The 72,089-nt window shown below is 37.4% G+C and overlaps 2 protein-coding genes and 1 non-coding gene across 3 annotated transcripts; all 3 read left to right on the top strand.

Annotated features, from left to right (window-relative positions):
• Nucleotides 1-41,527: 41,527 nt before the first annotated feature.
• On the top strand, nt 41,528-44,481 carry LOC104094640 (uncharacterized). Its single transcript, XM_009600600.4, has 4 exons — nt 41,528-41,683; nt 41,798-41,932; nt 42,023-42,219; nt 44,207-44,481. Exons 1-3 carry the CDS (start codon nt 41,606-41,608, stop codon nt 42,212-42,214), a joined length of 405 nt encoding a protein of 134 aa, XP_009598895.1. The 5' UTR covers nt 41,528-41,605; the 3' UTR covers nt 42,215-42,219; nt 44,207-44,481.
• Nucleotides 44,482-47,459: 2,978 nt separating this feature from the next.
• LOC104114015 (uncharacterized) lies at nt 47,460-49,385 on the top strand. Its single transcript, XM_070190076.1, has one exon. The coding sequence runs from the start codon at nt 47,460-47,462 to the stop codon at nt 49,383-49,385; it is 1,926 nt and encodes a 641-aa protein (XP_070046177.1).
• A 2,025-nt stretch (nt 49,386-51,410) lies between these two features.
• On the top strand, nt 51,411-51,484 carry TRNAT-AGU (transfer RNA threonine (anticodon AGU)). Its single transcript has one exon. It is a non-coding gene; the product is annotated as a tRNA-Thr (tRNA).
• The last annotated feature ends 20,605 nt before the right edge of the window (nt 51,485-72,089 follow it).

Genomic DNA, 72,089 nt, shown 5'->3' with positions numbered 1-72,089 from the left:
TATGATCTCAAATATCATCTTTTGATTTTTTTTTCGTTCATTAGCCACGATAGGTGCCACTTTCTTATGGAGTGCATACAATGTTGTTGTGAGACTATTTTTACAAGACCATTTCTTCCTTATGTCACTATACTTAAGTGAAGCCTTCTTCCTTATTCCCTTAGCTAGTCTTTCTTTGTAGTACCTAAGAGAGACCCTTTGACTCCTGTAAAGCTGCGAGCTTATTACATCGTATACCCGAAAGAATTTTTGATGTTCTTACTCACCTATAATTATCCTTAATTACTTACCTTCTCTCCCTTGTGCTCGTAAGGTTGATTCTGAACTGAAATTTTTGACTGCCTTCTCAGTGGCACCATTTTTTTTTAATTTTCGTAACACTTATACGGTACCTATAACAACCCCAACTCCTATCTAAATATTTCTCAAGGATTACGATGTCATCATATTTGCGAGACTGAATTCCCTATGTTGGATTTCACTATGCTTATCTTGCACAACCTGCTGATTTGTTTGTATCCTCTTGTTTAGCCATGGTTAGGCTCTTCCTGAATCAACTACTAACTACACGTCAGTCCATTATCATATCTATATTCTGTGTAATCTCTCTTGGGTTATATCCTTTGTCTTAACTTACCCCGCACACTGGATCCTTATGTATCCAGTGTTCATTTGCACTTATTTATCAATTACATCTAGTGATGGAACCCTTACTGTCTCTCCCCCTCGTTATGCTTACATAATGTTCTGGAGTCGTATCATATCTGTAGGATCTGAATATATGCAATCTCATTCCTTTTGCCTTTCTACCACATTCTTCCTTTACTATTCTATAGTTACCTTAACAACATAACTCCAACTTAATACCATATCACACCATCTTCCCCCTTTAGGGGAGTACTAACATTTATTGCTATGAAGATTTACCTATAAATGTTTCACCTCTTCATATTTAGCGTCTTTTCATATCTACACGGACTCTTACTTGCCTTGCGGTAACCCTTCTGTACCAGGAATAATTTAATTTCTTACACACAAATGTGGCACCTAGTGTAACTGGTACACTTAGTCTCTTAAGCTTAACTCTGCTCACAATGCTTGTTTTAGGGAAGCGTCTTCCTGAATGACCTTTAAAGGTTATTCTTCTATTGTCCATTCAATTATCGCCGGAACGCGATCTCTGAAATTCCCACGATGTAAACTATTATCAAATCATTCGGCCTCGAATTCATGTTCAGTTTATCTTATTCGCTATCCCATACTAATTTCTATTACTCCGGGGGTCTAACTTTTCCTTATGGTAATCATGTATGAGTCACCAACTTATTTCTCAAAATGGGGACATGACTTTATGGCTTATACTCTTTTATTGTCTCAAGGCCTGTAACTCCTTGTCTTTTCCTTCACTTGACTATAGAATCTGTAGTCCTGTCATATTTTGATTTACCTCTATCATCCATTTATCACATCTTACTCATAATGCTTCATTTACTTTCTTCTTATTCTCCTGCTAATATTTCTATCTATCACCTTATTATGAAAACTTGTTCAAAATATTCTTTCAGTTTTAGCCCCCCTTGATTCAACTCACTGGCTCTTTGGGTCGCCTAACACTCTCTCTTTACTAGGGACGGGAGCCATACAAACATAAATATTTATCCCTTATAGGATTCCAATGCCAATCTTCTGAAATTTCTAAACATTCTAGTATTCATATCTGATTGTACTATTCTAGAGTGCACCATCTGGGTGTCTCACAAGGATAACCATTACCACGTTTGCAATATCCCTCAGAAATATGAGCTAATGATAACAATCCATCCACAATTTTGGGTTACTCTAACCCCAACTGGATGCTGATACCCTATCCTTCTCTTAAATTATATTTGTTAGCTCCCACAGGGCATAACTGAAATAGGTGTTGTCAAGTGAATATATTTTTGTTACTGTTGAAAGTAACTTAAAATGCTTACATTTCTCTGTCTAAATTATAAATACAGATAATCTTCACTAACTGGGTATCTCATATCCTTCCCCACCTAACTTCTTTTACTTGTTGAAACTTGTATCTACCTTATGATTCTCTCGCTGCTTTTTAGCATAGGGGTAGATATATATTCATGCCTTAGGACTCCTTATCAAGAAGCTCACACGTCGTAGTACACACATGATCTACTGAAGGCCTTACATTTACTCATCATAAGCATGACGCAAAATCGATTTCCTCTGACTCAACTCTTCCACAACCACATTCAATCTCTTACCAACTATCTTTCAGGATGTAGATGTCGTTGTATAACGAATAAAATAGAATTTAGGAGTTTGAATATATTACAACTGAGCTCTACCACACGATCTAGAGTAAGAAAAAAGAGTGACAATCCTAAATGCATTGTAGCCTCCTGCTTATAAGTGTGGTGCACAACACACCCATAAATAAGACTCTACTAGATACGGCTTGTAGACTCCTAGGATACAACTGCTCTGATACCACTTATGTCACGACCCAAACCAATGGGCCACGATGGGCACCCGATGCCTTACCCAACCAAGTACCAACGTAACGTAATTTCCGGCTCATTTACCTATGATAGTATGATACGAAAAATACATTATGTTGGTACTTGGTTGGGTAAGGCATCGGGTGCCCGTCGCGGCCCATTGGTTTGTGTCGTAACAGAAACCTCATGCCAATCACACTCTACATGAAAGAAACCTCGTGCCAATAATACTCCGCACGGAAGAAACCTTGTGCCAATAACACACCGCACGGAAGAAACCTCATGCCAATAACACTCCACACGGAAGAAACCTCGTGCCAATAACACTCCGCACGGAAGAAACCTCGTGCCAATAACACTCCGCACGGAAGAAACCTCGTGCCACAACCAAACAATCATCACAACAATAGTCACAAAAGTCCACATGTAATAAATACAACAATAATACTACAAGCAAGGAAATCCTACAGTTAAATAACAAATATGGAATCAAAGAAAAATAGGTAATTCAACTAAGCATGTTGTACAAATTGCAACTGAGAAATGAAACACGTAGACATGAAAAATTAGACTAAACATGAAGACTACACGTGCTAGAATAACTCATTTAAGATATAAACAGGAAACTACTTAGCAAAGACTAGATTTTCAACATTTAGCCCGTGTACGCACTCGTCACCTCGCGTACACGGCACTTACATATCACAAATTATCACAATAATACCAAATCCTAAGGAGATTTCACCCATACAAGGTTAGACAAGTCACTTGCCTCAAACCAAGCTCAATCAGTCAATAAGAATGCCTTTCCCTCGACTTTCCGACTCCGAATGGCCCAAATCTAGTAGAAAGTAATTTCATACTATAAATATAACTATAAGAAACTAATCTAATTAATGAAATCAAAACTTTAACAAGAAATTAGAAAATCGCCCCAAAACGTCGACCCAAGCCACGTCTCAGAATCAGGTAAAAGTCACAAAATCCGAACACCGTTCAACCACAAGTTCATCCATACCAGAATTACTCAAATCTAATACCAAAACCTCGATCAAAACCTCAAATTTGGTCTAAGAACCTCACACCTTTTCTCCCCAATTATATAACCCAAATCCTTAATTAAATGAAGAAGTTAATGACAGATTAGTTGAATATAATGTAAAACGAGTCGAGAATCCTTACCCAAATATTTCCTCCGAAAATCCCTCAATATCTCGCCTCAATCCGAGTTCTCTAGGTCAAACAATGGATAATGAAATCAAACTCTCGAACTTAGGCCTCTTTTGCTTAGCGATTTCGCATCTGCGAACCCACAGCCGCATCTACGGCACCGCACCTGCGAAATTTCCATCGCAGGTGCGGACTTCACTTATGTCATGACCCAAAATCCACTATAGGTAGTGATGGCATCTAACACCGCCGCTAGGCAAGCCAACAGTGAAAGCTCGACTTAATTACTCATTTTAGTATTTTTGAAATCATAATTTTCTTTAATGAAAAGGTACAAAAATAGAATTTACAGAGTGGATGAAAATAGTTTCACAACTACATTAATGAATAACCCGTAAGCACCCCCAAAACCCGGTGTCACAAGTGTATGAGCCTAAAACTAAGATATATAATAAAATACAAAACCTGTCAGGAATATATAAATAACTCTGAGGAGACTCTGATGGCTGCGGATCGTAACATGAAATGCAACTCACGGTAAGTCCCCGCAACAGTCGTGCCTCCGCGCCCGTAGGACCACCAGACATAAATGTACCTGCACAAAAGTGTGCAGCAAGTGTAGTATGAGTACGTAAATTAATGTGTACCCAGTAAGTATCTAGCCTAACCCCGGAGGAGTAGTGACAAGGGGTAGACATCGACACTTACTAGTAGTCCAATAATATCAGGTACAGTAAAGAGGTAAACAAATATAAGGCAGAATAAATAAACAAAATAAACAAGTATAAATACGTGGTACATCCTCCTTTTTACCATAAACTCAAGCTCTCAATTAGCAAATTTCCTCCTCAATCGGAGCGCATATATATATATATATATATATAAAATAGACCTCGCCGAATAGGTCATTATAATTCAAATCCAGAAAAACTCACAGGTATACTGGCTTCTTGCTAAATATTACGCACGATTCCATGAGGATATTTTATATAAATGCCGAGGTGTACGACCCGATCCTATCATAATCTGTGTGCACTGCCGAGGGTCGAACGACACGAATCATAGATGCATCTATTAAACTGCCGAGGCAAATGGTCGGTTCCCATGAGAGTGTGGTACATAAATCCTGCTGAGGCGAACGGCCCGATCCCATTGGAATAAGAAGTTGTAACGGGTCCTTTACCCCACTTACGAATAAATGTGTGAGTTATAATTTCTTTAACAAAAACTTTTCAATGAAAACATATATATCGCGGAAACATTTCGTAAGAGGAGTACAATTATTTTGTGACTAATCATGAAACTCGTGAAGTCTCTACAATAGCAAGTCCAGTCTTAACTAGTAATGTGAAATAAAATAATTTGACAAACAAGAGATAACTCAAATAGTACAATTATAACTTGGCGTGAACTGAGTCTACCTGGACAATAACATGAATGTAGCAACGTACGGACTCTCGTTACCTTGTGCGTACGTAACCCCCGCAACAAGTAGCAAATATTAATTACAACACCTAGGGGTAGCTTCGCCCTCACAGAGTTAGCAGGAGACTTACCTCGCTCCGAAGTTCCATAACCGGCTCCAACGCCTTTCTAACACCTCAAACCAGTGCATGTCGCTCCAAAACTAGTCAAACAATGTGCAAACCCATAAAAATATACTCTAATACTCGCAAAAAATCAATTTAGAAAAATTCCCAACTTCGCTCGAAAAGTCGACAAAGCAACCCTTGGGCCCACGTGCGAACTCAAATATATAATTTATTCCCAATTTCATGCTAAAATTCGTGGTCAAAATCGAAAAATACATATTTCTAGGTTTTTTTTCAAAACTCCAAATTTCTACTAATTCCCATGTTTAAATCCATATATATACCGTGTATTTGACTAGAAATAGGTGGAAATTACTTACCTTGACATAGATGATGAAAATCTCCCATTGAAGCCTCTCCAAAATCGCCCAAACCAAGAGAGAAATGGGCTAAATCCCGCTTTAAAATAATTCTGCCCAGGCCGGACCTTCATCACGTTCGCGACCCCCTGAACGCGTTCGCGATGCTCAGCTGACTCTTCCCCCTTCGCGTTCACTTTCCATGCTCCGCGTTCGCGAAGGACAAACAACCTCAGGCCCAGCTCCCCATTTCCTTCTACGCGTTCGCGACTGGCCCTTTGCGTTCGCGTAGGTTCCTCAGGCACCCCTCCGTGTTCGCGACCTCTGTGTCGCATTCGCGATGAGTAATATCCCACATCCCCACAAATCCTTCTTCGCGAACGCGGTCGCCTCCACGCGTTCGCGATGACGGACACCAGAACCAGCATCAGCAACAACAAAACATGGGAAAAATGACCCGAAACTAACCTGAAACACACCCGAGGCCCTCGGGACCCCTTCCAATCACACAACCAGCTCCATAACATAACACGGACCTGCTCAAGGCCTCAAATCACATCAAATGACATCGAAATCATGAATCGCACCCCAATTCGGCCTTAATGAACTTTAAAACTTCAAACCTCTATATTCGATGCCGAAACCTATCAAATCACGTCCGATTGACCTTAAATTTTGCATGCAAGTCATATTTAACATTACAGACCCACTCCAACTTTCAGAATTAGAATCCGACCCCAATATCAAAAAGTCCACTCCCGGTCAAACTTCCAAAAACCTCCAACTTCCAACTTTCGTCAAATGACCCCAAAATGACCTACAGACCTCCAAATCGACATCCGGACGCGCTCCTAAGACTAGAATCACCATACGGAGCTATTCCCAGGCTCGGAATTCCAAACGGATCGGACATTAAAATACACTTCAACCCAAATTTATGAAATCCTTCCAAAATGTCAACTTTCCACAATAGGCGTCGAAACGCTCTCGGGTCATCCATACCTAATACGGACATACGCCCAAATCCAAAATCATCATACGAGCCTGTTGGACCTTAAAATCCCATCCTGAGTTTGTTTACTCAAAAGTCAAACCTTAGTCAATTCCTCTTATTTAAAGCTTCTGAAATTAGAATTTTCTTTTCAAATCAACTCTGAACTTCCCTAAATTCAATTCCGACCACAGGTACAAGTCGTAATACCTGAAGTGAATCTACTCATGGCCTCAAACCACTGAACAATGTGCTAGAGGTCAAAACGACTGGTCGGGTCATTACAACTTAAGTCCCATGGGTCCGCTTTTGCGAGAAAAGGGTCGCACCTGCGCGTGCGTGCCTGTGACAAAACGCGTCGCACCTGCGACTCAGTCGCTACTGAGCATCACTCCACCGCAGAAGCAAAGCTGCTTCTGCAAAAACTTCTCTACACCTGCGAGTCCTGCCTGGACTTCCCATTCTCTCTTTTACGCTCTCCCTCTCGTTTCTGCGAGCTCGCACCTGCGGTCAAACTTGCGCAAGTGCGATTGCACCAGAATTGGTGCACTTTAGCCTTTCTCTAAGTTCCAAACTTGATCCGTTGACCATCCGAAATTCACCCGAGGCCCCCAGGTGTAACCCTCTGGATTACATTCGTGATGTTTTGTCCTTTTTTTGGTCCCTTTGAATCACTCTACTTGCACATATCATTAGTTAGGCTTTAGAACCTTTTGTTACTAATTCATTGTTTAATATCTATTGCTAGGAGAAGTGCATATTGTAGTATGAGTACAATCGATCCCATGTATTCTGTAAGTGTCAAGCCTAATCTCAACAAAGTAGTGACGAGGCTAAGTGTCACGATCCAAAATTCTCACCTTCGGGACCATGATGGCGCCTAATATTTCACTTGCTAGGCAAGCCAACGTTAGAATAATATTAGCCATTTTAAATTAATTAATAACAAAAAAACAAATGGGAAGTAAGGTTTAAAATGTAGTGAATAATCCATAATAATAGCGATGTCTAAATACCATCCCATAATTGGCGTCACAAGTATACGAGCTACTAGAATAATACAAATAAAGGTCTGAATGAAAATAAAGTTGTCTGAAAGAAATACACAGCTATGATAAAGTGGAAGGGGACTTCAGAACTACGAATGTAATGCATCTATACCTCAAGTCTCCTGCGAATAGCTAAATCCGAGCAAATCTACTCTACGCCGCTGGGACCAACTCCAGTATCTGCACAAGAAGTGCAGAGTGTAGTATGAGTACAACCGACCCCATGTACCCAGTAAGTGTCGAGCCTTACCTCGACGAAGTAGTGACGAGGCTAAGGCAGATCACATACATTAACCTGTAGGCCATAACAATAATAACAACAATAATATAAATAAAACAGGTGTCTCTTTTCAACAGTTAAAGCCAACTAGGCAATCATAATCAATTATTATTTCAATCAGTTTCCGTTGCGGCGTACAACACGATCCCACAATATATTCATATTCAATTCTGTTGCAGCATGCAACCCGCTCCTCCAATATATTTATTGCACTCAATTCTGTTATGGCGTGCAACCCGCTCCTCTAATATATTCATTTCAATCAATTCTGTTGCGGCGTGCAACCCGCTCCTCCAATATATTTACTTTCATTTCCGTTGCGGCGTGCAACTCGCTCCTCCAATAAATGCAACAATTAATATGAAATTATAAGATAACAAGCATACAATGATTATGATTTATTAGAAATAAGTGATGACAAGTAGAAGTTAATTGTGGAAATTAAAGATGTAATAAGCATTTTAATAATTAGTATGCTAAACGCCAAGTGGAAATTAAGTCACATAAATCAAATAAGCATGTAGCAATAATAGCATGGATTCAAGGCATGATATTGAGCAAAGAAAACGAGAGAAATAATTAATATAATAATTAATTCATGATTTAAAATGATTTATGATTTTTCAAGTAATTATGCAAATAATTAATTTGATGACGTATAGACACTTGTCACCTCGTCTATACGCCGTTCACATGCATTTCACATAACAAATAATTTAAGGGTTCTATTCCCTCAAGTCAATGTTAACCACGACACTTACCTCGCTTTGCAACCAAATTCAAGATTTCAATCAACCTTTGCCTCGCGAATTCGTGTCCGAAATCCTCAAATCTAGTCATAAACAATCAATATACTTAATACAAATCGTAGGAATTAATTCCATATGAATTTACTAATTTTTCGGATTAAAATCCGAAATTTATTTTAAAAATTGACAGTGGAACCCGTGTCTCGAATCCCTAAAAAAACTCACGAAATCCGAACACCCGTTCCGATACGAGTTCAACCATACAAAAATTATCAAATTCCGACATCGGATTGCCTTTCAAATCCTCAATTAAAGTCTCTGAAGATTTCTACCATTTTCAACTCAATATTTACCCATCTGAACTCAAAAATCTTTCCACAAACCTTTTTGGTACAAGCATGTATAACTAATACTCTCACATCCAAGAATCATCTTACTAATTACCCATTTCTAGTTGGATTTCGAAATTGAAGAATTGGGAAAGAAATTCTTACCTCTTTGAATCCTTAGCAACCCTTTGATGCGATTTCAAGGTTTGATTCAATGAAGAGTAGTAAAATCTTTAGTTCTCCCCTTTCCTCTCTCTAGAATCGCTATCCCTTCTCTGTAAAACACCAGAAATTGCCCCAAAAATGAATCCCAATCGAGTAAAATGAAATGGGGTTCGGGTCATAAAAACTCATTTTTGTATAGTCGCGGCACGGGGCGGCTATGCAAAAAGTGTCTGGAAATGAAATTTCGGAGCGTTCTGGAATTTCCCATAGGCGCGCGCGCCGGGCACCGTATGGGGCGGCGCGGTAGTACAAATTCTGCCAGCGTTTGGTAATTTGGTCATAACTTCTTGTAAGAGTGTCCAAATGATGAACGGTTTGAACTGTTAGAAACTAGACTCGAAGATCTTTCATTTTATATTGTACATCACATAAATCCTTGTATATGTATATATGCTTGTCCAAAGTTTAGTCTTGTGCGTACTCATTTGGAACTTTAGTCTATTATGAAATATTCCAACTTGGCTTAGACTTAGGACTTTCCTTAGACCCCATATCACTTATAATATGCCTCGTACACTTATTATCATATCCAATAGGTGTCCATCATGTTAATATTCCTCGAATGAGAAGTAGAATCCGCCGCCAAACACATAACATAACTTATCTCTTCTTTTGCATATTTTAATTTCCCGAATTTTACTAACTCTCAAAATTTCCAAAACTTTCGCCAGAGTTTCCTTTGTAACTGGGCCTATCCACATGCCAGAGAATCCCAGAAACCAATCCTAACAACACATACATAATCCAATCAACGTAACATAACATGAAAACAATACTAACAGTGGCCTCATAAGCAATATATTTCTAGAAAATGAACGACATTAATATCAACTATTCAGGTGATACGTAACTCATAGCAGGTAAGCTCCCAACATCTTCATAAAACATAGAAATGAATGTTTAAATTAAAGATGACATTTTTGGGTCATCATATTCTCCACCTCTAAAACATACGTTCGCCCTCGAACGGAATTAGAGAAGTACCTGAGCTGGTGAAAAGATGTGGATATTTGCTCCGTATGTCCGACTCGTCTTCCAGGTAGCTGCCTTAATCGGCTGACCTCTCCATTGTACCCAAACTGAAGGATAACTCTTAGACCTCAACTAACGGACCTGCGGAGCTAGAATATCTACCTGCTCCGCCTCATAAGTCAAATCTTTGTCCAATTGAACTGAGCTAAAGTCTAACACATGGGACGGATCACCATGATATTTCCGGAGCATGGATACATGGAATACCTGATGAATTGATGATAAATTAGGTGGTAGTACAAGCCTGTAGGCTACTTCACCCACCCTTTCAAAAATTTCAAAGGGTCCGATATACCTAGGGCTCAACATGTCCTTCTTTCCGAATCTCATTACACCTTTCATAGGTGAAACTCGGAGCAATACTCTTTCTCCTTCCATGAATGCGACGTCACGAACCTTACGGTCGGCATAACTCTTTTGCCTAGACTGAGCTGTGAAAGTTGATCCTGAATAATCTTGACCTTATCCAAGGCATCCTGTACCAAATCGATACCCAACAACTGAGCCTCTCCCGGTTCAAACCAACCAACTGGCGAACGACATCACCTCCCTTATAATGCTTCATAGGGAGCCATCAGAATGCTCGACTGGTAGCTGTTATTATAGGCAAACTACGCAAGTGGCAAGAACTGATATCAAGAACCTCCAAAGTCTATAACACAAGCGTGAAGCATATCTTCCAATATCTGAATAGTGCGTTCTGACTGTCTGTCTATCTGTGGATGAAATGTTGTACTCAACTCAACCCGCGTGCCTAACTCAAGCTGTACAGTCCTCCAGAATTGCGAGATGAACTATGTACCTCGATCAGAAATGATAAACACGGGAACACCGTGAAGGCGAACAATCTCGCGGATGTAAATCTCCGCTAACCGCTCTAAAGAATAGGTAACTGCTACTGGAATGAAATGCGCTGACTTGGTCAACCTGTCCACAATGACCCATACTGTGTCAAACTTTATCTGGGTACGTGGGAGTCCAACAACAAAATCCATAGTGATATGCTCCCACTTCCATTCAGGAATTTCTAACTTCTGAAGTAAACCACCAGGTCTCTGATACTCGTACTTAACTTGCTGACAATTCAGACACCGAGCTACATATGCAACTATATCCTTTTTCATTCTCCTCCACCAATAATGTTGCCGCAAATCTTAATATATTTTGGCGGCACCCGGATGAATAGAATATCGGGAACTGTGGGCCTATTCAAGAATTAATTCACGAAGCCCACCCATATTAGGAACACAAATACGACCCTACATCCGCAAAGCTCCATCATCTCCCACATCAACCTGCTTGGCACCACCATGCTTCACCGTGTCCTTAAGGACAAGCAGATAAAGATCATCATACTGTCGCTCTCTGATGTGCTCATATAAAAAAAGATCGAGCGACTGTACAGGCTAGAACCCGACTGAGTTCTGAAACATCTAACCTCATGAATTGATTGGCCAAAGTCTGAACATCTATAGGTAACAGACTCTCACCAACCGGAATATACGCAAGGCTGCTCATACTCACATCCTTTCTATTCAAAGCATCGGCCACCACATTGGTCTTTCCGGGGTGATACAAAATGGTGATATCATAGTCTTTCAACAGCTCCAACCATCTACTCTGCCTCAAATTGAGATCTTTTTGTTTGAACCAATACTGTAGGCTGTGATGATCAGTAAATACCTCACACGACACACCGTAAAGGTAATGCCTCCAAATTTTCAACGCATGAACAATGAATGCCAATTCTAAGTCATGAACAGAATAATTCTTCTTGTGAACTTTCAATTGTCGCGACGCGTATGCAATCACTCTGCCATCTTGCATTAAAACTTCACCAAGCCCAATGTGAGATGCATCACAATATACCGTATAAGATCCTAAACTTGTGGGCAGTACCAACACTAGCGTCGTAGTCAAAGCAGTCTTGAGCTTCTGAAAGCTCAACTCACACTCGTCTGAACATCTGAATGGGACACCCTTTTGGGTTACTTTGGTCAATAGAGATGCTATAGATGAAAATCCCTCCACAAACCGGCGATAATATCCTGCCAAACCCAGGAAACTCCGGATCTCTGTAGCTGAAGTAGGTCTAGGCCAATTTTGAAATGCCTCAATCTTCTTAGGATCCACTTTTATGCCTTCAGCCGATACAACATGCCCCAAAAAGGCAACTGCGCCTAACCAAAATTCACATTTTGAAAATTTAGCATATAACTGATTATTCTTCAAAGTCTGAAGCACAATCCGAAGATTTTGCTCATGCTCCTCTCTACTGCTGGAGTAAATCAAGATATCATCAATGAACACAACCACAAAGGAATCCAAATAAGGCTTGAACACCCAATTCATCAAATCCATAAATATTGCTGGGGAATTCGTCAGCCCAAATGACATCACTAGGAATTCGTAATGCCCATACCGAGTCCGAAAAACTGTCTTAGGGACATCAAATGCTCTAATCTTCAACTGATGGTAACCGGACCTCAAATCGATCTTAGAAAATACCTTGGCACCCTGAAGCTGATCGAATAAGTCATCAATTCTTGGCAACAGATATTTATTTTTGATAGTGGCCTTATTCAACTACCGATAATCTATACATATCCGCATAGAGTCATCTTTCTTCTTTACAAATAGTACTGGTGCACCCCAGGGATATACACTAGGCCTAATGAATCCCTGGTCAAGCAAGTCTTGTAACTGCTCTTTCAATTTTTTCAACTATGGCGGGGCCATACGGTATGATGGAATAGAAATGGGCTGAGTGCCCAAAGCCAAATCAATACAGAAGTCTATATCTCTGTCGGGTGGCATTCTTGATAAATCTGCAGGAAATACTTCTAGAAATTCACGAACAACTAGTACTGAGTCCATGGAAGGAACATCCGCACTAGGATCGCGAATATAAGCCAAATAGGCTAGACACCCCTTCTCGACCATACGACGAGCCTTCATATAAGAAATAACCCTGCTGGTAGAATGACTAGGAGTTCCTTTCCACTCTAATCGAGGTAACCCCGGCATGGATAAGGTCACTATTTTGGCGTGACAATCCAATATAGCATGATAAGGTGACAACCAATCCATACCCAATATGACATCAAAATCTACCATATCAAGAAGTAGAAGATCCACACTAGTTTCAAGACTTTCAATAGTAACCATACACGAATGATAAACATGATCTACAATGATAGAATCCCCTACCGGCATGGACATATGCACAGAAGAACTCAAAGAATCAAGAGGCACAACCAATTATGAAGCAAAGTAGGAGGACACATAGGAATAAGTAGATCCTGGATAAAATAAAACTGAAGCATCTCTATGGCAAACTGGAACAATACCTATGATCACGGCATTGGATGACTCGGCTTCAAGCCTAGCAGGGAAAGCATAGAATTGGGGCTAGGCCCTACCACTCTGAACGGCGTCTCTAGGACGGCCTCTAACTGACTGGCCTCCACCTCTAATGGCCTGACCTCCACCTCTAGCCGCCTGACCCCTACCTCTAGCTGGTTGAGCAGGCGGTGAAGCAACCGATGCCAGTATGATGGCACGAGAATCCTGTCGAGATCTGTTACTCGACAACCTAGGACAATACCTCCTGATGTGACCAATGTTCCCACACTCATAACACCCATCCTGCTCTTGTGGCTGGTGAAGATGAAGATGACTCCCTAAAGCACCGTGAGAAGTCTGAAGTGCTGAATAAAATGGCGTGGGAGGATGTCCCCTACCGAAAGTACCCCTGCCACGAGATGAGGAGTCTATGAAATTACCAGAATAACAGGGCCTTTTATTTCACACTAGCCCTATATCCTGTGAAAGAACCATCTCGATTCGTCTAGAGACATTAACAACTGTTTGAAAAGAAATCTCACTTATGGTCTCCTTGGCCATCTGTAGCTTGATAGGTTGAACGAGTCCATCAATGAACCTCCTCACCCTATCTCTCTCTTAGTAGGAAGTAGAATAAGAGCATGACAGGCTAGATCCACAAAACGGGTCTCATACTAAGTGACTGACATGCTGCCCTGCTGGAGACGCTCAAAATACTTGCGGCAATCCTTTCTCAGTGTGATAGGAAGGAACTTCCCCAGAAATAGCTGCGAGAACTGCTCCCAGGTAAGTGCAGGCGAACCAACTGGTCTAGTAAATACATAATCTCTCCACCACCTCTTGGCGGAACCCGTCATCTGAAATACAGCAAAATCAACCTCATTGGTCTCAACTATAACCATGTTATGCAATACTTCATAGCAGCGGTCAAGAAAATCATATGGGTCCTCATAAGGTGTACCACTAAAATGGATTGGAAATATCTTGGTAAACTTGTCCAATCTCAACAATGCCTCAGAAGACAAAGCAGGCCTATCACCGGCGTGTGCTGCAATAATTTATTGAACTATCCCAACTGGATGGGCTATTGGAGCCTGATACTGGGGAGTTGTCTATCCCGGAGCGGGAGTAGTGGGAGTTTGTGCTCCTCCCCCAGCTTGTGAGACGGCTAGTGCCACTGGAAATGTACCAGTCTGGGCCATACCCTCCATTAGGCTCACCAAGTGGACTAGAGCATCCTGAAGCACTGGAGTAGCTATGAATCCTTCTGGAACTTGAACTGGTCCAACCGGTACAGTCTGAACTGGAACCTCCTCCTGAAGATCCACCTGAGGTTCTACAATAGGTGCTGCTGCTCGAGCTCTAGTGTAATGAACCAGCCAGTCGTTTTAAAAGTTGTAGCCCCATTCACCTATTTACTGCTGATTCTGTGCTTTATAACTATTATGTGACTTGCCGGGATAGTCAGTTCAGGTCCGGTGAGGTTTTGGAATGAATTGGAACACTTAGTTCCAAGGTTTAAAGCTTAAGTTCAAATAGTGACAAGATATCGACTTATGTGTAAACAACCACGGAATAGAATTTTGATGATTCCAACAGCTCCGTATGGTGATTTTGGACTTAGGAGCATGTTCGGAATTTTATTTGGAAGTCCGTAGTTAAATTATGTTTGAAATGACTAAAATAGGAATTTAGGTTTGGAAGTTTGACCGGGGAGTTGACTTTTTTATATCGGGGTCGGAATTCAGTTCCAAAATTTTTCATAGCTCCGTTATGTTATTTATGACTTGTGTGCAAAATTTGAGGTCAATCAGACTTGATTTAATAGGTTCCGGCATAGAATGTAAAAGTTGGAAATTTTTAAGTTTTATTAAGCTTGAATTGGGGTATGATTCGTGGTTTTAGCGTTATTTTATGTGATTTGAGGTTTCAAATACATTCGTATGATGTTTTAGGACTTGTTGGTGTATTTGGTTGAGGTCGCGAGGGCCTCGAGTGAGTTTCAGATGGTTAACAGATCAAAAGTTGGACTTAAATAGCTGCTGCAATTTTTCTGTTGGAAAATCGGGGGCAGCAATTGAAGCCATGATCGAGCCCATGATCGAGGGCTAGGATCGAGGGCCAGGATTGAGGGCCATGATCGAAGCCATGATCGAGGGCTAGGATCGAGACTCAGGATCGAGGCCAGGATCGAGGGCAGCCTGGACAGAACTTTAAGTTATAAAGTAGGGGACTTCGTCCCATTTTTCATTTTTGAAAAATTGGAGCTTGGGGAGAGGCGATTATTGGGAGATTTTCAGAGAAAACATCGGGGTAAGTGTTCTTAACTCAATTTTGGTTAGATTACCCGAATCCATGGTTGTTTTTATCATTTAATTAGTGAATTAAGTTGAAAAGGTTTGAAAACTCTCTTGGATAAATTTGAGGATTTGAGGGCCGGATTATTATTGGAATTTAGTAATTTTGGTATGGTTAGACTCATGGTTGAATGGGCGTTCATATTTCGTAACTTTTGCCGGATTCCGAGACGTGGACCCCACGAGCGATTTTTGAGTTAATTTCGGATTTTTATTGAAAAATGTAATATTTTCTTATGAAATTGATTCTTATAATTTTTTTGTTGACTGTATCGAATTATTTTGGCTAGATTCGAGCCATTCAGAGTTAGATAATCGAGGAAAAGGCCTACTAGTGGATTAAATTGGAGCAAGTCGAGGTAAGTGACTTGTCTAACTTTGTGTGGGGGAAATTCTCCCTAGAATTAGTATTGATGTAATAATTATAATGTGTTGAAAGTCGTGTACACGAGGTGATGAGTGTGAACACGGGCTAAATGTGAAAAACTCTGATTTTTAAATTGTGTATATCTCTGTCACACATTAATTAAATTATTTTATCTGATTATATTCATCATCTTTGATCTATATTATATTTCTAAATTTGCCTGACATTTTTCCTACTAATTATTTTTTACCTGTTTAGTCGAAACTTTGCTTTCTTTTATTCTATAAATTATTTGAAGGTTGAATTTTCTTAAATTAAATATTATTAAAATTGAAGTATTTTACATTTAATAATTGTATGTTAAGTCGAGATATTCAATTTGGAAATATTATTTTTGCTGAATATTTTGTGAAGATATTTGTATTCATTGTGATTGAGTCGTGAGCTCTGTATTGTGGAAATAATGGATATTATTTTGCTGAATATTTGGTGAAGACTTTTGTATTTACTGTGACTGAGCCGTGAGCTCCTTATTGTGAAAAAATATTCTGATTGTTGATTTATTTTGGCAAGTTAAAATATTTGGGCACTTGAGGTGCAAATTGTGATAAATTGTGATATTGATACGCATGTGATGGTATAAGGTCTGGGTGTTGAAACGCATGCGGTGAGATAAGGGTGGCTTGATACGCGTGGTTAGTAGAGGAACTACTAGAAGTCATGCGGTGTGATAAGGATGGCTAAAACGCGAGATGCTATTTCGGGAAAAATATTTTCTTTAAAATTAAATGTGAAGGCTCCCGCGGTGATATAAGAAAAAATGAGATATTGTGAATTTATTTATGATTTGGGACTACGAGGCGGTACCTCGGGAGTGCCCTTGTTGATATTTCTTTATGGCTGCATTTGCCTATGATTAATGTCGTGATTTTCTTAAAGTTGTAAATTTCTGTTTTCCAACCGCAAAGTATTACTTGCCCTTATTCTGTGAAATTTGATGGTGACATACTACTTACTTGATTCATTTCCATTGTCATTTATTATTATATTATTATTAATCATGTCACCATGTCTTTTATTATTCCAGTAGGGCCTGACCTGACCTCGTCACTACTCTACCGAGGTTAGGCTTGACACTTATTGTGTACCGCTGTGGTGTACTCATATTACGCTTTTGCACATCTTTTTGTGCAGATCCAGGTACATCTTACCAGCCCAGATATCAGTGAGCCACCGGTGTACGGAGACTTCGAGGTATATCTGCCAGCGTCCGTAGACTCCGGAGTCCCCTTCTATCTTACTATGTTGTCTTCCTTATTTGCTTTAGACTCTGATGTATAGAGACATAGAGAATAAATTCTTAGAAGCTTGTGACTTATTCCTACCGGGTTTTGGTAGATGAAATTGTTAAATTGTAGTTTTTATTTATTCGACTGTTAAGGATTAAATTTCAGTTTTGTATTCAGTTATATTCCGCATTGATAGGCTTACCTAGTCTTAGAGACTAGGTGCCATCACGACATCCTACGGAGGGAATTTGGGGTCGTGACAAGTTGGTATCAGATATCTTGATTCATAGGTGTTATGAGTCACAAGCAGGTTTAGAAGAGTCTCGCGGATCGGTACAGAGACGTATGTACTTATCTTCGGGAGGCTATGGAACTGTTAGGAAATATTCACTTATTTGATTCCTTATCGTGCGCATTTGTTGACTTCAAAAATTTTAAACCATTGTCCTTCTATTCTCTCACAGATGGTGAGGACACACACAACTGGATCCGATGATCAGACACCCGTGCCCCCTGTTAGAGCCGCAAGAGGCCGGGGTCGGGGCAGAGGTTGAGGAAGACCATGTGGTGTAGCTAGAGCACCCGCACGAGCTGTTGCAGAGGAACCACCAGTAGCTCTAGTTGGAGAACAGGCACCTGAAACGTCAGTTACCACTCCTGCACTTCAGGAGACTCTTGCCCAGGTTTTGAGCATGTTTGGCACTCTAGCTCATGCAGGGTTAATTCCACTTGCTTTTGCCACATCTCAGGCCGGGGGAGGAGCACATACTACCGCCGCCCATACCCCAGAGCCACGGGCCCAGGTTGACCATGCCATAGAGGTTATACCAGTGCAACCAGTTGTTCCAGTTCGGCCCGAGGTTAGGGCAGCAGGTTCAGAGGGGGAGCAGCTCAGGCTCGAGAGGTACAAAAAGTACCACCCTCCCACATTTAGTGGTTTAGCTTCAGAGGATGCTCAGGGTTTTCAAGAGGAATGTCACTGTATCCTTTGTACTATGGGTATTGTGGATTCCAGTGGGGTTTCTTTCACGGCATTCCATCTAAGATGAGCATCCTACCAGTGGTAGCGGGCATATGAGTTGGATAGTCCGGCTGAGGCAGCTTCACTCACTTGGACTCAATTTTTAGATATGTTCTTAAGGGAGTATGTTTCTTAGAGTCTTACAGATATATGGCGCGCAGAGTTTGAGCAGCTGTGTCAGGGTTCTATGACCGTGTCGGAATATGCGGTCTGATTCAGTGATTGGGCTAGGCATGCACCAGCCTTAGTTGCTACTGTTCGAGAGCGGGTTCGCTAATTTATTGAGCGGCTCCACCCTAGTATCAGATTTAGTATGGCCCGAGAACTGGAGATGGACATCACATACAAATAGGTGGTGTCAATTACCAGGATATTGGAGGGTATGCGGACTCGGGAAAAAGAAGATAGGGAAGCTAAGAGATCCTGAGATTCTAGGACATATAATAATTCTCGTGCCCCAGCTGCAGCCCGTCATGGTAGAGGTTATGTGAGTTGTCCTATTCATTCAGCACTTCCAGCTTCCAGTGGTATTCCGGCTACTCCCAGACCTAAGGTTCCATATTATGCACCGTCAGTGTCTATTGTACCTCCTGTACAGGCTGCCTTCAGTGGATAGTCTAGTCGATCAGGCCCAAGCCAGTCCCAACAACCACGTCCTCCGAGGGCTTTTTTTTTAGTATGGTGACACTCGTCATATCATGAGGGATTGCCCCAGATTTAGGAAGGGTGCACCTTCACAGATTTCTCAGGCCCCTCTCATTCCATAGGGCCCTCAGTCTTCTCAGGCTATGATCACTGCACCAGTTTCTACTCCACATGCACAACCAGCTAGAGGTGGAGGTCGGACAGGTAGAGGTCGCCCTAGAGGGGGAGGCCAAGCCAGATATTATGCCCTTCCTACTAGGATAGAGGCCGTTGCATCCAATTCTGTTATCACATGTATTATTCCGGTCTGTCATAAAGAAGCATCAGTCTTGTTTGATCCAGGCTCCACTTATTCTTATGTGTCATCATATTTTGCCCCATATTTGGGCGTATCCCGTGATTCTTTAAGTTCTTCTATTTATGTATCTACACCCGTGGGTGAATATATTATTGTGGACTACGTGTATTAGCTTGGCACTTATTGGGTACTGCTATGGTGTACTCATACTACGCTTCTGCACATCTTTTTGTGCAGATCCAGGTACTTCTTACCAGCCCAGATATCAGTGAGCCACCGGTGTACGGAGACTTCGAGGTATATCTGCCAGCGTCCGTAGACTCCGGAGTCCCCTTCTATCTTACTATGTTGTCTTCCTTATTTGCTTTAGACTCTGATGTATAGAGACATAGAAAATAAATTCTTAGAAGCTTGTGACTTATTCCTACCAGGTTTTGGTAGATGAAATTGTTAAATTGTAGTTTTTATTTATTCGACTGTTAAGGATTAAATTTCAGTTTTGTATTCAGTTATATTCCGCATTGATAGGATTACCTAGTCTTAGAGACTAGATGCCATCACGACATCCTACGGAGGGAATTTGGGGTCGTGACATATAGACTGAGCTCTACCTCTGCCTCTGCCTCGGCCTCTAGCACGACCTCGGCCTCGACCTCTACCCCTTGTCATAGTTGCCACCGGGGGCTCTGGCCCTTGTCCGTTGGTAGATATATTACGCGTTCTCACCATCTGCGAGAGAATAAGAATAGAATGGTTCAATCATTGATGACAAAATAAAACCGCACGACAAAATAAGAAAGAAGTGATATTGTTCCTAAACTTCATAGCCTCTAAGAGATAAATACAAATGTCTCCGTACCGATCCTTCAGACTCTACTAAGCTTGATCGTGACTCGTGATACCTATGTAACCAATTGCTTTAATACCAACTTGTCACGACCCAAAATTCCCACCTTCGGGACAATGATGGCGCCTAACATTTCACATGCTAGGCAGGTCAACGTTAGAATAATATTAGCTATTTTAAAATAATTTTAAATTAATTAATAACAAAGAAACAAATGCAGAAATAAGGTCTGAAATGTAGTGAATAATCCATAATAATAGCGATGTCTAAATACCATACCATAATTGGTGTCACAAGTGCACAAGCTATTAGAATAATACAAATAAATGTCTGAATAAAAATAAAACTGTCTGAAAGAAATACACAGCTATGATAAAGTGGAAGGGGACTTCAAAACTGCAAACGCCATGCAGGTATACCTCAAGTCTCCTGCGAATAGCTGAATCCGAGCAAATCTACTATACGATGCAAGGACCAACTCCAGTATCTGCACAAGAAGTGAAGAGTGTAGTATGAGTACAACCGACCCTATGTACCCAGTAAATGCCGAGCCTAACCTCGACAAAGTAGTGACGAGGCTAAGGCAGGTCACATACATTAACCTGTACGCAATAACAATAATAACAACAATAATAGAAATAAAACAAGTGTCTCTTTTCAATAATTAGAGCCAACTCGACAGTCCTAACCAATTATTATTCCAATTAGTTTCCGTTGCGGCATACAACCCGATCCCACAATATATTCATATTCAATTCTGTTGTGGCGTGCAACCCGCTCCTTCAATATATTTATTTCAATCAATTTTGTTGCGGCGTGCAACCCGCTCCTCCAATATATTCATTTCAATCAATTCTGTTGCGGTGTGCAACCCGCTCCTCTAATATATTCACTTTCATTTCCGTTGCGGCGTGCAACCCGCTCCTCCAATATATTCATTTACCAATTCTTATAAAAGAAATTACTCCAATAAATGCAACAATTAATATGAAATTATAAGACAACAAGCATACAAAATTATGATTTATTAGAAATAAGTGGTGACAACTAGCAGTTAATTGTGGAAATTAAAGATGTAATAAGCATTTTAATAATTAGTATGCTAAACGTCTAGTGGCAATTAAGTCACATAAATCAAATAAGCATGTAGCAATTATAGCATGGATTCAAGGCATGATATTGAGCAAAGAATACGAGAGAAATAATTAATATAATAATTAATTCATGATTTAAAATGATTTATGATTTTTCAAGTAATTAAGGCATGATTTCACATGCATTTCACATAACAAATAATTTAAGGGTTTTATTCCCTCAAGTCAAGGTTAACCAGGATACTTACCTCGCTTTGCAACCAAATTCAAGATTTCAATCAACCTTTGCCTCGCAAATTCGTGTCTGAAATTCTCAAATCTAGTCATAAATAATTTAATATACTCAATACAAATCATAGGAATTAATTCCATATGAATTTACTAATTTTTCGGATTAAAATCCGAAATTTATTTTAAAGATTGACAGTGGGACCCACATCTTGAATCCTGAAAAAACTCACGAAATCCGAACACCCGTTCCGATACGAGTTCAACCATACAAAAATTATCGAATTCCGCCATCAGATTGCCTTTCAAATCCTCAATTAAAGTCTTTGAAGATTTCTACCATTTTCAGCCCAATCTTTACCCATTTGAACTCAACAATCTTCCCACAAACCTTATTGGTACAAGCATGTATAACTAATACTCTCACATCCAAGAATCATCTTACTAATTACCCATTTCTCGTTGGATTTCAAAATTGAAGAATTGGGGAAAGAAATTCTTACCTCTTTGAAGCTTTAGCAACCCTTTGATGCAATTTCAAGGTTTAATTCAAGGAAGAGTAGTGAAATCTTTAGTTCTCCCCTTTCTTCTCTCCAGAATCGCTCTCCCTTCTCTCTAAAACACCAGAAATTTCCCCAAATATGAACCCCAATCGAGTTAAATGAAATGGCGGTTCGGGTCATAAAAACCCATTTTTGTACAGCCGCGGCGCGGGGCGGCTGTGCAAAAAGTGTCTGGAAATGAAATTTCGGAGTGTTCTGGAATTTCCCACAGGCGCGGCGTGGTAGTACAAAGTCTTCCAGCATTTGGTAATTTGGTCATAACCTCTTGTAGGAGTATCCAAATGATAAACGGTTTAAACTGTTAGAAACTAGACTCGAAGATCTTTCATTTGATAGGTTGTCCATAACATAACACCTTATATATATGTAGATATGCTCGTCCAAAGTTTAGTCTTGTGAGTACTCATTTGGAACTTTAGTCTATTATGAAATTTTCCAACTTGGCTTAGACTTAAGACTTTCCTTAGACCCCATATCACTTATAATATGCCTCGTACACTTATTATCATATTTAATAGGTTTCAATCATGTTAATAATCCTCGAATGAGAAGTAGAGTCCGCCCCCAAATACATAACATAACTTATCTCTTCTTTCGCGCATTTCAATTTCTCGAATTTTACTAACTCCCAAAATTTTCAAATATTTCGCTAGATTTTCCTTTGTAACTGGGCCTATCCACCTGCCAGAGAATCCCAGAAATCAATCCTAACAACACATACATAATCTGTAACGATCCAACCGATCGTTTTAACTTTTAGAACCCCGTTCCCCTAAATAAAACTCCCTATATGTGCTTATAATAAATTATGACTTGCGGGGATGGTTGGTTCGGGATTTGAAAGTGTTTGGATTGAAATCGGAACACTTGGTTCCTTAAATTTGCTTTAAAAGGCCAAGTTTGACTTTGGTCAACATTTTGAGAAAACGACCCCGGAATAGAATTTTGACGATTCCAACAACTCTGTATGGTGATTTTGGACTTAGGAGCGTGTTCGGAATTTTATTTGGAAGTCTGTAGTTAAAATAGGCTTAAATGGCTAAAACAAGAATTTAAGTTTGGAAGTTTGATCGGGGAGTTGACTTTTTGATATCGGGGTCGGAATCCATTTCCGAAAATTTTCATAGCTCCGTTATGGAATTTATGACTTGTGTGCAAAATTTGAGGTCAATCGGACTTCATTTGATAGGTTTCGACATAGAATGTAGAAGTTGGAAATTTTAAGATTCATTAAACTTGAATTGGAGCATAATTCATGGTTTTAGCGTCGTTTTATGTGATTTGAGGCTTCAAATAAGTTCGTATGATATTTCAAGACTTGTTGGTATATTTGATTGAGGTCCCGAGGGCCTCGGGTGAGTTTCGGATGGTTAACGGAACAAAAGTTGGACTTAAAACAGCTGTTGCAATTTTTCTCTTCTACTGGAAATTCTGGCCCAAGATCAAGCCCAAGATCGAGGCCCAGGATTGAGACCCAAGATCGAGGCCATGATCGAGGGTCATGATTGAAGGCAGGGCTCGAGGGTCATGATCGAGAGCCATGATCGAAGACAAAGGCTCGAGGGCTATGATCGAAGCCATGATCGAGGCCGAGGATCGAGGCCATGATCGAGGCCGAGGATCGAGGACCATGATCGAACCACGATCGAGGCCATGATTGAGGACCATGATCAAACAACGATCGAGGCCGAGGATCGAGCTCACTATCGAGGGCTGCCTGGGCAGATTTATAAAGGAGGGCATTCATCCCATTCGCCATTTTTGACAAATTGGAGGTTGAGCAGAGGCTATTTTTGATAGATTTTCAAGGAAAGATAATAGGGTAAGTGATTCTAACTCGGATTTGGTCAATATACATGAATATATCATTGTTTTCACCATTTAATTAGTGTGTTGAGATTGAAATTTGGAAAATTTTAGAAATCTCGTAAAAACAATTTTTTGAAATTTTGGTATCGATTCGGAGTCGGATTTGAGTGAAACTGGTATGGTTGAACTCGTAATTGAATGGACGTGGGCCCCACAGATGAATTTTAAATTAATTTCGAATTTGTTATTAAAAATGTAGTATTTTTTATGGAATTGATTCCAATAATTTTTAGTGATTTTATCGAATTATTTTGGCTAGATTCGAGCCAGACAGAGTTGGATAATCGTGGGAAAAGGCCTTCTAGTGGATTAAATTGGAGCAAATTGAGGTAAGTCTCTTGTCTAATCTTGTGAGGGGGAAATTTCACCATAGGTAATTAAAGTAATAATTGTTGATAATTGTGGGGGCTACGTACGCACGAGGTGACGAGAGTCCGTGCGTAGCTACTATTAATGCTAAAGTTCGGGTAGTTTAGGACTCAAAGCATGAATTACTTATGTAAATTATATTTTTTGTTTAATTAATATTATTTGATTCATATATATATATATATATATTGAGAATTGTTAGATAAAAATATTAAAGGGTGGAAATCTAATATGCTTGATTTTCTGTTTTAATTAATTAATTGTTAAGAAAAATTGTTCTTCCTCCTGAATTTATCTTATAATAAATATACTCTCATTCTGGAGGTACATAAGAAAATGTCCTCCTTTCTTGTGCAGCGGGCCGAACGCCTCGACAGGATAGATGCATCTATGAATCGTGCCGCACGTCCCTCGGCAGTGTATATGACACTCTGGATCGGGTCGTACGACCTCGGCAGAAATCGTGTCTAATAATAAAAATTACAAGATACTTTGCTATTTTAATTGCAGCTTGTGAATTTAATTAGTAGATTGAAAATTATTGCATCTGAAGGAATTTAATTGATAAATTTGAAATTATTGGAATTTAAAGAATTAATTATCTCTGCTTGTTAAGGAAATTTTGGTCATTCCTGTAAATGAGGCTAATTGATAAATTAGAAATTTATTGGAATTGAAGGATTTTAATTATTTCTGTTGGGTAAAGAAAATCATTGTAAATTCTATAAATCATATTGATCTAGACATTGCTATCTTTATTTCATTTATTATTATTGACTCTTAGTGAGTGTCAAAGTCAGTCACCTCGTCTCTACTTCTTCGAGATTAGGCTTGATACTTATTGGTACACGTTATTTTCGTACTCATGCTGCGCTTGCTGCACATTTTATTGTGCAGGTACATATATGTCAAACGGCCTTGTGGGCGCAGAGGTTGGTAAATAATTATGGGACATAGGTGAGCTGCATTCTGTATTACGATCCGCCGCCAACAGAGTCTCCTTCAGAGTTATTATATTTTCCTGTCTAATTTGTATTCTGGACAGATGCTATATTTTATTTGTAATTCCCTAGTAAATGCTCATGCACTTGTGACACCGGGTTTTGGGAATGGTTATGAATTGTTTAGAAATTTAGTTGCTAAAAATATTTATCATTTACTCTATGAGTTCTATCTTTATTATTTTATTGAAGAAATTTTGATTTCAAAAATGCTAAAAGAGGATTTAATTAACTATATAGTGTTGGCTTTCCTGACAGCGGTGTCCCGTGCCATCATGGCCTTAAATGGATTTTGGGTCGTGACAACATAGTATCAGAGAACTAGGTTCACGTAGGTCTCACAGTCATGAGAAAGTCTAGTAGAGTCTTGCGGATTGGTACAGAGACGTCTGTGATTATCTTAGAGAGGCTACAGGGCTGTTAGGAATACTTCACTTTTTGATTCCTCATCATGGGATTCGATTCCTTTGAGGCTTATGCCTTCATTTCCTTCTTATTCAATCTTATGCGACGCGAAGCGCTTGTTATATATTGGGGATCGAGGAAATTCTTAATAGTAGTACAGATGTAGTGCAGGATGCTTCTCCCTGTGTAATTAATTAGGCTATTGTCGTCGCCTTGCAGAAGGCCGCTCTATCGTTTCAGTTCAGTATCAATACTACCTAAGGTTTTAAGATTTGGCATTGATTGTTATGAAGATTCATGCGTTGTTATCGCATAGTGTTTATGTAATGGTAGAATGCATGTCTATGTGTCAGGGGAGTAAACGACTTGAAAGAATATTTTTCCCAGTACATGATTAAGAGGTTCCATGTTTTATTTCCAGCAGAGAAAAGGCAATCGGACTATGAATGTTCAGGTTTGGGGTTGATGGAGTAACGAAGCCTGATATCATCGAGCATGGTAGAGTTCTCAATTTTGATGTAGTGTCATCGCCTTGTTAAATGCATTAAGGTTGGCCGGTGTTATAGTTTTCTTCAACTTGCCTTCACGACGGGGTGTTAGGAATTGGTATAGGGGAAGAAGTTGTTAGAGATCGCGGTGTGCAGTGGTTCAGGGTCGAAGCAGTGTTCTTAGTATTGATGGCTCGAGAAGGATGATCCTCGGAAAGGTATAAAGCTGGTAACGACCTATTGGTTCAAGTGCTACATAGACGAATTTTTAGTTAAGGCAATAACTGGACAGCAAAGGATGAGGAAGAACACGTGGAAGGTGTCTTGTGGTGGTTAAGTTCCTAGGAGGCCAGGTGTGAGAAACAGAAGTCGAGTAGTTGCTTAAAGGAGAGTGGCAAGGTAGCATATGAGTTACGTGGTAGTATAACTACACGGCTTGAGGAATGTTTGAAGTGATTTGGGATTTAGGATGGACATTGACTAGGTCTACGGACTTAAGTTGTAATATTAGCTGCTATATTGAGGAAGGGTGGATACAACAGGAGGGAGTTGCTTGATATGAAGAAGGATACGATATGACTTTGGATTGGAATGTATTGTCGCACCTTTAGTTGATGTCCATGAGGAGTGAACGGACTAGTACAACTGGTGAATGAGCTCAGACTCAAGATGATCTACTGATTTCGTGGTAATTGCACCCAGTGCAGCGACGTTGGAATATGTCGACATATAATTTCCACATGTGGGTTATCTCCTGTGAGCAGGTTATCGGTCGCGTGGTGTTGACAAAGTTTCTGTGAAGTATTCTATTAGCTACCCGGTAAGAGATTTAATATGTAAAGGTGGCTAGTGGTTCAGAGTGTTTATTAAAGGTTAATAGAAGGATTTCGAGAAATTTGGCAAGTTGCGTGTGCAGGATCATGTCCATGATGAAGAAAGAATCTCGGTGGATTCCAGAGTTGTATAATTGTAGCTTCAAGCTAAGTGGGAGAGCCCCACCATCTAGAATTGGATTGCACGGTTGTCTATTTGTAAGGTTCCTGGTTATCGGTGTATTGGTGGGTCATTGCAACTAAGGGAAGAAAACATCAGTGGTAATTTGAGCAAAGGATTTGGGGAATGTGTGCCATATTTGGCCTTATCGATTCATATTCAGGTTTTTGGAAGACTCAGAGTTTATGCTTTGTGTAGATGTAATGCACAGGGAAAGTGAGACAGTCGGGTGTTTCCTTGAAAAAGTGTCCATGTGCTAGCAGGGCCTTGGAGTTGATCATGTTTGGGAATAAGTCAGAGCAAGTGACTCTCGATAACGGTCTTAGAGAGTTCAAAAATTTAAAGTACGGTGCCTAAGGATCTAGAGTCCGTAGTATGGTTGAGTATCGAGCTTTTGCAGCAGATTATGAAACGGGGCTCAAAGTACTCTGCGTTATCTTCCGGTTGTGGGGTAGCATTAGAGAAACAGAAGAAAATAACTTCGAATTCATAAAAGAAGTATCAGAATGGGTGTACCAGTTGAAGATATAAAAGTACGCACAAAGAGGAGTATGAGATGATTCGTGGGTTTTGAAATAACGTGGTCTCATGAAATAAGGTCACTCGGGATGAGTATGGATTTGAGTTCGTGATGTAATGAAGGGAGCTATTATTATTTCTAAGGCAAGTTGAGAATAAATTGAGAAAAAGACGGGTCGGCTAACAATGGTTGAATCGGCATGATGGTGGCAATGATCAGTTCCTTCAGCGCATAGAGTTATGCATGTAATTTGTGGCGGTACGTGCGAGGCTTGGCGGCCGCCGTAATTGATTTTATTTGGAAGAATTCAAGTATTATGGCATGTTATGTGTAGAGGGATCCCGGAAGAGTTATGGTGGTTTAGGCTACTACTTGAGGCCGATATTTTCTAGGGATATGGAAATTCAGTCATGTGTTGCAATGGTGCTCTTGAAATGAGATAAGTAGAAGGTTGATATATGATGAAGTGTTTACCCTATTAGTGGTTCGGGAGTTATGATGGAATTCTTGTACTCCTATGTATTTGCGTGATTAAGTGCATTAAGTAGCATAAGATTCGAAAGTTGAGGATTTAAGATTTCGGTTTGGTATTGAAAAGGATGTCACAAGCTCGGACGAGCAGAAAAGGAGTTAGAGGTTAAAAGAAAGCTGGTATTGTCTTCAGTGTCACACGAGATCGGCGTTATGTGTAAGAGGCTTTGTGTATTGAATTGTGGATCCTTGATTCTCCTTACAGTATTAGTATGGCCGGTGGTATGGATGTGCAGACTTGTTATCTGTTGCGGAAGGTAGTGGAAGCATATTCCACGGGAGAATTGTATAAGTATGACAAGTAGTCACTTGATTAATTAAATATTTAACAACCAAGTATGAAGATTGTGGCAATATCGCTAATTCAAGAATTTTTTCCTGGAGGGCGCTCGGTTCATTTGGTTGTGGAATATGTAAGTTTGTTCCGGTTATGATGGCTGCTCTTGTGTGTTATGGGAAAAGGGTTATTACAGATCCTTGAAAAGTTATTAGCCTAGTACCGTGCGATCAGAATCGGCTTGAGGTCTCTGGATGGATTTAAATATGAATGCGGGCTCTATATCAGGCCGGATGTATTTATTTCAGCATAAAAGCTCCCTACGGAGGAGTATTCGAATGTTGGATGTCATTTCGTCATCGGTTATTTCATGTAATACTATAATGTGCCGTGTGAGTTGTGAAACGGCTTGATAAATTTCTTATGTGTTGAGGTTCCTTGTAGCGATGGTGTTATGCACTTAGCGTGCTTGTATCCGATATTCGGATATTTTGTAGTAATGAGCATTCTAGCTCGGTAAGTATTTCCTTATAGATTCTTCTTGTGCGGATCGGGTGGCACGCCTCCACGGGTATATTTTTTGGATCGGGTTGCACACCGCAACAGTGTGATGTTGAGTACAGTCCCCTATATTCTATTTTGTGTGTTTTGTGTACCATTTTCTGAGGAAGGTTCATGACACCATTTCAGTTGTCTAATTAGTCACGTGGGTTGAGTAATTCTTTCTAGAGTTCATCTTTCCTTATGTATCACAATCGAGTCTGTAGCTTATTAGCTCATTGTGGAGTCATATGAGGCTTCTTTCCGTGTCTGAGGTGGCTTATTGCTTTGGCAGCTTGTACTGGGGTGAGACGAGATTATTGGACCTGGGATCAGTATGATTATATTTGTTTTTTGAAACATATTAAAGAGCAAATATTGTTATTTGGTTCATAATGAGGCAATGGTTCTTGTTATAGGGAGAAACTCAATAATTTGTTGACTCGGCAGTTGGTTAATAATTTCTACACATTTCTTCCATCGTGGAAGCATTTCAAGAGTTGGAACAGGACTTATATGTATCATGAGGTGTGTTGTGAACATTAGATTCGTGGAATTTTGGCTATTGTTATCAGAGGATGTTATTATGGTCATGTGAATGATGTGGTGCATGGTCTAAATTCAATAAAGGTATGCAATCCTGTATTGGTGCATCGTGTAGTGATTGATACGGTGTTCATAGGTTGGAAACAGGCATGGTGGAGAATTCTGGATGTTAGAATTGGGCTCTAAGGCTTATTTGCCTAAATAAAGGGGAGAATCTTCAGATTGGCTCGAGTTAATGTGCTCAACTGGGTGTGGTAGCACGGGTAATTGCACGTGGTGTTAAACAGTGATTTTGGATAACTCCGGAACACTCCTTAGCACGTTCGAGGACGAACGTATATTTAAGGGGGAGAGAATATAACGACCCAATCGGTCGTTTAGACTTTTAGAACCCCGTTCCCCTAAATAAAACTCCCTATATGTGCTTATAATAAATTATGACTTGCGGGGATGGTTGGTTCGGGATTTGGAAGTGTTTGGGTTGAAATTGGAATACTTGGTTCCTTAAGTTGGCTTTAAAAGGCTAAGTTTGACTTCTGTGGATATGTGAATTCAGTCACGTGTTGCAATGGTTCTCTTGAAATAAGTTAAGTAGAAGGTTGCTATATGATGAAGTGTTTACCCTATTAGTGGTTCGGGCGTTATGATGGAATTCTTGTACTCCTGCGTATTTATGTGATTAAGTGCATTAAGTAGTATGAAATTCGAAAGTTGAGGATTTAATATTTCGGTTCGGTGTTGACAAGGATGTCACAAGATCGGACGAGCAGAAAAGGAGTTAGAGGTTTACAGCAAGTTGGTATTGTCTTCAGTGTCACCTGAGATCGGTGTTATGTGTAAGAGGCTTTGTGTATTGAATTGCGGATCCTTGATTCTCCTTATAGTATTAGTATGGCCAGTGGTATGGATGTGCAGACTTGTTATCTGTTGCGGAAGGTCGTGGGAGCGTATTCCACGGGAGAATTGTATAAGTATGACAAGTAGTCACTTGATTGATTAAATATTTAACAACCAAGTATGAAGATTGTGGCGATATCGCTAATTCGAGAATTTTTGCCTGGAGGGCGCTTAGTTCATTTGGTTGTGGAATGTGTAAGTTTGTTCCGGTTATGATGGTTGTTCTTGTGTTGTTACACCCCATGTTTTCGTACGTGGAAGTACGCAATAAGTAAATTGATATAAACTCGAAAAAGAGGTGTTACATCCCGTATTTTTTTTTCGTACGTTAAAATTTCGTCCAAGTTTGGTAATTTAGGATAAAATACGGTCCGAGCTGTAATACCCAGTATTTATGGACTAGTACCATACAAGGTACCACATGGCCATGATAGTAAAGTGTACAAGTTATGTTAAAAATGAGTAGTATTATAAGTAATTTGAGATAATTCTTTATTATGTGGATAATTGAGTAATTATAAATTTTTAGTGGGAGATTAACTAAGTAATTAAGCTAATTAAATAAATCAAGATCTTGAATAAGCTTAATAAGCCAAAACGTGGCAGCAACAAAGGCCCAAATTATGACTCTTAAGTTCATAAAATAGGTGGCACATTTGGAGGATTTAGTGGCCTAGTCATCACTAAAGGGTGGGGCCCACAAATCTAAAAAATAAGAGATTTTAATACATCTTCTATGTAGATACTTATGTTGTTAAGAATTGAAACCTTGATTGCTAAGAGATTCCATACGGATGGAATCTCCAAAGTAATTCATTTTGAAACTTCAGAGAATTCATTTTGAACTCCAAGGCTTTCAACGTGAGGCATCTCAACTTTAAGCATATGTCAAATGTCAAAATATTAATCTTCAAGAATTCAATATGAGATTTCATATGCATTTGCATATATCAAAGCAACGCCAGGCTTTAACAATTCAAAATGAAAGTGAGATTTTGCAATTATAACGGAGTACGGTGCAATCTTTCTCAAGAATATCATATAGATTTTCCCCTCCTTCGATCCACCGTTATGTGTTTTCGCAAAAAGAGAATCGGTTCAGGTATATTAAGGCTATCCCTTCTTTCCTTTTGGCATGATCTATATGAAACAAGTAAATGTACAATTTTCATAAATGACTCTATTCATAGAAATATTAGGGGTGTCTATATTCTTGATTCCCCATGTGAATTATTATTATATCTTCTGTTCATGAGTCTCAGAAAAATACATATTTGATAAAATTTATCCGAAAAGCATATTATTTTTATGACATTCCGAGAAAATCTTATTAATGTATATCTTATGCATTTCATGCATTTATATGTGTACATTGACCCATGACCAGATGGTGTTATATACGCATATATTATATGTATTTAGGATATGGGAAAAGGTTACGGCGTTATATACGCACCACCACCTGATCCGCTGGTATACGTTGATGATTTGCCCACAGTGGCCGAAATGATATGATGGGATGCCCTCAGAGGCTTGATGATGTTATGAACACATATACCTATGCATGGTATGACATTTATACGCATATGCATGACATTATAAAATGAAATGATTCACAGAGATATGCAGACGTACATGTCGAGTCTTTTACTCCATGTTTCTCTTATGTCTATTATTTACTGATTTTTATTCCTTACATACTCAGTACATTATTTGTATTGACGTCCCTTTTGCCTGGGGACGCTGCATTTCATGCCCGCAGGTCTCTATAGATAGGTCGAGAGTCCTCTAAGTTAGCGATCAGCTCAGCAGAAGATATTGGTGCACTCCATTTGCTCCGGAGTTGCTTGTTTGGTCAGTATGATTTAGATGTGTATGGTTTGGTATGGCGGGGCTCTGTCCCTACCTTTATGACAATTATATACTCTTAGAGGCTTGTAGACATATGTCATGTACATGAAAGATACGGCCTTATCGACCTATGTTTTGAGTTTATAAATGATCACGTTGGCCTATTAGGCCCGTATGTCACGTGTATATGCTGAAGTAATAAGAAAGATATGTTACATTGGTACTCAGTTGAGTAAGGTACCGGGTGCTCATCGCGGCCCATCGGTTTGGGTCGTGACATGTGTGTTATGGGAAAAAGGGTTATTATGGATCCTTGAAAGGTTATTAGCCTAGTACCATGCGATCAGAATTGGCTTGAGGTTTGTGGATGGATTTAAATACGAATACGGGCTCTATATCAGGTCGGATGTGTTCATTTCAGCATAAAAGCTCCCTATGGAAGAGTATTCGGACATTGGATGTCGTTTCGTCATCGTTTATTTCATGTAATACTATATTGTGTTGTGTGAGTTGTTAAACAGCTTGATAAATTTCTTATGTGTTGAGGTTCCGCGTATCAATGGTGTTATGTGAGCAGGATGGCTCTCGAGATTCACATCATATATCGCACCTTAGTTGTACTTGAGATTTGTAGCGTATGGCGCTGTCGGTCCTTCCAGGGATGGTATTATGCACTAAGTGTGCTTGTGTCTGATATTCGGATATTTTGTAGTAATGAGCATTCTAGCTCGGTAAGTATTTCCTTATAGATTCTTTTTGTGCTGATCAGGTGGCACGCCACCATAGGTATGTTGTTTGGATCGGGTTGCACGCCGCAACAGTGTGATGTTGAGTACAGTCCCCTATATTCTATTTTGTGTGTTTTGTGTACCATTTTCTGATGAAGGTTCATGACACCTTTTCAGTTGTCTAATTAGTCACGTGGGTTGAGTAATCCTTTCCAGAGTTCGTCTTTCCTTACGTATCGCAATCGAGTTCGTAGCTTATTAGCTCATTGGGGCGTCATATGAGGCTTCTTTCCGTGTCTGAGGTGGCTTATTTCTTGGGCAGCTTGTACTGGGGTGAGACGAGATTATTGGACCCGGGATCAGTACGATTAATTATTATTTTTTTGAAACATATTAAAGAGCAAATATCGTTATTTGGTTCATAATGAGGCAGTGGTTCTTGCCAGAGGGAGAAACTCAATAATTTGTTGACTCGTCAGTTGGTTATGAATTTCTACATATTTTTTCCATCATGGAAGCATTTCAAGAGTTGGAACATGACTTATATATATCATGAGGTGTGTTGTGAACATCAGATTCGTGAAATTTTGGCTATTGTTATCGGAGGATGTTATTATGGTCATGTGAATGGTGCGGTGCATGGTCTAAATTCAACAAAGGTATGCAATCCTGTATTGGTGCATCGTTTAGTGATTGATACGGTGTTCATAGGTTGGAAACAAGCATGGTGGAGAATTTTGGATGTTAGAATTGGGGTCTAAGGCTTATTTGCCTAAATAAAGGGGAGAATATTCAGATTGACTAGAGTTAATGTGCTCAATTGGGTGTTGTAGCATGGGTAGGTGCACGAGGTGTTAAACAGTGATTTTGGATAACTCTGAAACACTCATTAGCACGTTCGAGGACGAAGGTATATTTAAGTGGGAGAGAATGTAACGACCCAACTGATCGTTTTTACTTTTAGAACACCGTTACCCTAAATAAAACTCCCTATATGTGCTTATAATAAATTATGACTTGCGGGGATGGTTGGTTCGGGATTTGGAAGTGTTTAGGTTGAAATCGGAACACTTGGTTCCTTAAATTGGCTTTAAAAGGCCAAGTTTGACTTTGGTCAACATTTTGAGAAAATAACCCCGGAAAGAATTTTGACGATTCCAACAGCTTCGTATGGTGATTTTGGACTTAGGAGCGTGTTCGGAATTTTATTTGGAAGTCCGTAGTTAAAATAGGCTTGAAATGGCTTAAACAAAAATTTAAGTTTGAAAGTTTGATCGGGGAGTTGACCTTTTGATATCGGGGTCGGAATCCAGTTCCGAAAATTTTCATAGCTCCGTTATGTCATTTATGACTTGTGTGCAAAATTTGAGGTCAATCGGACTTCATTTGATAGGTTTCGACATGGAATATAGAAGTTGGAAATTTTAAGTTTCATTACACTTGAATTGGAGCATAATTCATGGTTTTAGCGTCGTTTTATGTGATTTGAGGTTTCAAATAAGTTTGTATGATGTTTTAGGACTTGTTGGTATATTTGGTTGAGATCCCGAGGGCCTCGAGTGAGTTTCGGATAGTTAACGGATAAAAAGTTGAACTTAAAACAACTGCTGCAATTTTTCTCTTATGCTGAAAATTTTAGACCAAGATCGAGGCCCGGGATCGAGACCCAAGATCGAGGCCATGATCGAGGGTCATGATCGAAGGCAGGGCTCGAGGGTCATGATCAAGATCCATGATCGAAGACAAAGGCTCGAGGGCTATGATCGAAGCCACGATCGAGGCCGAGGATCGATGCCATGATCGAGGCCGAGGATCGAGGACCATGATCGAACCACGATCGAGGCCGAGGATCGAGGATCATGATCGAGCCACGATCGAGGTCGAGGATCGAGGTCACGATCGAGGGTTGCCTGCGCAGATTTATAAAGGAGGGCATTCGTCCCATTCGCCATTTTTGACAAATTGGAGCTTGAGTAGAAGCATTTTTTGATAGCTTTTCAAGGAAAGACATTGGGATAAGTGATTCTTACTCGGATTTAGTTAATATACACGAATATATTATTGTTTTCACCATTTAATTAGCGTTTTGAGATTAAAATTTGGGAAATTTTAGAAATCTCATAGAAACAAAATTTTGAGATTTCGGTATTGATTCGAAGTTAGATTTGAGTGAAACTAGTATGGTTGGACTCATAATTGAATGGGTTGTCGGATTTCGTAACTTTCGCCGGATTCCGAGACGTGGTCCCCACGGATAAAATTTTAATTAATTTCGGATTTTTTATTGAAAATGTAGTGTTTTCTTATGGAATTGATTCCTATAATTTTTAGTGATTTTATCGAATTATTTTGGCTAGATTTGAGCCAGACAGAGTTGGATAATCATGGGAAAAGGCCTTCTAGTGGATTAAATTGGAGAAAATTAAGGTAAGTCTCTTGTCTAATCTTGTGAGGGGAAAATTACCCCATAGGTAATTAAAGTAATAATTGTTGCTAATTGTGGGGGATACGTACGCACGAGGTGACGAGAGTCCGTGAATAGCTACTATTAATGCTAAAGTCCGGGTAGTTTAGGACTCAAGCATGAATTACTTGTGTAAATTGTATTTTTTGTTTAATTAATATTATTTGATATATATATATATATATATATATATATATATATATATATATATATATATATATATATATATATATATATATATATATATATATTGTGAATTGTTAGATAAAAATATTAAAGGATGGAAATCTAATATGCTTGATTTTCTGTTTTAATTAATTAATTGTTAAGAGAAATTGTTCTTCCTCCTGAATTTATCTTATAATAAATATACTCTCATTCTGGAGGTACACAAGTTGAAATCTGGGTTGCGACCCTGGATAACCCAGATAATAGAAAAGACGACAAATAAGCTACCAAGGCTCCTCCCTGGCTAAAAAGGAGTGACTTTTCAATTACCAAGCGACATCTTAGCCACGGACTTGCACATCAGCATTACTACGACATTCAACCATTTTTATTGCTATGGATTCAGCACTCAAATTTTGACTTTTGATCAAATCGCTCCCCATATTGGCTATCAGATTTTAGGACTTACAGCATGGGAACTTTCAGAGTAACTAATTTGCCAAAGGATTTGGAGAAATTCTCATGTCTCCCTATCATCACAGATCATCCAAGCAGAGCATGTCCTGTTACTCAAAACTGGTAGAAGTCAGCCAACATTTGCCTCCATTTTTATCATCAACTTGTCTACTTGCCTTTTCGCGACTTTAGTTGGATCAATAATAGTGGTTCTTGTTCCTTCGGTTGAGAAGATACTTTTATTTCTGAGGGTCCTGGACTTGCCATTGCAAACCAACAAACCGACCACCTTAAACCAGGTTTTATTTCAAAACAACAAATATGTTAGAATGAACACTCTTTTTTTCTTTTTCTTTTTTATTTTTTTACTTTTTAAAAAAAAAAATATTCGATCGAACTTGATGTGGGTTGCCTATGTATCATGTGGGAACATGAATCAGATCTTGCGTAGTTCATGGAGGATCAGTAATAAAGTAAATACACTAACTCTTTTTTTACTCATATATAAATAACCCCACGAAACATCCTAGCAAGAAGAATATTTTGAATTTTTTTTAAAATTTTTTTTTTGTTGAAAGAAAACTTCTAAAGAAAGTTTTTTTTTTAATTTTCAAAAGAAAGACTTTTAAAAAAAAAAGAAAGAAAATATTTTGAATTTTCAATTTTTTTTTGTAAATTTAAAAAGACAGAAAATATTTTTTTGGATTTTTATTTTTTTTGTAAATTTAAAAAGACAGAATTTTGGGAAAAAGACTTTTTAGAAAATATAATTTTTTTTTGGATTTTTAAAAATTGTGGGCCGGAGCCGATGAGGTTTGCCTATGTATCTCACATCCGGTGAGAATCAAAGGCTCATAGTTCGGTAGGTGTTGACATAACAGAAAAACATAATTATTTTCAATTTTTTTTTTAAAAAATATTTGGCTTATTTTTTAAATGACTCTTCTTTTTTTTCAAAATTTCGGCAGAGTTTCAGAATTTTTAAAATATCTGAATTCTTCAGAACCGGGTAAGTTTCTCTCTCCTCACTCTTGGTTTTTCTTGATTTTCTTTCCCTATTCTAGAAGATGGTTAACATGCAAGCCGAAACAAACAAGTACACAAGTAGCACGTTAAATGCATCAGGATGGTCTTATAAATCGGGTACACCTGTCCTAGACGGACTCAACCCCTGTGTTGAGTCCCCAAATACAAATGCACGTGATGCAAATAAACGTACCTACTAGGGATCCGGCAAGAGGTTTGTTCTTCTATGTTTAAATCCTGGGGGAGAAGGTATCTAGACCAGCTTACTCGAGCGGACAACTCGAGCCGAAGAGGGTCAGCGTACCGGTAACATTGCTTTCCGGCTTTGTTGGTGGTGCTCCCCGCCTAAAATATGTGTGACTGAAATCCTTCACCGGATGACAAGCATCTCGGCTATCTCAAAGAAAGTGGGCTATGTCAAGCAAATGCCCAATTTTAATTCAAGAAGACTTAGAGGGGTGCGAGAGAAGACAGTTTATATGTACAGTTTCACAATATCAAAGAGGTAAAAAGCGAACAAATAGCACATTAGGCCCAAATAAATCAAAGTATATACAAAAATTAATAAAGCCAAATAAAGTCAATGTACAAGCTCGAATTCTTGAGATTCCCCAACAGAGTTGCCAGAGTTGTCACACCTCTTTTCGCCCTCCCCCCTCTCCCCCCCTCCCACACACACAAAAAAGTGATATATGCTATGGATGGTTGTGGGTTAAAGAATTTTTCCAATTAAAGTGATATTTTTGAAGTAGGGATTATTTTATTATTCAGAGTCGCCACTTGGAATTTGATATTTGGGTATTCCAAGTCACCTTTTATTTAAATCTCTATTTAAAGAAAGATTTGACTCTTTTATTATTGGTCTGCGAAAATAAAATTCGGGTAAGAAATTCTGTTGATTGGGGAGAAGGTGTAAGGCATTCCCCGAGTCCCGTGGTTCTAGCACGGTCGCTTTATTGACTTAAACTTGGCTTGAATTAATTTGGATGAACTGTGATTTATTGGTTTCCATGTTTTACCTATGTCCGTTTTTATTGCTTGATTATAGCGTTATGGAATTATCTTGAAATGAGTCACACGTATGTGTACCCATTGATAACGCTTTTATTATTATTAAGATTGTTCCGTTAAAGTGGCGCGAACACATAACTTGCCTTCAATTTTGGAAATTGTAATTATGTCACACGAACGTATACATAAATCACGAAAATTAATTTATTACTGCGCGCCTAAAGCATACTAGCGATATTTATGAGTGTTCAAATCCTAAGTTTGAGATTATTGTAAAGTCACAAATTATGAAATTTATTGGGGAGAAGTATAGCATTTAGATATTACTATAACGTCCCTATTATTCCTATAATCAAGCATAGAGATAATCCTAAAATAAAAATGCTTTAAACAACAATACAATCACATCAAGTTAACACAATAGTAACATAGAGGACATTGTTCAGTAGAGCACAAATTTAAGCACTAAAATATTAATAATAAAGCTTACCAATTTATGATTATTAAAGAAAATAGAAGAATTACAATGAGAGTAAAAGTGGACATTTACGTCAAAGACTATGATGTCAATACCCTTTGAAACTTAAAGACCAAAGCCGGCTTCGAACCGAAATCAGTGGTTAAAAATCTTTGTGGTGACTGAACCTCGACCGAAACTCTAATAACAACAATGATTTAAAGGCTATTTTATGGTGTTGCTATAGCTGGGTGTTTTTTTAACTTGATTTCAGGTTTAAAAGTTATAATTTATGGAGTATATTTTTTTTGCTGGGTTTGGAGTGTTTATTTAGGGACTGCTTTTGGGTAAAAAAAAATGGGTTGATGTTTAGCTGAGCTCCCAATTGGCTTTTGTGAAGAAGTAGTAGTGTTTGGCAGTGGTGTTAAGTTACAGGGTTATGGAGTTTTAGAGGTGATTTTAATGGTGGAAAAATGAGTGTTATGAATGGTATCTCTCCAGGAAAAAGATAAGATCCATTTATAGTATATATATATATATATATATATATATATATATATATATATATATATATATATATATATATATATATAAATCACTCTCGTTTTTTTTTTGTGTGCTGCGTTTTCTTCTCTCTCTGCTCTCTGTCCCCAAATCTAACTTTCTCTCTTTTTGCTTCTCTCTCGGATCCCCTCTTTCCTCCTCCCCTTTTGACTTTCTTCCCCCTTTTTTGAGTTTTTGTTATATATATATAGTAGAATAAAAATTGGGGAAAGGAAAAATTAGATTTCTATCCCATGTGAATTTTTTGAAAAGTGGGTAGCCAATTGGAAAAAGTACATGTCCAAGATTTATGCAAAATTTTCAAGGCCACATCGCTGTGCCACCCTTACGTTCATTTTTCTTTTTATTATTTTTATTTATTTATTTAGAGATAATAGATAAATAGTGCAAAATACTATATCTTACTAACCAAAAGATTAAAGTACTAAATATTCAATATTTATTAATAGAAAGTCTTTGGACTAACAAAAAATATACTAATAAAATATATTTTAAAATTTTTCTTTCTTTTAAAAAAAAAAATTAAAACAAGACTAATTATCTAAAAATATAACCTTTTTTAAAAAACAAATTCTTAAAAATGTATAAAAAGATAAAACAAAAGCTTTAACAATATTTACCGATTAAAAAGTGGTAAAAAAATTCAAATATAGTTAAAATTTAGGCGATCACAATAAGAATAATTTAAAAGCTATAAACTTATGATAAATATATTTTTGTCTTGAAAAAATTTATTTTTTATTTCTGCTTCTGCTTCTTGAAAGAAATTAAAATTTTATACCGTCTTCGCAAAAGCAGAAAAATTGAATGTAGCTGGTGTCTCATGTTCATTCATGTTACACTAGCCATAAGTCTAGTAGAAGTCCCCCTTCACTTCGATTTCGCGCAGTATATTTCGAGTTAATTTAGTTAGATTTAATAGGGTTTTTATGGATTAAATATAAAAAAGTTACATTTCATCTCTATATCGATGAAACCAAAGAAATTAAAATTAGTTAGATTTAATAGCTTTTTGTTATATATATTTGTATATATAAAAAACAAATATATACTAGTTAAACCAAAAATATCAATGAAAAAAATCACTCTCGTTCTATAATAATATTATAAGCAAAAATAATACTCCCTCAGTTCCAGAGGGATGGCAGTTTTTAAATATTTTAAAAAAATTATATTCAATTTTTTTATTTTTTCTTTAATAAGAAAATATTATAGTTACGTTAATGTTATTGAATCACAAATTTTAAGTGAGTGTTTGGACATAAAATTTGTGAAATTATGAAAAAAGTGAATTTTGTTTGAAGTGAAAATGGTATTTAAAAATTAGAGTTATGTTGGGACATGAACACAACTTGGAGCTATTTTTGAATTTTTGTGAGTGATTTGAAGTGAAAATTTTGCAAAATAATTTTTTAGTATTTTTCAAAAAATTTCAAAATTCCGAAATTCAACTTCAAGTGAAATTTAGAGCCTGTTTGGAAAGCCACCTAGGAATAGGATTTGGGTATAATTGGGCGTAATTACTTAGTTTGGCATGTTTGTCTAGCCAAATAATTTATTTTATCAAACATACATTCCATGACGTTCTTACAAAACGTATGTTTTTAATTTTTATAATTAATTAAACTAAATACTATTAATTTGAAAATATATATATAAATTATTTTTTCAATATTAGTTATAAATATATGATTACTAATTAGTGTATATTCAAGAAAAAATATGCATCTTAAATACCAAATCTAATATCATTTATACTTATAAAAAATTATGTATAGGCATATATTTATTATTTTTAACTTTTAAATTTTGATAATTCATTTAATATTTAATCTAACTGTGTAATTACACTTGTCCAACCAAATAGTACGCTTGTAATTACATTATAATTACGTTGTGACAAACAAACATGTCGTCGTAATTATTAGACTGTATAATTACTAGGATGCATAATTACTACCCTAATAATTACATCAATTCCAATTACCGAGTGGGTTTCCAAACAAACCCTTAAAATTTTCATAGCAAACACTAATTTAGAAAAAATGTAATTTTTTTGAAAAAAAGTGATTTGTTTTTTTTAAATTCCTAAACTTTCCCTAAGTGGGGTCGTTGGAATCTCTCTCACATTTTCAGCAGCTTCCAATTGCCGAATCTGATTCTGATCACGATTATGGTATGTATGTTGGGGGTCGCAGTATATCCCGGAAACTTAGGGAGGAATATAATTCGGCAGGTGGATGAGAGCGAGGTGCATACCTTTCTCGTTCCACTTCATTGATTACTAGACCGTGCTTTTTCTACTTGTCGAGTTTTTTTTTTTTTTTTTGATTTGTCCTTTTTGTTCGTGTATTATGCAAAATAGGGTTTTGAAATCAATTTGGATTTGCCATTGGGGGTTAGTATGGTGGCTCCAATTAATCCACAACGGGGTTTCGAGAATATCCCAAGATATATCGAGTTGTCTCGCATGGCCATTGATACTTTCAATTTACAGAATGTAAGTAAAAAGTGCTTATATAATTGCCTTATTCTTAGAGAAAAATGTTTCTGTCTGCCCCTTGTAAATTGGCTTTCTTCTGTTTGTTAGAATAAAAGGTACGAATTTGTCAAAAATGTGACTGTGAACACATCACTTGCTGCTGGGTTGTGGTGTCGTATCACTTTTCAAGCCAGAGATGCTGACGACGATGCTGTAAAGATCTTTCAAGCATTGGCGTGGTGGGGAATTGATGGAGACAGAGATATTAGATTTTGCAGGCTTAAGAAACCATCCAAGTGATGATGGTAAACTTTTTAATATGCATCTTCTCCCTTGTTACTTACATTGCTTTTATATGCAACATGCTTATGCTAAGATATATAACTTCCAATGGTTGTGCCCTCTTAGGATTACCTTGTCTCTCGTGAGGTTTTTTCTTGCATTGACCGGCGTGTGTATGTGAAAAGGGAGGGGGGAGGGGGGGGGGTATATGTTTTCCCTAGCGTACAGTATCATTATCCATTTCATTCCATTTGGATCTGTTATATTCCAATATGCCAACATTTATTGCTAATGGTGTAAAAATTATGTTGCTATTATTTTGTGTGCTTGCCGGCAAACCAAAAAGATAACTGTGTATAACTTCATTATCAGCCCCAACCAACATCATGCATTCTTTCCATATTCTTAAATGAGAGAAGGAATGAAAATAGATGCATTCTGATCTTTAGTTATTTAGTAACATGTATGTTGGCTAATTCACTTTGTGAATATTCATGTTTATTAGAGAATTCACATGATTCACTTGATCAATGCTGTTGTGATATGTGATATTCTTTGTTTTGTCATTTTCTGGGAAAAGAAATGAACTAGAAAATCACTTAAGGTAGAAACATTACAAGTCTCGCATGAACAATAATGCTTTGCCTCTCCAGGAAACTACACATTCCCTTATTTCTGCTCTTAAAGGATTTGTTTTGTCTCTTCAGTACTAAAATCTTGCCATCATCAGAAAAAAGTAGATTAAGGGAGCTTAAACCTTTTAATAGTTAAAGCTGCAGCATATAATCTTTCTTTTTTTTTCATTTACACCATGATTACCCTCCTGAAACCGCATGAAAGATCTCCACTTTCTTCTCTCTTTTTTTCTTCTTCTCGATGATGGCAAGGATTTTTAGTACTGAAGAAAGAAACAATTCCTTTAAGAGCAGAACTAAGAGAATGTGTAGCTTTTCTCTTCCTATCTCGTTTTTTTCTTTTTTACCAAGAAATGATTTTGAACTCAATCAGATTCTCACAAAAACTTTTGTCCAACTGAGACAGTCTGAGATTATAATTTACTCAAAGAGTACATGATTCATTGGAAGAGCTTCTTGCATTAGTGTTCAAGATACTGATGTGCTTTGTTGGCTTTCTATTTACTCTTCTAGTTCATTATGCATCCCGTAGAGTCCAGTTGAGTCAAGAATTTGGAAGAAAAAAAAAGGGTGGACTACATCATGTTTTTATGGAAACTATAAATGCCTCCATGTCTATAAAGATAGAAACTGCATTACCTGTTGAATTCTGGACATCATAGCAGCCATCTCTTCTTAAATCCTTTTGTCCGCTTCTACTCGTGTTCTTGGAGCCTTTTGTCCATTTCTGCACAGATACTGAAGAGAAAATACTGCATAAAGTTTTTAAATTCAACTGCAGAAACAAATACAAAGGAACACTGAAATTCCAGCTTAACTGGAAACAAGGACCAAAAGAAGGGACTAGGTCTCCACAAATACCTATCTGTGGTAACTTTCATCGGGTTGCCACAAAAACTTTCCATGCCAAATAGTTCAAAATATTTCATTTCGGAGAACAAAATTTTGTCTCGATTATACGTGGCGACTTTCCAGGTCGCCACTCAAAATCTTTACTTTTCATGTAACTAGATATGTCGCCACGAAAAGATCTTGATTTTTGTGGCGACTTCGTGGATCGTAACCGAAAGTCCTGTTTTCTTGTACTGTAATTAGGTTCCCTTTGGAAAATTCTTTAGTAGGATCGGAGTTTTGGTTCACATCAAAATAATGTTATACCTAAAACATTCAACTCCCTTGTGGTTGCAACTTGTCTTTCTCGATCGCAAAGTCTGCATTTTCTTGTTCAAGCCTTCAAGGTGTTTGCTTTGTGCAGGTTGGAACTTCCAAAATTTTTTATATACCGGCAAATGATGAGAAAATTGATGCTTTAAAGTTCTTTTGGTTCTGCCCTGCTTTTCTTTTCTTTGTTGTAATTATCATTTATTTTTGGCAGGTGGTGAGCGACCCCCTGATTCCAATGTTGATGTGAATGCTACGCGGTGAGCTAGTCATCTCGTTAAGCTCTTGTCAATCTTCTACTATCTTAGTTATTTATGAGAATGTAGTGCCATTTACTTTACTTGTATTATTACTAAGACATGAAAAAGGGTGTTGTGATTTGTCTTCTACTCTCGTAGGTATTTTATTAAGAATGTAGGGTTATCTGTGTTTCATTACTAAGACAAGGAAAAATGTTCTCTGATAATGTTATGCTTCTGTTATGTTTGACGGTGAAGCTTTTATTAGAGTAACTTGGTGTTTAGAGTATCTAATAGGTACAGTTGAAGTAGCTAAAGTGGCCAACTTTAGCGAGATGTCTATAAAGGGCAGCCTGGTGCACCGTGCACAAGGCTTCCCGCGTTCACGTAGAGTCTGGTAAGGAAGCATTAATAGATGCTTCTACGGCTCAAACCCGAGACCTAAAGGTCCGTTGTTCCAACTTCCAAGATAACTTTGGGATATGTTTATTCTTTGCTTAATTTTTTATTTTAATCACAAGTCATGATGTACATGCGATGGTGTGATAAAATAGCTGCTGCTGAGTGTAGCCTGTATAATAAAATTCGAATACCTTACCTGTTAAAATGAGATATTTACTCTGTTTAAGCCAAAAATTTAAAAAATAATTGATGATATTATTTCTCTTTAGAAAAAAGGCATAGCTTGTTACATATAAAGAAAGATGCAACACAATTCTTTCTTATCTAATTCATCAGGATAAGAAAATATAAGAGCTGAATCGTAGATGGAAAAATCCTACGATAATTTTACTTTTCAAATGTTATACACTTTTCGTTTCATTTTACATGTCACTATTTTGACTAGACAAAATATGGAATAGGTACGATTTTTTTTTCTTGCTTTTTCTTTATGTTCCTCTCAATCTACTTCTGCAACTTTCTTTTTTTGTACTTTATGTGTAAATAAATGTTTAATGATCTATTTGGTCCTTTTTTAAAAAAATTGTAATTACATTAGGGCAGCTTTTCTAGTTTGTTTATGAGCAAAAGAAGAAAAAAGTGTGATGATTTTTCTTGCTTTAGAGCTTCAAATTTTCCAAGCAAGAACAAATTGGATCAAGAATATAAAACTAAGCTAATATTTTTCGACCTTTTAATGACTTTGTTTTGTTAAACGTAGCTATCCCTAATCCACAATGCAGAGGAAAGTGATCTTAAACATACAATGTTTTGTTGGACTGTATATTTTTTGACACATAAGTTCCACAATAATTTGCTAACTGCTGCTTTATTCTAAGTAGCTATGTCCAGGATGTTAAGTCCCCCAGCAGATCTAGGGTAGCATACTTTGTCCCAGGCTAATATTGTTTTTTTTTTCAAGTCCACCCCTCAGTCCAAAGAAATCTTCTACATGTAGCTTCAATGAGTTTAATAACTTTCTTAGGCAGCACAAAAATTTGAGACCAAAAAGTTTGGATGGAAAATAACACTGATTTGATCAATTGAACTCTCCCGGCATATGATAAGAATTTTGTTGTCCATGAGTTGATTCTTCCCAGCATCTTCTCTATAAGAGGTTGACATTGGATCACTGATACCTTTTAGTGCTCAGAGGAACTCCAGGGTATCTGATGGGGAATTCACCATATGAGAAACCTAACACCTTCAATATCTCATGTTTCACCTACTGAGTGACCCCTCCCAGATAGACACAACTTTTGTTTTGATTAGCTATCAGCCCCGACGCTTGAGAGAAACTTAGAAAGCAGTCATATAACGTAGTAGCAGAGATCAGGGGCGCGTAGGGTCAAGAGTGTTCAAATGAACCCGCTTCGTCAAGAAAATAACACTGTATATATAAGTATATTTTATATTTCTAAGAACGTTTTATGTATAAAAATTATTTTGACCCCGCTTAAAACATTGATGATGAATAGCCTGATGGCAAAGTGGGTTCAAATTTTCCCCAAAGGTCTTGAGTTCAAAACCAGTCAAAATTATTTTGTTTTAATACGTATTTCCTATTTAAATACGACGTGACCCAACCCATTCCCAAACTAACAGGCCCAATTTCGAAACCCTTCTCTATTTCTCTGCATATTTCATAAAAATGCAGATGTTCTCTCTCTCTTTCTCCCTCCCTCCCCTTTCTCTCTCTCTATACTGAATCTTTTAGTTCAATTTCAAAGGTCTCCTGCCATTAGCCTCTCACTCTCTCACCATCAACTATCACCATCAGGTTTCTCTCTTATTTCTAATTTTTTTTTCTTGTACATATAAATTAGGTCTATCTTATCAATTATCATTAAGTGATTTAGGGATGACTAATTGATTATAACACATTGGATTCAGATTAATTTTGTTTTCTAAGTGTATGAGTGTATTATGTATATGTGTTTGGCTAATTGCATTATATAGGTATTCCTTTCAATTAACTCAATTATTCCATGATATAAATAATCTACTTTAAGATACTTGCCCATCACTAGAATTTACATTGCTGATTTTTCTATTTGTTCTCTTTGTTGGTTCAAGAAAAATTATGATGAAAACAATAACTCTTGTAAAGACATTTTGAACTTTCAAAGTTGTGGTCCAAAGCTATTTAATGATGATTAAAATCTCATCTAACTGTTTTATAATATAATGATATGTAAAATAAAAGAAAATTAAATTATTGGTGAAGAATGAAAAAATGTTAGTTTAAATTTAAGTTTAATTAAATTATTCTTCTAATTCGAATTCTAATTTGGTAATACAGTTTATGCTACAATGAAGAGATTTTATCCTCCGGTATCTTCCAAGTTGCCACAATCAAGTTCATCTTCTTTAATTGTTACTCCCGTGGAAGAAAATTTGAACTAATTAGTAGAACAACCTCAATCCTCTAAAAAATAAAGACAAGGAATAGATCTCGATTCTTTAAAGACTGATCCAAAGGAGAGATTACCCATTAGAGACTATCATCCAAATGAGCGTGATGAGATTAGAAAAGAATACCTCCGAAGAGGTCCTTGCCAACCCCGATATCATAAGTTTCCTCAAAGAGATTTTTCGGGCTTAAAACGTCGTTTCAATCCTAAATGGTTTAAAGGATATCATAATTGGTTGGAGTATAGTGTGATTGAAGATGCAGCGTACTGTTTGTATTGTTATTTATTTCAAGATGAAGGCATTCATCAAGGTGGAGGTGATGTATTTTCAAGTTTAGGATTTAAAAGCTGGCACAAAAAGAACAGATTAGATATGCATGAGTCGAGCAGTATTCATAATCAGGCAAAAAGGAAATGTGAAGATCTATTAAAACAAAAACAGTCAATTCAAACTTTATTTGATAGGCAATCCACTCAAACCAAGCTCGAATACAAAATTCGCTTGAAGGCTTCAATTGAGGTGGTGAGACTCCTATTGAATCAAGGATTGGCATTCCGTGGACATCGTGAAGATGAATCATCATTAAACAAGGGTAACTTTCTTGAGATTCTTTCATGGTATGCAGAGAGGTGCGATAAAATTCGTGATCTTGTGTTGAAAAAGGCTCCAAAGAATGATCAGTTGACTTCTCATAAAATTCAGAAAGACATTATCATTGCATATAAAATTGAAACGGTTAAAGCAATTATGGACGATCTAAATGGAAACTTTTTTGCATTGCTAGTTGATGAATCATGTGATGTATCATGCAAAGAGCAATTAGCTATTGTCATGCGATATGTTAATAGATGCGGATCTATGGTGGAGCATTTTATTGGGATCGTTCATGTTCGTAATACTACTGCTTTGTGTTTAAAGAAAGCAATTGTTGATTACCTTGCTCAACATTCTTTGAGTTTATCTTATGTGCGTGGACAATGCTATGATGGAGCAAGAAACATGCAAGGGGATTTGTGTGGCCTCAAAACTTTGATTCAACAAGAAAGTAAATCTGCTTATTCCATTCATTGTTTTGCACACCAACTTCAATTGACTCTTGTTGCGGTATCCAAAAAGTGTCTTGAAGTGGGAGAACTTGTATTGTTGGTTTCTAATGTATTGAATATAGTGGGAGGTTCTTTTAAACGTATGGATGATCTTCGAGAATCTCAAGCAGAAAAAGTTCAAGAGGCATTAGACATGGGTGAACTTGAAACTGGTAGGAGTTTGAATCAAGAACTTGGTCTTGCTAGAGCTGCAGATACTCGTTGGGGTTCGCACTACAAATCTTTTAAGAACTTTATTTCTATGTTTGGCTCAATTATTGATGTTCTTGATACTATCGTTGTTGATGCCCGGACTTTAGAAGAAAGAGCTAAGGCAAAGGGATATCCTAGCACTTGTCAAACATTTGAGGTTGCTTTCATGTTGCACCTAATGAGAGATATTTTGGGGATCACAAATGAGCTTAATACATCCTTACAAAAAAAGAAGCAAGATATTGCAAATGTTATTCTACTTGTTGAAGTGGCAAAGAGACGGTTGCAAAAGCTAAGAGAAGAAGAATGGGATTCACTTATTGATAAGGTATCTGCATTTTGTGTCAAGTATAATATTTTGATACCAAACTTTGATGACCTCTATGTTAACTCTGGAAGATCTCGACGTAAAGTTGCTGATTATACTATTTTGCATCACTATCGTGTTGATATATTTTTTAAGATTATTGATTGGCAAGTTCAAGAACTCAATGCTCGTTTTAATGAGGTGACAACGAACTTGCTTATTGGAGTAGCTTGCTTAAATCCAGTTGACTTATTTTCCAGTTTTGACATAAACAAAATATTGAGGATGGCTGAATTATATCCTGATGATTTTGATGAGAATATAACGGTTACACTCAAGAATCAGCTTGAAACTTATATTGTTGATGTCCGTGATGTTGATGAAAGGTTCTCAAATCTACAAGGACTTGTTGATCTTTCTGAAACACTAGTTAAGACAAAGAAGCATTTGAATTATTCAGTTGTGTTTCGCCTTGTGAAATTTGCTTTGCTTCTACCTGTTGCCACTGCTACCGTTGAAAGAACTTTTTCGGCGATGAAGTTGATCAAGAGTGAATTGCGAAACCGAATGAATGACGAATTCATGAGCGGTTGTTTGGTACCTTATGTAGAAAGAAAAATTTTTAACACCATTTCTGATGAGACTATTATGAATACTTTTCAGGAAATGAAAACTCGTAGAGGGCATTTGTAATAATATATTTTATTAATATATTTTTTTGTTGACCTCTTTATATATTTGCTTCTTCGTAGTTTGAACCCGCTTGATAAAAATTCTGGGTCCGCCACTGGCAGTCTGGCAGAGATGATATCTCCCCTGCAAAAGAGAAGTAAGTCGTCCGCAAACCTCAGCTGAATTAGTTGTAACTTAGCACATTTTGGATGGAAATTAAAGTTTGGATTCTTTCCTAGCTCTTTTAACAATCTGTTGAGGTACTCCATTACTAATACGAACAGAAAGGGAGATAATGGACCCCTATCTTAACCCCTTCTTTGCTTCAAAGGGCTTTATTGGATTCTCATTTATCACTATTGCGTAGGATACCGTCTTAACACAAGACATAATCCAAACCACAAAAGTAGAAGGAAAGTTAAGGCTCACCAACACCTGTTCCAGGAAAGGCCATTCAACAGAGTCGTAAGCCTTTTGTATGTCTATCTTCAGCATGCACCTAGGAGAGATGCCTTTCCTACCATAACCCTTGACCAACTCATGGCTCAATAGGATATTATCAGATATCAGTCTCCTTGGAACAAAAGCTGCTTGACCACTATCTACCAGACTATTAATTACTCTTTGCAATCTTTTGGTTAACACTTTAGATATTAACTTGTAAAGCATTGTACAACATGAAATAGGTCTATACTCTTTCACGGATGAAGGGTGTTGTACTTTAGGACTGAGGGTGAGTGTGGTGCAATTAATTGCTTTATACATATTGGATGAAGCAAAGAAGTGCATTATTGCTGCAGTCACTTCCTCCCCAATCACCGGCCATACTTTTTTGAAGAAACATGCATTGAAACCATCACAGCCTGGAGCCTTTAAATCGTCTATTTCCTTCAGAGCTAGATCCATTTCTTTGGTTGCTCTGATGGTAAGCACCCTCCACTTCCAACCAAGAGGTTTTGAGTTCGAGTCACCCTAAGAGCAAGTTGGGGAGTTCTTGGAGGGAAGGATGCCGAGGGTCTATTGGAAACAGCCTCTCTACCCCAGGGTAGGGGTAAGGTCTACGTACACACTACCCTCCCAAGACCCCACTAGTAGGATTATACTGGGTTGTTATTGTTGTTGCTAGAGCCACTTCTTCTTTAGAAACAGGGGTTGTCAGTTCAAATTGTTGATCTCTATTTAAGATAGGACCTCCCTTCCTAACATTGGGCTGAATAGCAGGTATCTGAGCTCCCTAACTTATACTACATAGAAATTACACAAGGCAGCGATTACAGTTTTTTCGTTTAATTTTTGGGACATAAATGTTCTGAAATTAAGATTTTTAGTTCAAAATTTTCAACATAAAAATAAGTACTGGCTAATCCTTAAATAGTAGCCCTAAGAATGACTATTTGTCTGCCCCTTATACCACTATAGGAGCACAAAGATCCGCAAATATTTTTAGCTATGAATACACTAATACTTGAACTTATGATTCTGGAGCTTATTATTAATTTTTCGCCTTGGTTTTTCCAAAACTTTGACCCTTCAAATAAAAAAATGACCAGAAATTTATTTTCTTTCGGAAATAAGTTCAGTTGGATTTAAAGATTGCCCATATAATCTATTTATTTGGCAAAATAAGACTTTGCTACCTAGGCTTTTGGTAATATTAGTCTTTGTTTCGTGGGTGTAATTTTTTTGAAAGGATTTATATAAGGAAATTTTATTAAAATCCTAAATATTAGACTTCTTACACAACTCAAATAAGAAAATATTTAATAACTATAATTTTAATTAATCTAAAAGTCCTAATATTGAAAAACTTATATTGTACTAAGGGTTGTAAACTCAAGGAAGTGGGTCAATTGGACACTTTATAATTTGAATAGAAGAAATAATCCTGCAAAGATTTTTTGTATTTTATTTATAAATCACTTGTAACTCTTATGCGAGTATAATACGAGTTCACGTGTGACCCGCCAACATTTGTTTCTCATAATTTCACTGTGGACTAGAGGGATGTTGTTTCAAATAAACATTACTGGTCAATAAAGGTATATGGCTTTCATAGCTCAGTTGGTTAGAGCACCCGTTTAGTAAGCGGGAGGTCTTGAGTTCGACTCTCAATGAAAGCAATTAATATTTTTTCCTTTTTAATGAAGTTGCTAATACTGAATTTGTAAACTATGAAGGGGGGAAAAATACAATATATGATCTTTTTGAAAAGCCACGATGTCATTGTTCTTTCCTTTATTTTCATTTTGGAAGACTTATCCCATTGTGGCTGATATTAATTGCAAAAAAAATGATCTTTTTGAAAGATAATAGGAGAAGTTTTTTTTATATTAAAAATGTTCTATTTTATAAAAGCCTTCCATTCTTTCTTAGAGGAAATGAGATATCATGGTCATTTACAATGTTGAAATAAAAAAAGTGCCTTTTTAAGATTTCTTATGTGTAAAACTAAAAAAATGATCTATGTTTCAATTTGATCATACAATTTCCCTCTTCGGTTTCAATTTGATCATACCATGTTAAAAGATAAACAATTAGTCGTACTTATTAAGTGCTTCTAATAGCATTATACTTGTAATTATGATGCATAATTATATATAGTGTTTTCGTTTAAACCACATACAAAAAATAAAGTTATAGTTAGCTCAAGTCAACTCCGCCGGTGTAGGCTTATTTACTTTATCGGTTCCAAACTCGGATAAAGAAGAAGGGTTGTGGACTTGTGGTAGACTGACAACCAACGTAAACTTAACAATTTATGATAGTTAGCTTAAGTCACGGTTAGATCTACTTCATTGTTTCTGGAAAAGGAGACACGTGTGGATGTAATTAGTTTTAATCAAAATATTCAAGTTAGAAAAGAAAGTTGATACTGGTTTTGTTTTTTTCCGACACACAAAAAAAGAAGAAAAAAAGGAATACCTCTGAGATAAGAAGATTATGTACCCAAGGCCAAGGACCAACTGCACCAGGTTCCAGTTTTGGGCCTTGATAGTTTCTAACACTAAAATTAATTGAGAATTTTGCCGCTCCTTAAAATAATAACTGACAAAATATATATTAGACTGTAATTTAAAAATGGACAAATAATGCGTTTTACTTATTAGACCGATTAAAGGTGATCTTGTCCCCCTATTTATAGCCGTTGGAAGTTGGACATAGCCAACTACTCAACTAACGAGGAGGAAGTAGTGCAGAAGTGGGTAGGGGGACATCCCTAGATGTTAAGGGTTTGTCGCGACTACGACACATTATATTCATTGAGATTTGACTTGATCTACGACATGATTAACTAAATCAGATGGTGCGTTATGTTGCGTTGTGAATTATGTGCATAATGGAGCATGGTGTCGTGTCGTGCCTACTAACTAGACTTATTTGGTCACGATTTGGGGGAGGTGCACAAACAACCATTCTTAGAGTTCTATTTATCGATTAGCTTTTATCTTGAAAATTTGAACTAAAAATTGTAATTTCAAGAATGTCGTAAAAATTGAACGAGAAAATTAATAATCAGGACATATTGGTTAATTCATAAATAACAGTGCTACCTGGTTTCACTTCTACAGAATTTTATGAGAGAACGTTATTGGGCTTGGCCCAAGAAATTTTGGGCCAAGACATGAGTGTTATTGAATGACTAATTATCAAGATAATGTTTTACTTTGAGGGTGTTTGACTAAACTTATAAGCTGGTCAAATTAGCTTATAAGTACTTTTCGGCTTATCTACGCGTTTGGTAAAGTTAAAAGTATTTATAATCCACGTGCTTATAAGTCAAAAATAAGCCAAAAGCCATAAGTTGGTCACCCCCAACTTATGAATTTTTAGCTTATAAGCACTTTAAGTTTGACCAAATTTTTTACTATTTTATCCTTACAATATTCTTTTTTAGAAAAAAGCTCTTACATCGATACTCACTGACTCAAGTATTGTTTCAACCTAAACCCCCCGCCCTTCAAGTCTTGAATTCTCATTGATTATTTAAGATAAGCAAATTCTCTATTCCTTTGCATATTTGTATCTTTGTGATTGTGTATTAATCTTTGAACTGTATGTAATAAATGAGGACATATCAAAAAAATTGATGTATTGTTTTCTAAGTGTTGTGGTGATGAAGACAGCGTTTGTTTCTCTTCAAATATTTTGTCATATTTAGGTTTATTTTTTATTGAGAAACTTTTGTCAATTCATTAACTATTAGAACTTATAATTATATGCTTATCATAAAATAAATTATATTTTTCATAAAAATTATCTTATCTAAGCACATTTGTATTTAAAATAAAATGACAAATAGAATATTTTGTATGTGAATCGATCTGGAATCTAAAATTTTGAAGAAATTACGCCCTTATAAGTGTAAACAATTATAAGGTTATTTAAGTCATTTTAACAAAAGAAGAGCTTATAAGCACTTTTTTATCAAATACTGCAACAACTTATTATTAATTTCAGCACTTGTATCCAAACTCTGCTTATTTATTAAAATAATTTTAGCACTTAAAAGTATTTTTCATTATCTAGTCTTATCAGCTAATTCAAATCAGCTAATCCAAACGGGCTCTTTTTCTCTATGAATATTAACAGTCACATCCTGGAGTTCCTTTATAGGCTAAAATAATAATTCTTTAGTTCTTTAAAAAGTGGCCATATGGGTTGGATCTCCATTTATATTGTCCTCATATAAGGAATGGTCACTATCACAAAAGGACACTACTATGGATTTCTCACTTTTCCTTTAGTCCTTTTCATCACCAAAAACTACAAAAATTATCATATTATAAAGTAATTTTTACAAAAAAAATTTATCAACAACTAATATAATTATGATACAAAATTATAAAAGATTTTTTTTTTTTGCCAGGGTGGATCAATGTGAAAAACACCTGTCACTTAAGGCTAGATAGGAAAGCATATGTGACAGTCAATACGATCATGAGATGCGTAAGTATTAAATAACTACCAATTTATTTAATTATTAATTAATTTTGTTTCATGATCTTTATATGGAGAAATTGTTTTTACTCTAAAATAATTGGTGAGAAGATCTTGATTCTTGACATGATCCTAAAAATTGGTGTATCAAAGCAAATTTTGAGGGGGGGGGGGGGGGGGAGGGAGGCGGCATTTTAACAATAGGGATCTGTAAGTGCTAATTCTATCTTGAATTAATTAAAGAATCTAAACTATTGATTAATAAATAACAGATCCGATTCTTTTGTTAAATAAAATAATAATAATTTAAAGCTAGTTATTATTAATAATATTGCAGAATGAGCTGGGATTGGTTAAACAAGAATACTTTAGAAATATAAGATATGTTACCCATTTTTAATACCAAAATAAGATGACCCTTTAGTCCACTTGAAAGACTTTACTGTATATTTTAATAGGAGTTATATTATTATTTTAATTAATCCAGCTTTTCGTGTTATCTAAACTCTAAAGTCAGATTACTCTAGTATTGGAGACACACGAACAAACTAATTTTATACTAGTAGTGGACTGTACGTAGTTAATTAGATAATTAATTAAGATTAGAGGGCAATACCATTATGAGAGATTCTACTAAAGCAATTAAGTTATTGAGCAAAAAGACTACAGCCCAAGTACAGCAGAACTTTAGATAAATTAACTTTGGGATTCTTAGAATTTTGAAAGAGTTTAACACTTCAATTTACCGATAATATCTAAGAACTTTTACTTTATTAGATAATTTAAAAGATAATTACATATGATTATCCTTAAAATGTAAGATTAATGAACTGAAAAGTAAGGCACATTACTTACTACAACATGTTAAATTACTTTTTTATTGTACAAACTAATTTTACGGTACGAGCGTTGCGCGTATAATCTATCTAAATGAGTATAAAACTTATTAAAATGATATAAATATTATTTTTGGATTAAAATAGATGTGTAAATTTATTTCAACAAAGAATATTGATTCAGTATAGCTAATTCAATAAGGAATATCAATCTATAGCTTCGTTCTCTATGTTTTCTTTTAGCTCTTTTAACTACTACCTTAAATTACTTATGAATAAATGTATCTAGTTTATTTCCATTAATTTCAATATATTAATTTATCTTATCTATGTTTTACTTTTCAAGTATTGTAATTGGATTTGTGATTTAATATGTGTGTAAATTTCCAATATGTATTCAACTTATTCGAATAATTAACTTAAAGTACATTATAGTACTTATTACTTTAAATTAAAATACTACTATTATTCTCAAAACGTAAGCATGTCGTATTAAACTTATTTACATATGTTTTCATATTCGACCTAGTAGGTTGTAAGTTTGATTTACATATTATAGTAATCTTCAATTTTTGAAGACTTAAAATTAGATCTAAAATTTTATTAGTAGATTTCTAACACGTTTATATACATTTTGTGTAATACACAAAAGAAAAAGTCTTAATTACCTTACACAATTTATTTAAGGAAAGAATTTATAAGTAAAATTTTATTTGGTTTTAAATTCCTAAAATTTAGGAGTTTCTATATATGTAGTTCGAATAAGGGAAGGTTTAATAACCAAAATGTAGTTAATTTTAAAGTCCCAAATATTAGTAGAATAACTAAATTACAATTATAACCAATATAAAATCTATTTTTAAAGGTTAAGAAAGGCGAACAATATTTAGTAAGGGGTTTCGTGCTTTTAATATAGTATAGATTCTTCATGCTACAAGTGCAAATAAATTACTCCATTCGATCCATTTTATGTGACACTAATTATAGTTCCTTATTAGTTTGTTCTAAGAAGAACTATACCTTTTTATATTTAAAAATAATTTTAGCATTAAAATTTATATTTTACATTTACGTACTTTTATAGCCACAAAAAACTGATCTCACGTTTAAGACCATAAAATTCCAAAAAAAAAAAAGTTATTTCTTAAATTTCGTTTCCAATCAAATACCATTACATAAATTCAAACAAATAGAGTAAATCCATTTTGAATGAATAAATTACTTAACAACCTTTTGATTTGTCATAGTTGTACATCTTACAGCTTGTCTGGATGGTTGTTACATATCGTTTCATAATATATCATATCATATTGTATTATATTATATTGTACTGTATCGTTTGATGAATATAATATTTGGATAGATTGTATCGTTTGTCATCATTTCATGATATCACGCACTAGCAATATGAAGAATAAACTTACAATATTATAAGAAAAATTATGATACTAGGTAGAATTATTATATAAAAAGATATGAAAAATGATAAAATAAGATTATTTATTAATAATGAAGGGCGAGATGAGAGGAAAAAATAAGGTAACAACACGATCATACCTAATTGGTCGTTACATAAAGTGACACTTTTCGTCATTACGTAATGATGGATCTAACGATATAATACAATAAAAATTTTAAGTAACAATCAAAACAAATATTATATTTAAAGTAACAATACGATACAATACAAACATATAACAACCGTCCAAACAAGTTGTTCCGGTCCAAATTATGACAAGTCTTTTTTTGTTGACAGTATCGAAAAGATGTCTGAGATAAAAATTAAATGATTTCCTTTTATTTCTAATAATACAAACATGGCTCTTCACTGCTGCAAAGAGGAAACCATTGCTCTCTGTTTGCCACTCAACTTTCCAACAACTATTTCTAAGTTGCAATAACATATTCAGAATCATTCTGCTAAAATTGACTGCCATTAATGACAAAGGAATAGGATTGCCACATTTTACAGGTGCTCTCATAGAATAAGGGGTCAAACTATCTTTTTTGGTTTTTCACCCGGTGTTCGATACCCGCATTAGAACCCGACTATATCCGGATTCGCGCCTGATAAGGCCCAATTCGAGGGGGTAGCGCTCTCTACCAAAGATTTTTCTTTACTGAAGGCTCGAACCCGAAACCTTTAGTTAAGGGAGGAGCAGCCCAATCCACAACACCACATCCTTTAGTGGTATAAGGGGGCAAATTGTCTATACAAAAGTGAGAAGGGAGAGGGAAGAATTTGTATTGCATGCACTAATTTCATATCTTTAACTAGATATCTCGAGTTATGAGTATGGAGTTATCTTTATTAGAGTGCGTATTCTCAATATAGGATTTCTCGATACAAATTCAAATTTAGTTCGAGCCTAGTGGACGTTTGGACATAAGCATTATAAAATTTCAAAAAAGTGAAAAAAAAATTCAAGTGAAAATGATATTTGAAAATTAGAGTTATGCTTAGACATGAATATAATTTTGGGTTGTTTTTGAATTTTTGTGAGTGATCTGAGTGAGTTTTGAAAAACAGTTTTTTGGAGTTTTCAAATTTTCGAAAAATTTCAAAATTCATCTTCAAGTAAAAATTGAAAATTTTATTACTGATTTCGAAAAACAATCGGAAAAAAATAAAAAAATTCTTGTGTCCAAACGAGTTTCTAATACGGATAATGAACACCAGTACCAGGTGAATTATCGAATAAAAAGAAAGTACGATTGTAACAATCTAAAATTTTAAAACGTGCTCACTTTATATGGATGTGGGGTTGAACTTTACAGGACATATTGCTTTTTAGCAAAGAACTTTTGCCCATAAAAATTGATATGCATTATCTCAAGTTGATGACAGCCTTTTTGGTGGCCGGTGGATAGTGTATATACCATATCAAACAAGTGCCCTAAAGTACTTTACGTGGATATTACGATAATAACTGCTTCTCAATTTCAAATAAATTGGATCGGCTAAACATATATTATTTCTTTTCGAGAAAAATGAGTATTCATTTCCAATATTTAGAAAAAAAAAGTGCACCCAATGCATAAGGTATCATGTCTTTACGCAGAGTTCGGGGAAGAGTCACACCTCAAGAGGTGTAATGTAAACAACGATCCTAATACAAGCATGAGTGGCTACTTGCACAGTTCGAACCCGTAACCTATAGGTCACACGGAGATAATTTTATCGTTGTTTCAAGGATCCAAGCTCCTGATTTCGAACCAAAATATAATATTTAAACTATATTTCTCAAAAAATCACAATAAAATTATTATTTGAAAAACTAAATTCTCGTTTGTCTAACCAGAATTCTAGCCCAATTGAGAGACAAGCTTGCCCACCAAAAATGTACCTATTTGGCATACTTTTTTTGTGGGGATAAATTGATAGTAACTAGCTGCCAAACACAGTGAAAATTTTGTGGAAACACAAGTACCCTACAAAAAGGAAAATCAAATTCCCTCTTGTGCTTTATATAATTGGTTTCACCTGTAGTCAAATGATAGGGGGTTGAGTGCCACTCAACTTGGAGATTATTACATAAATGTACTATCCATATTTGAATGAACAAAAATCATTCACTAGTAAGGAAGCCACACGTGATCGAGAGTGGTATCGGGTTTAGACTCCAGATAGAGTCACCTGCCTTTTGTTAGAGAACACATTATTCTTAATATAGAATTTTCTAATACAAATTTGAATTTAATTTGAGTCAATACAAATATTGAACTGACTGAAAAAGCAAAAAAGAAGTCACACATCAAGATAGATTGGAAACTTCTTACTTTACCATTTAGGTTTTTTTTTCTTCATTTCTCTTTCCACGGGAGTACTGTTTGGTTTGACTTTTCTATAGCAAATAAACATGGCTTCTAGTCTGATTCATATATCAGGAGACAGATTCAAAATTTAATATTATATGGTTGAATTTGAAATTCTACTATAATACATTTAATTATTGAGTTCAAAATCTACCTTTTTATACTTATCAATGACTTTTTAATACATATGAGTTTTGAGCCAAAAATATTTGATTCAGATGAGCTTAGAACAAGTACTCTACTTCCTCAGTCTAATTAAGGTATATGAAGGATTATAAAGATGAGCCAAGGCAAAGCAACTGGACCAGACAAGATTTCAGTAAAATTTTGGAAGTATGTGGGTAGAGTAGGTTTGGAGTGGTTGATTGAGCTGTTTAATGTTATTTTCAGGACGATGAGGATGCTAGAGGAGTGGAAGTGGAGTACGATGATCCCGCTATACAAGAACAAAGGGGATATCCAGAATTGTAACAACTATAGGGGTATTAAGTTACTAAGTCATACCATGAAAGTTTGGGAGATGGTGCTGGAAGGGAGGGTAAGGAGGGCGGTGTCAATATCAGAAAACTAGTTCGGGTTCATGCCGGGTCATTCTACTACGAAAGCTATCCACCTCATCAGGAGGTTGGTGGAACAGTATAGAGATAAGAAGAGGAATTTGCACATGGTATTTATTGATCTAGAAAAGGCGTATGACAAGGTCCCTAGGGACGTTCTTTGGAGATGCATGGAGGTGAAAGGTGTGCTGGTAGCTTATATTAGGGCGATAAAGGATTTGTATGATGGAGCTAAGACTCGGGTTAGGACTGTGGGAGGGGACTCAGAGCCTTTTTCGGTGGTTATGGGGTTACACCAAGGATCTGTGCTCAACCCGTTCTTATTTGCTCTGGTGATAGATGCACTGACACACCATATTCAAGGGGAGGTGCCATGGTATATGTTGTTCGCTGATGATATAGTTCTGATTGATGAGACGAGAGGCGGCGTGAATGAGAAACTGGAGGTATGGAGGCAGGCCCTGGAGTCTAAAGGTTTCAAGTTGAGTTGGACCAAGACGTAATATTTAGAGTGTAAGTTCAGCGAAGTGTCGGGAGAAGCAGACATGGAGGTGACGCTTGACTCGCAAGTCATCCCTAAGATAGAGAGTTTCAAGTACCTAAGGTCAATTATCTAGGGAGATGGGGAGATCGACGGGATGTCACGCACTGTATCGGGGTGGGGTGGATGAAATGGAGGTTAGCATCTGGAATCCTGTGCGACAAGAAGATACCACTGAAACTTAAAGGTAAGTTCTATAGAGCGGTGATTAGACCGGCCATGTTGTATGGAGCTGAGTGTTAGCCAGTCAATAATTCTCATATCCAGAAGATGAAAGTAGCAGAAATGAGGATGTTGAGATGGATGTGTGGGCACAATAGGTTGGATAAAATTAGGAATAAAGATATTTGGGAGAGGGTGGGCGTGGCTCCCATGGACGTCAAGATGCGGGAAGCGAGACTTAGATGGTTCGGGCAGTGCGGAGGAGGAGCCTATATGCCCCGGTTAGGAGGTGTGAACGGGTTAACTTTGACAGGTACGAGAAGAGGTAGAGGGCGACCTAAGAAGTATTGGGGCGAGGTGATCAGGCAGGACATGGCGCAACTTCAGATTTCCGAGGACATGGCCCTGGATAGGGAGGTGTGGAGGTCGAGCATTAGGGTTATAGGTTAGGGGTAGTTGAGCGTTTTTCCAGCTAGCCTGATAGAATTTTATCTAGGTCTGCTAGCGATTGTTGTTCATCACACGATTTTTATTTCCAATATTTATTGTTTTTCAGTTTTATTATTATTAACATACTTATTGTCCTTCCACTTATTTGTTGTCTCTTACGGTGCTGATACTATTTATCTGATTTCTGTTGTTGTTATAAATCTTTTATCTCTGAGTCGAGGGTCTCTCGGAAACAACCTCTCTACCCCAGGGTCAAGGGAGTATCTATGTATATGATTCGGGGTGGTACGCCACCCGCAAGCTTCAGCGAAAACTCTATGTATATATGTAAATATGTATAAGAAATAGTATATATATTTAAAGTGGCAAAACAAAAGTCGTCACGGTGTCAGTGGCAAAGGTCTATCTTTTCCTTCTGCTTGGCACCCGGAACCCCCAAATCCTAGATCCGCCTCTGCTCGGGATTGGGGTAAGGTCTGCGTACACTCTACCCTCCCCAGACCCCACTAGTAAAATTACTACTTGGTTTATATTGTTGTTGTTGAAGGATTATAAAGATGGATTTAACTAATTACAGAATGTAAATGATTTTTACATCATTAATATAATTTAATATGTTACAGCATAGCACTTGTCTTACTTTCAGGTAACTAGTTCCACTTGAGCAGTTGCCTAAAATTATCTTTCCGACGTTTGTAACCTGATAATGTAATAATATTTTAATATCGCCTGTGCATAAAATACATCGATAGAACATAACTTTGGCTTCCTCGATCGACCTCGATGATGTATTTAAATTTGCATCAATCGTTTTGCTCTGGTAGCTTTTTTTATTCGTATTTTTTCCAGTAGCTACATAAACAGCCGGAAAAATTTACTTTTTACTTTTTAGTCATTATATATAGATTATACACGATTATTTACTATAAATACACATACTATTTTTTAATTTAAACGGTTGGAAACGACTAAAGAGCAGCCTGATACACATAGTATCCCGCATTCATGCAGTGTCCGAAAAAGGACTGCATCCCAAGAGATATGATGTAGACATCCTCGAACTCGTAATCTATAGGTCGGGTGAACAACTATTTAAGTTAATTCTTCTAAATCTCATCCCAGTATAAACTAATTTGCTGATGTAACATCTATATGCATCTCTATGAGAGCCATCAAATTTCGAAAAATCAAGAAATTCGTCGCCAAGCACCAATCACAAATACATACATTTATTCAATTCTTGTTCTTATTAAAGATCCTCTCATTCCGCATCTTTCAATAATATTCAGAAGTTTATACCTGCGTATCAGAATTTAGGAAGAGTACTTGACAACTTTACCTAATCTTATCCATTCTTTTAGGGCAAACAATTCCCTCAAACCACTATATTCATACTAATTCAACGGTAAAGTTGTCCGCATATCAAGATAGATCGGGAACTTCTTACTTTACTGTTTGGGGTTATCGTCTTCATTTCTCTTCCATGGATATTGTTTGGTTTGACTTTTCTATAGCAAATAAACATGGCTTCTAGTCGGATTCATATATCAAGAGACATATTCAAAATTTAATATTTTCTAAGGTTGGATTCTGTATTGGTGAAAAAAAAAGCATGACATGTGGACTACTATCAAGGTGACAAGTGGTACTTCCAATCAAGCAAATTAAAGAATTCAAGGCACGGGATAAATACCCCCGGTGTTTCTTTAGAAAAGGTACCGGTCCTGACAGTTGAAAAAGAGGATATAAGTACGAAATAGATAAAGACCATAAAGAGGGAAGGTACATGAAACTGTAATAAATTAAGAAGCGAAATCGACATTGATCGTGGTTACGAGGAATCTTCCGTCATTAATGATGTCGTTATAATTATATATGGTAACGGGTAATCAAGGCAATTAATGCCAGAATTAAGTTGGGAAACCGTTATAATTATGTACCCTTATATAAGGACTCAGTCCTCATTTGTAATGGTATCTGAATTTTTATCAATATAAGCAATTATTCTTTTACTTTGTTCAAAAGGTTCAAATCGCAATTCTAGGAGAGATTATCGATCTTGAGTTTTCTTTCCTTATTTTGTTATTTCCATTATTCTTTTTATTCTTCAGATTATCAAGAAAGTGAAGTAATTTTGGTTATTAGTAACCCGATTTATTCATGATATTGACTTTGACCGAGAAATCTATTTTTGGGTTAAACAAATTAGTTCCGTTACCGGAAAACTGATAATCTGTTCACTTTTCAAACATTAATTTTAACAATAAAATATGTCTACTGCTAACGAGAACAATCAGCTGAATCAACAAGGTGAAACTCTACCACATCACACCCACGACTAATCCTCAGCATTCACGTGAAAATTCACCTGAAAGGTTTGCTTCACGCATTGATGGACAAAATGGAAGTGACCATACCGTTGAGCAGAATATGTTGAAGCAGTTGATTGCAGATCACATGAACGAAGCACTGCATGCTTTTATTAGAGGATCACCCAACGCAACACAAACTTCACTACCAATTAATACAACTACCTTGGAGAATCCGCGTTCAAGACTCGATAAATATGGAAGTGGAGAAATGCCTAATGAATCTCGCGATGGAGGGTCAGGTATACCAAATAATTCTAGTTTATAAAGTTTAGTACCAACTCTGCATAAATAGTTGAAGGAGCAAAATGAGCGTATAGAATAAATACCTGGCGTGCGTGCCTCCTGTGATCAAAGGTGTGGATATTGACAAGTATTCACAACAACCCTGAAAGCTAAATGCAATACCTTTGCCAATTCTCAAAAAGTTTAAAATGCATGATATTCCTAAATATGACGGGACATCCGACACACGGGATCATATTACTGCATTCACTATAGGCGTGAAAGATAATGATTTAACCAAGCAGGAGATTGAATCGGTTTTGGTTAAGAAATTTGGGGAAACTCTCATAAAAGGGGCATTAACATGGTACTCACTCTTACCTGAAAACTCCATTGATTCTTTTGTTGAGCTTGCAAATTCATTTATAAAGGTGCATTCGGGGGCTCAGAAAATTGAAAAAGGGATGGAGGATATCTTCAAAGTTAAACAAGGGAGTACAAAATTACTCAGAGAATCCGTAGATAGGTTCCAACATGAGAGAATGATGTTGCCGCAAGTACCTGATAATTGAGCGACTATGACATTTACGAGCAACTTGAACGAGAAAAGTTCAGAAGCCACGGGAAAGTTGAAAGAAAGTTTGTGGGTGTTTCCTACAACAACTTGGAATGATGTGTACAATCGATATAGCACGAAACTGTGGATAGAAGAAAATACGGTTATACAACCAAGGGTTGATAAAAGACCAGGTTCAAGATGCTCGGAATCAGAGAGAAGGTCTGATAAAAGTAGGTACGAGTCTTACATAGGACCCACGGGCGAGATTCCCGATCTAAACAAGAGAATGCATGAGTTGACTCAATATCAAGGCAAAAAAATGCGAGTTCTTCTTTCATATTAAAAAAGGAGCGAGATGCCCGAAGCAACGATTCCAGTACTCAAGAAAGAATATGAGATTATAGCTTTAACGTTAGCACCTCTGAATTGGTGGTTGTTCTAAGAGGAATGAGAGATAAGGTGCGATGGCCAAAAGAGATGAGATCAGATCCAAACAAAAGGAACCCAGATTTCTGGTGCGAGTTTCATGATGACCATGGCCATAGAACAACAGACTGCAGGCTTTTGCAAGGAGAGGTTGGACATCTACTGAAGCAAGGTTATCTTACTAATCTGTTCAGTGAGAAAGTGAGATAATCATACATGAAAATAGGCAAGAACCCCCAAAGCCTTCATCACCAAAGAGAATAGTCAACGTCATAGTAGGAGGAGATCAAGTCAATGGGGTAATGTACACGACTGCAAAAATAAACATCAAAAGTTACTGTCACTCACGGGAAACGAGTTCGCCAAGTCTTGGAAGGTAACAATATAATGTTTGATGACGAAGATGCACGTGGCTTTATGATTCCTCACAACGATGCTCTGATAATATATTTACTTGTATATGATACTAATATAAAAGGCGTTTTGATTGACCCAGGTAGCTCAGTAAATACAATTTTACTGAGGGATAAGGTCATACCAAAGGCACGGTCTTTGTCTGGATTTGACAATTCAAATGTTGTTACGAAAGGAGAAGTTGTATGTCACGACCCAAATTCACCTATAGGTCGTGATGGCGCCCAACATCCCAGCTAGGCAAGCCAACTAATGATTTAAACATATATTCATTTCTTTAAAAATTTACCCGAATAATAAAACACAGAGTATTTGCAAAAAAATTAAGACAATGTGAGAAATAAGATAAATTAAAACCCAAGTAAAATAATTAAATCCAAAAATTCTACTAGTGTGTGCCAAGACCTGGTATCACAAGTGTATGAGCATCTAATAGATTATACAAAATTCTAAATACTGTCTGAAATAAAATAGAATGAATACAAATACAAGAAGAGGCACTAGTTGTTGCAGTACGACTCAAAAAGGGGCAGCTCAACACTAAGCCTCTAGATAACATGGGTGCGCGCCGATGGGTTCTCCGATAGTACCTGTCTCAGGTCCTGCACAAAAAGTGCAGCAAGCATAGCATGAGTACGTAAACAACGTGTACCCAGTAAGTATCAAGCCTAATCTCTAAGAAGTAGTGACGAGAGGTCGACTTTGCCACTCACTATGGGTTAATAATTTTACAATAGAAATATTTAAATCAACAAAAATTATAGAATTTACAATAATTTTTCTTTAACCAGCAGAAATAATTAAATTCCTTCAAATGCGATAATTTCTAATTTATTAATTAACTTCATAAGCAGCAATTAAAATATCAAGGTATCATGTAATAATTATTATTACGCACGATTTCTGCTAAGGTCGTACAACCCGATTCAGAGTGTCGTGTACACTGCCGAGGGACGTGCGGCGCGATCCATAGATGCATCTATACTGCCGAGGCGTTCGTCCCGCTCCACAAGAAAGGAGGACATTTTCTTATGTACCTCCGGAATGAGAGTATATATATTACAAGATTAATACGAGAGGATGTACAATTTCTTTTAACAATTAATTAATTTATACAAAAATTCAAGTATATGAGATTTCAATCTTTTACTATTTTCTCTAACAATTCACAATATAGTTCCAATACTTTAATTAAGTAAAGGATACAATTAACACACGTAATTCATGATTTGAGTCCTAAACTACCTGGACTTTAGCATAAATAGTAGCTACGCATAGACTCTCGTCACTTCGTACGTACGTAGCCTCCACATTTAGAAACAATTATTAATTTAAATTATCTATGGGGTAATTTTTCCCTTAAGAGGTTAGGCAAGAGACTTACTTCGACTTGCTCCAATTAATCCACTAGTAGGCCTTTTCCTCGATTATCCAACTTTGAATGGCTCGAATCTAGCCAAAATAATTCGATACAGTCACCAAAAATTATAGGAATCAATTTCATAAGAAAATACTACATTTTTCAATAAAAATCCGAAATTAACTCAAAAATTATCTGTGGGGCCCACATCTTGGAATTCAGTGAAAATTATGAAATATGAACGCACATTCAACCACGAGTCTACTCATACCAAAATTACTAAATTCCGATAACAATTCGGCCCTCAAATTTATCCAAGAGAGTTTTCAAACTTTTCCAACTTAATTCACCAATTAAATGATAAAAACAGTGATGGATTCGGGTAATTTAACCAATATTGAGTTAAGAACACTTACCCCGTTATTTTCTTTGAATCTCCCAAAACTCGCCTCAATCCGAGCTCTAAATCGGTAAAAATGGAAACTGGGATAAGTCCCATTTTCAGAAGTTAAACTCTCTGCCCAGTAATTTGCTCTACGCGATCGCGAAGCACAATATTTTCACTGCCCAAATTAACCATACGCGATCGCGGACTTGTCCACGCGATCGCGAAGCTCAAACTTACAGGCCTACCTGATTGCGAACTAATCCACGCGATCGCGAAGCACAAACGCATGACCTCCACTTTTGCTCCACTAACTCTACGCGAACGCGACCTTCTTCATGCGTTTGCGAATAACAAACTCCCACAGCTACGCAATCACGACCCTCTTCACGCGACCGCGAAGAACAAAAATCATCACTGCCCCAAACAAGACTACGCGATCTCAAATCATTTCACGCGATCGCGTAGAACAAAGTCGTCTCTGCCACAAATTAGCTTACGCGATCGCGGATGAACCTATGCGATCGCGTATAAGGAAACAAGAAGAAAGACACCATCAGCTATCAGCTATCTCCCAAAGTCCAAAAATGATCTGCTAGCCGTCCGAAACTCACCCGAATCCCTCGGGACCTTAACCAAAAATACTAACAAGTCCTAAAACATCATACGAACTTAGTTAAAACCTCAAATCAAATCAAACAACGCTAAAACCACGAATCATACTCCAATTCAAGCTTAATGAAACTTAAAATTTCTAACTTCTACATTCGATGCCGAAACCTATCAAATCAAGTCCGATTGACCTCAAATTTTGCACACAAGTCATAAATGATATAACAGAGCTATGAATATTTTTGGAACCGGGTTCCGACTCCGATATCAAAAAGTCAACTCCCCGGTCAAACTTCCAAACTTAAATTCTTATTTTAGCCATTTCAAGCCTAATTTAACTACGAACGTCCAAATAAAATTTCGAACACGCTCCTAAGTCCAAAATCACCATACGGAACTGTTGGAATCATCAAAATTCTATTCCGGGGTCATTTTTCTAAAAAAGTTGACTGAAGTCAAACTTAGCATTTTAAGGCCAACTAAAAGAATCAAGTGTTCCGATTTCAACCCGAACACTTCTAAATCCTAAACCAACCATCCCCGCAAGTCATAAATTAATAAAAGCACATACAAGGAGTTTTATTTAGGGGAACAGGGTTCTAAAAGTCAAAATAGCCGGTTGGGTCATTACATTCTCCTTCTCTTAAACAAACGCTCGTCCTCGAACGGGTTTAAAATTGTACCTGGGGTGATGAATAATTGTGGATATCTACTCCGCATGTCTTCCTCGGCCTTCCAAGTCGCTTCCTCGACTGGTTGGACCCTCCACTAGACTTTTACTGCAGAAATCTTCTTGGACCTCAATTGGCGAACCTGTCTATCAACAATGGCAAATGGCTCCTCTTCATAACCCAAACTTTTATCTAGCTGAACTGTACTGAAGTATAATACATGTGACACATCGTCATGATACTTCCGGAGCATAGATACATGGAAAATCGAATGGACTCCTGATAGACTGGGTGGCAAAGCAAGCTCGTAAGCAACCTTCCCAACTCGTCCCAACACTTCAAATGGACCTATAAACCTTGGGCTCAAATTGCCCTTTTCCCCAAATCTCATGATTCCCTTCATCGGCGAAACCTTTAAGAGAACTTTTTCACCCACCATAAATGATAAATCACGTGCTTTCTGATCTGCGTAACTCTTCTGTCTAGATTGTACTGTACGAAGTCGCTCCTGAATCAACTTTACCTTTTCCAAGGCATCCTTTACCAAATCAGTACCATATAACTTAGCCTCACTGGGCTCAAACCATCCGATGGGAGAACGACATCGCCGACCATATAAAGCCTCAAATGGAGCCATCTCGATGCTGGATTGGTAACTGTTATTATAACCAAACTCAGCTAAAGGCAAGAAACGATCCCATTGACCTCCAAAGTCAATCACACATACCCTAAGCATATCCTCCAAAATCTGAATTATCCGCTCTGACTTCCCGTCGGTCTCCTGATGAAAGGCTGTGCTGAGCTCTATACGGGTCCCCAATTCACTATGTACTGCTCTCCAGAAATGTGAAGTAAATTGAGGGCCTCTATATGATATTATGGAAATTGGCATACCATGCAACCAAACTATCTCCTGAATATAAATCTGGGCCAACCTCTCTGAAGTATACGTAGTGACAACAGGAATAAAATGTGCCGACTTAGTCAACCTGTCAACAATCACCCAAACTGCATCAAACTTCCTCAAGGTCCGCGACAACCCAACTTCAAAGTCCATAGTAATTCGTTCCCATTTCTACTCTGGTATAGTCATCTGCTGAAGTAGGCCACCTGGCCTCTGGTACTCATATTTAATTTGCTGGCAATTTAGACACCTAGATGCATACTCAACTATGTCCTTTTTCATTCGTCTCCACCAATAATGCTGCCTCAAGTCACGATACATCTTTGTAGCACCTGGATGAATAGAATACCGAGAACTGTGTACCTCCTCTAAAATAGATTTCCTCAGTCCACCCACATTAGGAACACATAAACGATCCTGGAGTCGCAGAACACCATCCGTGCCAATAGTAACTTCCTTGGCACCACCCACAGTACCATTTCTCGAAGAACCATTAAGTGTGGATCATCATACTGGCGAGCCTTGATATGCTCAAATAGTGAAGACTAGGCCACAACACATGCAAGAACTTGGCTGGGCTCTGAAATATCCAGCCTCACAAGTCTGTTAGCCAAGGACTGAATATCCAAAGCTAATGGCCTCTCCTCTGCTGAAATGAAAGCCAAACTGCCCATACTCTCCGCCTTTCTACTCAAGGCGTCTGCAACTACATTTGCTTTGCCCGGATGATATAGGATAGTAATATCATAATCTTTCAGTAACTCAAACCATCTGTGCTGCTTCAAATTTAGGTCCCTCTGCTTGAACAAATGCTGCAAACTACGATGATCAGTGTAAACTTCACAAGACATCCCATAAAGATAATGCCTCCAAATCTTAAGAGCGTGAACTATTGCAGCTAACTCTAAATCATGTACCGGGTAATTCTTCTCGTGGGCTTTCAACTGACGTAAAGCATATGCAATAACTCCCCCCTCCTGCATTAATACACAACCCAAACCAATGCGTGAAGCATCATAATACACTGTATACATCCCCAAACCGGAAGGCAATACTAACACTGGTGTTTTAGTCAACACTGTCTTGAGCTTCTGAAAGCTCACCTCACAATCATCGGACCACCGGAATGGAGCACCCTTCTGGGTTAATTTGGTCAAAGGTGTTGCAATAGATGAAAAACCATTCACGAACCGACGATAATAACCTGCTAAACCTAGAAAACTCCTGATCTCAGTCGCCGAAGTGGGACGATGCCAATTCTGAACTGTCTCAATCATTTTGGGATCAACCTTAATGCCCTCGTCCAATACAATATGCCCCAAAAATGCTACAGAATTTAGCCAAAATTCACATTTGGAGAACTTAGCATATAGCTTTTGTTCCCGCAAGGTCTGAAGTAACACCATCATATGATGCTCGTGCTCTTCCTTGCTACGCGAGTAGATCAAAATATCATCAATGAAAACAATGACAAACGAATTAATATATGGCCTGAATACCCTGTTTATCAGATCGATAAACGTTGTTGGGGCGTTAGTTAACCCGAAAGACATCACCAGAAGCTCATAATGACCATATCTAGTCCGGAAAGCAGTCTTCGGAATATTCGAATCCTGAATCTTCAACTGATGCTACTCTGGTCTCAAGTCGATTTTAGAGAATACCCTAGCATCCTGCAACTGGTCAAATAGATCATCAATATGTGGCAACGGGTACTTGTTCTTAATAGTGACTTTGTTCAATTGGCGATAATCAATACACATTCGCATTGTTCCATCCTTCTTCTCCACAAATAACACTGGTGTACCCCAAGGCGATACACTCGGTCTGACGAACCCTTTGGCTAGTAACTCTTCAAGTTGTTCTTTCAATTCTTTCGGAGCCATGCGATACAATGGGATAGATATAGGCTGGGTATCTGGAGCCAAATAAATACATAAATTAATATCACGATCTGGTGGCATGCTTGGAAGATCTGAAGAAAATACATTTGAGAACTCTCGAACTACAGGCACTGAATCAATAGTCGGAGTCTCTGCAGTAGTATCCCGAACATAGGCTAGATAAGCCAAATAACCCTTCTCAACCATGTGTTGAGCCTTCATAAAAGAAATAACCCGATTAGATGTATTAATAGACGAACCCTTCCACTCCAGCCTAGGCAACGCTAGAATAGCCAAGGTAATAGTCTTGGTATGGCAATCTAGGATGGCATGATATGGGGATAACCAGTCCATGCCTAGGATGATTTCAAAGTCAGTCATCTCAAGCAATAGAAGATATGCTCTAATTTCATAACCACAGAATATAATAATACATGACCGGTAGATCCGATCCACAACAACAAAATCGCCCACAGGAGTGGACACATAAAAAAGAGTACTCAAGGACTCACGAGAAACACCCTGGAAATGAGCAAATAGAGATGACACATATGAATACGTAGATCCTGGATCAAATAATACGGAGGCATCTTTGCCGCAAACAGAAATAATACCTGTAATCACGGCATCTGAGGCCTCTACATCTGGTATGGCTGGAAAAGCATAGAACCGAGTTGGAGCGCCAACTGGATGGCATCCACCTCTAGGATGGCCCCTACCCACCTGTCCTCCACCTCTTAGTGGTCCGACGACTGGTGGAGCAACTGGTACGGTAATCATAGGCTGTTGACCCTGCTGCACTGGTCTACCCCGAAGCTTGGGGCAGAATCTCCGCATGTGACTGGGATCCCCGCACTCGTAACAACTTTTTGGTGCGATGGGCTGCTGACTAAGAGCCTGACCCTGTGACCTAAATACCCACTGGAAGAACCCTGAATAGCTGGTGGGTGATAAGAACTCTCTGGCATAGCATTGAAATAAGGTCGCACTGGAACACCTCGAGGAGGCGGTGGTGCTGGATATGGGGGCCTGCTGGACTGCCCTCTCACGAACTGACCTCTGCCCCTAGACGGAGCGCCTCCGAACTCTCCAGAATATCTAAACTGCTTATCTCTCATAACCTTCTCCCGGCTACGCCGACGTACACCCTCAATCCTCCAGGCTATCTCCATGACCAACTCATCATAAGTCCCCATCTCAACCTCTCAGGCTATAGTGGCATGAATGCCAGTATGTAAACCCACAACAAACCTCTGCACTCTCTTTGCCTCAATAGGGAGTATCATAAGTGCATGGCAAGATAACTCAGAGAACCTCGCCTCATAATCGATCACTGACATCTGACCCTGCTGTAGCTGCTCAAACTGAAACCGCAACTCTTCCCTCTAAGACGGTGGAATATACCTATCCAGGAAAATACGAGTGAACCTGTCCCAAGTCATGGGAGGAGAATCTGTTGGTCTGCCAAGAATATAAGACTTCCACCATCTACGGGCTCTGCCCTCTAGTTCAAAAGTAGCAAAGTCTACCCCATGAAACTCCAATATCCTCATGTTGTGCAGTCTGTCCCTGCACCGATCAATGAAGTCCTGAGGATCCTCATGTCGCTCACCCCCA

Source organism: Nicotiana tomentosiformis, chromosome 12, assembly GCF_000390325.3.
Source record: "Nicotiana tomentosiformis chromosome 12, ASM39032v3, whole genome shotgun sequence".
Lineage (NCBI taxonomy): Eukaryota > Viridiplantae > Streptophyta > Magnoliopsida > Solanales > Solanaceae > Nicotiana > Nicotiana tomentosiformis.
The sequence above is the reverse complement of the archived record's forward strand: the minus strand, read 5'-3'. Positions and strand labels throughout refer to the sequence as shown.

Excerpts from the sequence above, each read along its gene's own strand:
- LOC104094640 (XM_009600600.4), top strand. The coding sequence starts at position 41,606 with ATGGTATGTATGTTGGGGGTCGCAGTATATCCCGGAAACTTAGGGAGG. Across the intron at positions 41,684-41,797 it reads GGCAGGTGGATGAGAGCGAG|GGTTTTGAAATCAATTTGGA; the intron begins GTGCATACCTTT and ends TATGCAAAATAG. Across the intron at positions 41,933-42,022 it reads ATACTTTCAATTTACAGAAT|AATAAAAGGTACGAATTTGT; the intron begins GTAAGTAAAAAG and ends TCTGTTTGTTAG.
- LOC104114015 (XM_070190076.1), top strand. The coding sequence starts at position 47,460 with ATGCATGAGTCGAGCAGTATTCATAATCAGGCAAAAAGGAAATGTGAA.